The sequence below is a fragment of the Lissotriton vulgaris genome, chromosome 1_1 (genome assembly GCF_964263255.1).
Source record: "Lissotriton vulgaris chromosome 1_1, aLisVul1.2, whole genome shotgun sequence".
NCBI classification, from domain to species: Eukaryota; Metazoa; Chordata; class Amphibia; order Caudata; family Salamandridae; genus Lissotriton; species Lissotriton vulgaris.
Genome location: NC_141685.1, coordinates 1249957652 through 1250029740, shown reverse-complemented (window position 1 = coordinate 1250029740; position 72089 = coordinate 1249957652).

Sequence of the window (72089 nt, the reverse complement as noted above, 5' to 3'; positions counted from 1 at the left end):
TCTTAAACTCCAAAGAGAAAGATAATCTATGGCGGGAGTGATCCTTTCCCCCAGTATTACTCTTGGACAGTAGAGACACTTCACCAAGTGTTGGGACAGTACTCCTCTCTGTTCTCCCTTAATCCTGGGACTAAGGTTGACGAATAAGGTTATGGCCACCATTATAAGTGAAGTCTCTAAAATGCTGGAATTGGGGGTGGTTGAACCCTCCAGTAGCCCCTGGTCACGTCTTGAGGTTCTGATACCAAAAGCTACCCCACTGGGGCACAACACTTGAACTGAGGTTCTGTGTGGACTACAGAGAGATAAACTCAGTGACAAAGACAAACACTCATCCCTACCCGAGCTGATGAGCTTATTGACAGGTTAGGGTACTTAAGTACCTTTGATCTTATATCAGGGTACAGGCAGGTCACCCTAACAGAGGGTGCCATTGAGAGGTCAGTCTTCTTCACTCTAGAGGGCCACTACAAATTTTGTGTTATGCCTTTAAGGCTCATAAATGTTCCTGCCACTTTCTAGAGGTTGGTAAACCAGGCCCTTGCTGGTATGGAGGCCTTCTCAGCTGCCTACCTGGATGACATAGCTATCTTTCATAGCAGCTGGAAGGACCACCTTATCACCTCCAGGAAGTGCGTCAGGCTCTGCACCAGGCAGGCCTGACTATCAAGGTCAGTAAGTGCCTGAAAGGGCAGGAGTCTGTGGTGTACTTGGGACACCTGGTGGAAAGGGGAAGGTGCAACCCCTCCAGGTTCAGGTAGAAACCATCATGGCCTGGGAGCCATACAAAACTCAGACTGAGGTCAGCGCATTTGTTTGGCCACTGGCTACTACAGGAGGTTTGTCAAGGGATATGGCGCCAATGTTGCCCGTTCAACAGAGCTGACTTTTTAAGAAGCAGCCCAGAAATGTGATTTGGACTGAGGCATACCAAAAAACACTCGACTCCCTGAAGCAGGTCATGTGCACAGCCCCTGTGCTCAGGGCCCCTGACTTTCCCAAAGAGTTTAGCATTCAAACAGATGTCTCAGAACATTACATAGGAGCAGTTTTATCACAGCTCAATGAAGAAGGACTGGACCAACCTGCAGCCTTCATCGTCAAGAGATGACTCCTCAGGGAACAAAGGTGGAATGCTATAGAAAGAAACGCTTTTGCTTTGGTCTGATCACTGACGATGTTGAGACTGTTTGGTACTCACTTCCTGATTCAGATGGCCCACAGTCCCCTCAGGTTGCTCATGCAAATGAGGGATGAACATCTAAGACTGTTGAGGTGGTCCATTTTCCTACAGGGTAAGGACTTCAGAATGAAACACAGGCAAGGTGTAGACCACACGAATGCTTGTGGGCCACCCAGTTTGTTCCTCCTTAGTGAAGAGAACTTCCTAGAGTTAGGGTGAATCTCCCTAATTTTAGCTGGGTGACACTTGTTAGCCATGTCACCCTTAGGGTGGCCTTCAACCAAACGCTTTGCCTGCTTACCTCCTATTTTTGCTGTCTCTTTTTGTTTGCCTTAAGACTCTGAGCACTTTACCACTGCTGACCAGTGCTAAGATGAATGTGCTTTTCTCCTAAACATGGTGGCATTGAAGTATAACCAATAGACATTTTATTTAATTGTAAGTCCCTTGTAATGTGGTATACCATATACCCAGGGCCTGTAACATAACCACTACTAGTGTGCCTACAGCCCTGATTGTGCCACCCACACAAGAAGCCTTTTAAACCTGTCACAGCCATTGCAAGGGCTATATGTACAGTTTCCTGCCACTTCGACTTGGCATTTGAAAACACTTGCCAAGCCTTAAACTAACCTTATATTACACATAAGTCTCCCCTAGGGTAGGCCCCTAGGTACCCTAGGGTAGGGTGCTGTGTAAATAACAGGTAGGATATGTACTTTTAAGATTTACATGTCCTGGTAGTGACAAACACCTGAATTTGTTTTTCACTATTGTGAGGCCTACTCCTCTCTTAAGTTAACATTGAGAATTCCTTAAAACACTTTTAAGCTGTAGTTCCTGATTAGAAAGGGGTAGCTACATCATGTTTGTATAGGAGTGGGAGGAACTTGCAGAGTTTTACTCTGTGGAATTCCACAGTTACATAAAAACTATGTGAAATTCAGCAGAGTTCGTCCTACCCCTAAATATGTGCCAGGAACAGAATAAAGTATGCAAGATTTTCCACTGGCGGGCACCGAGGTTCATATTTTCCATCCATCTAGACATATATCTATGCCCTGGGTCAGGTGTCCATTTATTATGGATACGGCCTGACAGCTTCTGTCACAGTGCAGTAAAACTAAGATGCCCCATAGGAAGTGATCATTAATTCTGAAAGGCGGCACTGGGCCCGCTGCCCTTGCACAGGTGCTTCCAAATCTGCTGAGCGAGGTACCCGCTCCAAGCATGCCAGGCTGCGCCATCATTTGTTCGCCCACTTCACCTTTTGTGTTCCAGAGCCAGCACAGCACTGCCTTAGCTAGCAGAAATCCTCCGCAAAATGTAAACACACTTGTGAAATGTGGCTGTTCCCGCCAGAACTCAGTTAATAGGGGAGCGACGGAGAAAGAGTGACATACGTGAGAATACTATTCATTACATGATTTGCAGCTTCACAGTCCTCTCCAGTCCAATGCCCTCTCTCCTCGTGTAACACACTTCAGTGCCAGTTTAGTTCTTGCACATGGTGTGGGTTTGGTCACTGCACACTTCATCCTGGTTGTTTGTAAACACTGTGCACTGTGGGAGTGCTGTGCTGCTCACCATCCACATAGCATATGTGTATTTTTGCAGCCATGCATGTGTGTGGCTGTATCCAACATAAACTATATTTAAGTATACAGCGTATGACTTGGTGGGGTGCTTTCATTAAAGTCAAATGTTACTTTTTGAATTTGTTGGTATTAAAATGTTCATTGTTGTTAAAATTATTAACATTTGAAGAAACGCACGGTCGAATGAGCAAACATTCTCCTCACAGAGTACGCGCCGGCGTTGCCTCCAGCACACTAGCGTTATCTGTGAATATACAGCACTAGCCTCATGTGTAAAAACACAGCACTAGAATTACCTGTAAGTAAACTGGACTCGTTTCTTTGAACCTAGAGGTATTACCTGTGAATATGAAAAATGAGCTATATTTATGAGTACACTGCAACACACACTGTACATATACACCATACTAATGCTGCCTGTGATTGCACTTCTACCAACAACAAAACACAATGACGGACACATATGCCTAGACCGGAACCCAGCTTAACTTGTAGAAAAATACACAATGGTCTTGTGGGTTATACGTCAGCCATTGACCTATCACATCAAGGGTATTGCACCACAATAGCTATGATAGCATATCAATAAATGAGACAAGGGCCCGACAAATCACGTTCATGTGATATATAATCTCACAACATCACGATTTCAAAGTAGAACAATCAGTGTCTGATCATTAGTAGGCTCGATTATGGAAATGCCATGTTTTCCTCCATTAATGAGAACCTACTAACCAAATTACAAACTATTCAGAACACGGCGGCAAGGCTAGTGTTGGGTTTGCCTCCTAGGTCTGCCTCCCGACCTATTCTTAAAAGGCTACATTGGCTTCCTGTGCGCCAAAGATGCCATTTTAAAATCTTGAGTTTAACCCATAAACTTCTTCATGGCATCGGCCCTTCCTATCTAACAAAAAAACTAGCCTGGTATAACCCGTCCAGAGCGCTTCGCTCTAGCTCTAAGTTTCTGTTGTTTCAGCCCAGAGTACGGACGTCCAGGAATGGTCGCCAATCCTTCTCATATGTGGCTCCTCAACTATGGAATAAGCTACCTACACATCTTCTGTCCCTCTCCAACCATTTGGAGTTTCGAAGGGGCTTAAAAACGTGGCTCTTTTCCCAATAAGTTCTTTTGTATGTGCCTCACCCTGGTAGGTTAATGCCTTTCTTCTGCAAAGCGCCTTGAGACCGTTGGTGATAAGTGCGCTATATAAAAGCATTTGACATTGACATTGACAGTGTGGATGGCTCAAGGTAAAACAAAGTGCTCAGTGTATATATTTATACATCTTATTGTCTTGAGTTATCCACATTAGGTATCACCTTCAATGTGCACTAGCAGTACCTGTACATATGAGTACACATGACTGACAGTAAGTGTGTGGACACAACTCTGGAAGTATCTGTGTGTACATTTCCATTACCCATGAACATTCTTCTCTGACAGAAGTAGTGTGTGTACTGCACTATGAGTAGTGAGTACACCTACAATATCATTGGGACTGTCCTCATTATCTGTCAGCACACTGTGATTGCATTATCTGAGAACACCATACTCTGTAAATCTGTGAGTGCTGTGCACTTGCTCTGAGTATGTTACACTGGAGTTTCCTTCTTACTATGTTAATATTTTGTTCCCTTGTTACAATTCTCACCCCTTTCGGACACAGATAATCTTGTGCACTGATCACTCTCTGGAATCCTAGCGTGTTGTGTTGCAAGGCTTCGATTTTCCTGATTAACCCGATGGAGTTGGTTACACCATTCAGGTAAAATTTGCAAATACTGACTTTGGGACATGAGTGTATAAGTGAATGGGGGTGCACTGCAGCGACTATGAAACAGGGTCTATTGGAGGTGACGTGCTTCAGATGTAGGTACAGGTCGGGTGGCTCACTGCAGTGGTAGGCACCAAAGACCTTGTTGGCACTGCAGGAATACAGCCATTTGTTGATCTACTGCCAGGGGTGGGTGGTCAACTCCGCCACATGGCAGTTTTCAGAGTTTTTGCCAAATTCTGTGCTCCAAGCAGAGCGCGGAGGGCTAGAACTCTGTGAACTCATCCGGCGGAGCGGGGTTTAGCACCCAACCTTAGCTTTATATCCTTGGAATGGTAATGATAAATCGTCTTTATTGGTAAAGTTAGATTTAACATTACTATATAGAAATGAAACTTTTAAAAAGTGAACATTTCTTTGCTCTCACTCCTCTGTGTGCCTTGCAGTCGGTCCCCAATACACACCGGTAGTGGGTGACAGCTACACTTTGTGCATTCCCTCTAGACAGCCACAAACACAGGAAATGTGTGTGTGACAGAGAACTCTTCTGCATTCTGATTGCTCTTTCTGGACGATAAGAGAGGGGGGAGCTGGCACACCTGATTAGACAGTGTCCTGTTCCCCACATCAACGCTCTGTTTACCCCCTACTGATAGTTTGGAGGCAGGGCTGGGAAGAATGGAGGCCCTGTGCACTTGAAGGGTTTGCTTTGAAGTCACCCCCACTTCAAAGGCACAACTGGGTATAAGTACTAGGAGTCTGACCCTTCCGAGACAATACGCTATTGTACCTGTGAAGAACTCTGCCAGGAGTAAAGACTGCTGTGCTACTAAGATTTCCATTCTGCTTGACTGCTGCTTTGTAAGAACTGTTTTTTTGCATTGCTGAGCTGCCCTGCTCATGTCTGCCCTGCTGAGGACCAGGACTGGACCCATCTCACTTGAACCCAGAGTGACACCAAGCACTTACTGGTTTTCCCCCTGTTCTGAAGTCTCAGGGTCATCAAGAACTTCCTTCAACCTGCAACAGCACCTGGACTCTGCCATCTGTGAGTGCTGCCCTGCCAAAAGGTGTCAGTCCAGTCCTGGGCCCTTGAAAGGTGACTTCTGCTATACAGAACAATCAAAATCGATGCAGTGATGACTTTGCACCAATTGAAACCAACACATTGCCCTTTGACACCGGTGAAGGAGCTAATCAGCGACATTGCTTCAACGGACTGCGCAGCTTGATGATGATGGACAATGTGGCTCGCCGACGACACAGCGCCTGCATGGTAAAGGGGTTCGTTGATGAAGTCTTCATCGCCTGCGTAGATCGGAGCCAACGCATTGAGTCTTCGATGTCAAAGTTTGCTTTATCCAAGATACTTTTTCAGCAGTACCTATGTGAGACTTATTGCCGGCCTGCCCTCCATCATGGTCAACTTGAACTTTGGGTTCATCCTGGTCCAGCACAACCTCAAGTAACCCCTAAGCGCTCTTTGCTTTCTTCTTCAAAACATTAATTACTCGGGTTCTACTTATTGGTTGTTTGACATTTTGATCTTGTTTTATTCATAAAATATAATCTATTTTTCTAATCCTGTGTGAAGTATTTTGTTGATGTTTCCATTGTGTTACTGTGTGTTTTGTACAAACACTTTACACATTGCGAAGAAGAGGAAGAAATACTTTATTCGGTCAAAGCAACCATAAAAGTGCATGTTAAAGCAATACAGAAGGTTCACATATTACCGACATAGTAAAAATAAAAATTTTGAGCAAGTTTGGATATTAAATTTAAATCAAAAACAACATCTTAATGTGGGTGTTTAAAACAATAATTTTGGAGTTACACAAATAGTGCAAATGCTAGATAGTGCAAATGTACAATATAGCAAATATAGCAGCAATTCATTCATAGTCTAACTGCAGATTGACCAATAACTTTCTTTGAGTAAAAAGCAATAAAACCAGAAGGATAAACAGAACAAAAAAGTTATTAAAAACAAGTTAAAAATAGTCACAGATAGTTCTATGGATCAGAGCGTTATCTCTTCTTTAGTGCATGTCGCCTAATGATCCACATTTCCCCTAGGAATGTTGCCACCCCACAGAGTATTATTGGTCTAGAATCTGTTTCTAAAATACGGAATGCTTCTTGATGCCAGCGGGTTCTCATCAGCCTACAGACAGATACTAACCAATTAGATCTCGGGTTAATGTATAAAGGGCACACAAAGAAAACGTGTTTAATCATCTCAAGGGACCCGGGGCATCCCGGACAATGCTGTGCAACCCCAGTTGATCGCTGCCAACCCACTGTAAAAGAATTCACAGGGCGGCAGCCAAATTTAAATTGTATATACAGCTTCCTATCTTGTGGTACTTAAATTACCTCCATATACTGTTCATATACGCCTAGCCATTTAAATTCAAAGAACTCTAAAGTTAGACAGCCAGCAGCGGTTTGGGAGGCAGTTGACTGTGCTATCCAACTCCAATAATGGGTCTTTATGGTTTCTCTGGGAGGCAAGAAAACTAGGATCCCACAAGATACCCAGGCCTGTGGCAGAAAGGAAAGCCTGTACTTTGGTGAGCAAGCCTATTCTTTTTTTTAAGTGATCTAGTTTATAAAGATCTTGAAGGGCTACAGCATAACAGCTAAGCTCAGGTATTTGTTTAAGTCATAACCAGAAGAGCAGGGGGAAAGCCTTGCTTTGCCCACTATGGGTTTTCTACCCATGTCCAATCTTAAAGGGATGAGCAGCGTCCTCTGGGGAAGAGAGCATAAAGATCTTAGAAATGTATTTTCTGTGTGTAAAAGTCCTCAAGATTGTCCAAGCCCCAGATTTCCACCTCGTATAGGGCTGTCACAACTACCTTCTGATTGTACATCTGCAGAGGGGCTGCTATTGATCTAGTTTGGGAGGCCCTGTGCTCTTTAATCAGTTTCCCCGAGGTTTTCTTCTGCTGTAAGTTCCTCTTAGTAGTGTGGTGCCTCCATATCATTGTCTCCGAAAGGGTCACCCCTAAGTATTCAAAAGTGGCCACTCTCTCCAGAGGAATCCCCACCCAATGTCAATTTACCTTTGGACGATTTGTGGGGATTCATTGTCAGGAATTTAGTTTTCAAGGTATTAACCTCCAGGCCTCTCTGGTTACAGAAGGCCACAAAACGATCAAGGAGAAGTTGGATTCCGCGGGGGGTCTTGGAGACTACTAATGTGTCATCCGTATATAGTAGAGTTGTTACTTTTCCACCCCCAGTGTAGGGGCATCAGCGGGGTCTCCTAAATGCTTCACCACCCTGTTAATAAATAGTGAGAACAGGGTGGGAGCCAGGACACAACCTTGGTGGACCCCCCTTACAACTCTGATTGGTTCTGTCACTTGCCCTTGCTCCCCCTAGCAAACCCTTGTGTAGGTGTCCTTGTGCAGCCGAACAACCAATGCAAGTAGCTCTGATGGAAGCCCCATTTCCTGCAAAATCTGCGATAGTTTGGACCTAGGGATGAGGTCAAAGTCCTACTTTAAGTCGATAAAAGCAATGTAAAGCCTGGCTTGTTCGATATTCACTGTTTTCCAGGCCAGTAAAGCAAATCTAAATACTTGGTCGATGGTGCTGACTTTGCTCCTGAACCCAGCTTGATATGGGGATAGGATGTTGTTTTCCTTCACCCAATCTGCGATCTTAGACAAAAGGGCGCAGGCAAAAACATTCTGAGCTCCTTCGATTAAACTAATCAGCCTGTAGTTTGAGGGCTGAGCACGGTCACCCTTTTTGAATATCGGTATTACTTCTGCTCCCCTCCAAGACGAGGGTACTGGTGCCCCTGCAGCGATTCTGTTGGCAAGTGCCCAGATGTAGTTGGTCCAGTTAGTAATATCGTTGAGAAAGACATCACTAGGTACACCATTGATTAATTTAAATTATGGAAAATAGCTCATTAGAGCAAATGCCAGTATATTCACATGAAGAATCTTCAGTATCCAGCTTCGCTGGTCCAGTGTACACAGCTGTAAAATGGTGTACACATTGCCTCTTTAGATAAGCCTAACTGCTGTGTGCCAAGATAGCAAAGGCTGAAAACAGGTTAATTTTTAGTGTGTATCTAGCGTAACTAACTATTGTGCTGGTTCCTGCTTGGACAGGATACATACCTCTGCCAACCAGAAACCCCAATTTTAAAAGACTGGGTTGAGGAGGATGGATGATGGGTCCTGAAACGATTACTTAGTGGTAATCTTCACTAACCTGAATCATAATCCTCCTCATCCCAGTCCAAACCATCCCTCCCACTTGCCCCTCCAAGAATACCATTTAATTGCTGCTTACAGGACAATGGAATGGAATGAAGATGTTTTATGCCAGTGTCATGAATACAGACATAAAAAGGAAACTAACGTTGGTTTAAAGCTTTGTATGTATGGTTAAAACCTCTGGGGGGCAGTCAGTGCTCCTCAATACTGTAAGGACTGGGATGAGGAAGACCATGAGTCGGGGCAATAAAGATTACCAATAAGTAATTGTTTAATTTGCCTTCCCAATTCATCTTATTAAAAGAACACCAGACGATCTGTTGAATGGGACCATACTCTTCTCCCGCCATCCCAAATGCAGCGCTGTCACCTTACACTTCATAACTGTGTGTAATAGGGTTAGCTATTTATTTGTTTAGTTATAGTATTTGTACAACGTTCAATCATCCAAAAGAGATATCCCGGCACTATACCGCAGACCAACCAGACTCCATAAACCCCAAAACACAATTAGTGTGGCAAAAGTCAAATCTTCAGCATCCTATGGAACACTGAGCATCAGAAGTTGAGCGTAGATTGAAAGGGAGGCCGTTCCAATGTAAAGCTGACAAATTTTAAAAGAGTGGCTTCCAATCTGTATCTCTTAATTCGTCTGCATTGTAGAGCGTGCATCGTGGAATGAAGAGCACGCTGTGGTTTGTAAAAAACTACTCTGCCAAGCAGAGGCAAAGTCCGCTGGGTGCATGGCAAAGTAGCTAAAAGATGGCTAAAAGAAGGGAATTTAAACAGGTCGAGACCAAACTCCAGGTGGAGGGGAGGAAAACAATTCAAGATTATACTTACAAATTAGGTATGCTTTAAAGGACCACAGACTCCGGACTTCTTTTTGATGGATTTATTATTTATTATGAGGCCAAAATAATTGATTATAAACATACCTTAATATCAGAGAATATAGGTACATAATAATCAATTCAGAGCCGAGTCTACGGATATAATTCATTTGGCACAAAAGGCATAATGTGAGAAAATCCAAAATGAAAATGTAACCCAGAGTAGAAGCTGAGTCCAATTCTCTTTTCATTGAGAAGAAACGAAAGGTATCTTTCCCTACACTGCCATAAATGAGGGTCCTGCCTATCTCTCTAATATCATACCCTGAAGGTGTCAGCACGTGTTGACTTCCTAAGAAGTACTCACGTCAAAATGGGTCTGATAACTTAAGCCTATGGAACTCGTTCTAATATGCTCCTTCTTCTCCAAAAAAGAAGAAGTCTATTGAATCTGTCCCCATGCATCATACAAAAAGACGATGTTCAACCCACAATACGTCACATAATGAACCTTTGCTTTGCAACATTTGTACATTTCCACAGGAGCCTTAGTTTGTTCACCTCCTCACCAGTCGCCTTGGTTCTCAGACAGGCCAGACACGAAAGGCGTCCTCCCTCTTCGCCTTCCAGTCTTCTTCACATATCTTCACATATCTCCTTAATCTAAAAATAAGGAGGTCGAATTCCTGCACCTGCAGTAGGAAGAGAACATACTATCTCTGAATACATAAAGGATTCATTTAATTATTTCTTGAACAACCAAGGAAAAACGAAACTCAAAACAACCTGCAGTTTGGGCCTATAATGCAGGCAACTTAAACTACACACAATGACATTTTTATTTTTTTGTCCTCATTTTCCGCCATGATTTCAACTGCTAAGGCCAACAGAGAGCGACAAACTGCCACAGAAGTACTGGCAGGGACCGCTAGATATACCTAAGCGTCTCCCATCAGCAATGTCTTTTTCTCCAAGACCCACACACTAAAGAAACCATAAAAATGTGGAGTTGCTGCCATTGTACACCAGACTCAAGAAACGGACCGAGATACCTAGGTGCACCAGACAAAGCAGGGAAATAAAACCACAGCAGCATAATCATTGGACCATGGTGGGGGGGATGGGCAGGGGGGGAAGAAAAACCCCCACACATTCAAATTCCTGGTAGATCCCATTTCAACATATTCCAAAAAGCTCTTTTCTCTCGGTTTCCAGACCTAACCAAGTCCAGCTTTGACGCCAGCAAAACAGAGGCTCGCCAGTCAAGGAGGGAAGGTGGTGTAGAATCCTTCCATTTTTTACAGATTTCCCTTCTAGCCAGTAAAATGGAAGAAAAAGAAGATTTTTAGCAGGACTTCGGTCCTCACCCATAACCCTAAACATTACAAGAGGGAGGTTAATCGAAACTTGGAAACCCAAGGAAGCCGTAAGTAAGACACCAATAGAGTCCCAAAACGAGGACAGAAGGGGGCACTCAAAAAACATATGAGCATCAGATGCAGCTACCAGACCACATCTGGCGCATGCCAATGGGGAGTCTTTTAAAAATGTTGACAGTCTCTGTGGAGAATAGTAAGCTCTATGAAGAGTGAAGAGATGATTCCTCCAAAGCCAGGGGGGCTTGACAATATCCCACAGCACCTTAGACGATGCAAACCACAGGTTTTCTAGGTTATGACCCACTAGGGAGGAACCCCACAACTTCTCCGGCAGCTGGAATTCGCCATCAACTTCGTCGAGGATTACATTGTACCATAAATAAATCTCCTTTCTAACTGGTGGTTTATCAAGTAGTAGGGACTCAAGCTGACTACCCCCACCTAGTGGGGAACTGCTCCTGAGTGAGGTATGTGAATGAGACCAGCTAACAATCTGAAGATATTTAAACCTAGAAAGGTTTGAGCCAACTTTATCCTTCAGAGATTCGAATGATAGCAAACAACCTTCCACAAACAAATCCCCCCAAACCTCCAATCCTGCAACTCTCAAGGGCACAACTAGACTGTCTACCAGCCACGCTGGGCTCCCAGGAGAATCCCATAGTGGTGACCTGCTAGAAAAGTACCCCAATTTTATGGAGCTCCTGAGTTTAGCCCAAGTTTTCGCCATCCCCTGCAATACCTTCAGCTTTATCTTCTTAAAAAATGTGGGGTCTCCAAACTTAAGCAAGAAGCCGGTCTGTACTACTCCTTCCCCCTTAAGCAAAGCTGCAACCATACATCCAATACCAAAGTCTGTGGGCATCTTTAATAGCATGCGAGCATGAGAAAATTGAAATGCCCATGCATATATTTGGAGGTCTGGAGCTGCAAGTCCACCCTTTTCCCTGCGCCGCCTAAGTTTTTTCCAGGCAATCCTTGGGATATGTTTATCCCAAATGAAAGAGCTAATATTGCTCTATAATTTTGACGAAGATAATGGTTCGAAATAAAGAGGGATGGTGTTAAACAAAAAAGAAACTTTTGGTAGAATAGTCATCTTTATCAAATGTATTCTTCCCAGAATAGACAAAGGAAGTTGTGACCAAGCTCGCATTAGTCTACGGCAATCTTTTGCTACAGCAGAAAAGTTAATAGTAGCAATTTTATTTATATCCTTGACAATATTAAGTCCAAGATAACGCAAATTTGGACAGGCTGGACCCCTGTCCCAAGATCGTTGTCATTCCACACCATCATCTCCGTTCTCGAGGCATTGACCTCATAACCAGAGATTTCCCCGAAGTCCAAGGCTAACTTAATCACAGAAGAAAGGGTTGTACGTATTTCTGAAGAGAAAATCAGGATGTCATCAGCGTACAGGGCCACCTTCTTCGCCCATCCCCTATACTTAAAGGACTTGATGTTAATCTCGTCCCTCAATCGCTGGGCTAAAGGTTCGATATATAAGTCAAATAGGAGAGGGGAGAGAGGGCAGCCCTGACGAGTTCCCCTAGTGATGGTAAACGGGTCTGACAGTTCTCCATTCACCAACAGACAAGCTGTGGGATTATGATAAAGTAGCCTAACTGCTCGACGAAAACCCTCACTGATATTAAACTTAGCCAAGACAACCGACAGGTATGACCAATTCACCCTGTCGAAGGCCTTGGTTGCGTCAAGCGTCAGGACAGCCAGGGGAAGAGAATCGGTTGTTGCCATGTCGATAGCACCTATCAGATCGTATGACAATTCATAAAGCTGACGACCCTTGACAAATCCTTTCTGATCTTGATGTAAAATGTCAGCTACTACTTCCCCCAATATCTTTGCCACGACGGTAACGAAGATTTTATGATCGACATTTAAGATAGAAATTGGTCTATATGACCAACAACACGATGCTGGTTTCCCCGGCTTTAATATCAAAGTTATAGACGCGCTATCCCAAGAGATAGGGGGTGGCAGACCTTCCTGAAGGATCTGATTAAATAATATGGTAAGAAAAGGAACAATTGCCTGCTCCAAAGCCCGATAGATTTCAGCCGGGAGGCCGTCAGGTCCTGCTGCCTTCCCCTTCTTACTACTTAAGATAGCTGCTCTGACCTCCTCCTCCGTAATAATACAATTGAGAGAAGTACGCTGTTCTGAGGTCAATGAGGGGAGAGTGATCTCACTCAGCCAATCCTCAATACAATCTAAATCAATTTGCTTATCTTCATGATAGATGGTTTGAAAAAAAATCGGAAAATTCTTCTAATGTCATCGTCCGCAGAGTAAGCCACATTATTGCAGGTAATGGAATTTATGCTGTTATGGACCTGGTCAGTTTTTACCTTCCAGGCCAATAGTTTCCCCGCCCCTTCTCCAAACTGAAAGTGGGCTAATTTACTAGCATCCCACTTTTCAAGAATGCGGGCATTCAGGACTAAGCACAACTGCCCCTTTAGGGAAAGTAACTTATTCTGCAATAACTGTAGGACATTGCCAGACGAAGCTGTATTCAAATCGATTTCAGCTTGTGTCTTAACCAACTCAGCCTCGATGGATGCTACCTCTTCTCTATAAAGTTTCCTCCTGTATGAAACTTTATTGGTGATTAGGCCCCTTAAGAAGGCCTTAAAAGAGTCCCATACACTCCCTGATGAGGCAGATCCGATATTATTATTCATAAAGTACTGAGCTTCCGTTATAAAAAAGGCAATATCATCTGATGACGAAAGCAATGAGTGGTCATATGACCAAATTCTGGGGGAAGATTTAGGGAAACCAACAAGATCCATAAATACAGCTGAATGGTCTGATAGTTGGGAGGGAAGGTAGTAGATGTTCTTAACCAAATCAGCCAGTTTCTGACTAATTAGAATAAAGTCAATTCTTGATTGATGGTGGTATTTATTATTACGAAAAGAAATGCCCTGAAGTTGACCCGACCTAATTCTCCAAATGTCCAAATAGCCATACTGCGTCATGCTATTAAGCAGGAAGACCCTAGTTTTAGAGAGAGTTAAAGGCCGGCTATTAGGAGTTTTGTCAAGAAGAGGGTCCAGGACTATATTAAAATCCCCAGCGAAAATAATCGGCTCTGGGAAAGATAGTAGGTGAAAAAACATAGACTTCAGGACCGATGGATTGTCCTGATTGGGCCCATAGTAACCCAAAATAGTAATTTGAGCCCCTGCGATGGTTATCGTTACTATGACCCATCTGCCACCTGGGTCTACTAGTTTAGAGACTAGTCGTGCTTTTAATGGTTTCTTAAAGATAATCGTCACACCCCTGATGTTCATAGATTGTGTTGTTGAAACACAAAAGACAATCCACCTATTTTTTTTCTGTCAAAGTGAGGATTTCAGACTCGATAAGATGCGTCTCCTGGAGAACAATGACCTGCGCATCAGAATCCCGCAAATACTGCATAATCTTGTCCCCTCTGGGTCTAGTGCGCAGGCCATTGACGTTCCAGGAGAGAATTCTCAAACTATTCATAAAAAGCGAAACCATCCACCTTCATACCTCCCATTAACACAAAGAAACTAGCAATGACTATCCAAAACTGTGATACTATTCCACCACAAAAAACCTCTCCTCACTAAAAATAATTAATACCAAGCAGAAAACGAGGACTTTTTCTATATTTTCTCCCTTGCCACACCCACCCTCTTTCCCAGTGCCCTGAACAACACCCCCTACCCCCTTGGGAAACCCTTGCTCTATCTATCCGGAACAGGTCCAGAAGATAGTTCCCCATCCCAAAGCTCCCGCCAGGCGTCTAATTAAGCCAGAGACAGTGGAATAAGTGATATGCTAATAAATAAATAATCAACCTAAGCCAATAATTCAACTTATAAGTGTTGATATATGGTGTTATAAAAAGACAGCATGGCTCCCATCCCTTTTTCTGATTCTATTTCCATATTCTATATCATCATCATCTTTTTTTTTTTTTTTACTTATTTTTCCCGAGACAGAAACTAGATAGATGGAACTAAATAGATTATAGGACGTTCCCAGCGAGCATTGATGTTAGTACTAACATATGGGTTATAACTAACCAGAGGGCCCTTTCTCACTCCCCAGAGCCATCAATAGCTTGTCTGCTGCCTGCACAGATCTAATTTTATGCGTCTTATTGTTGTGCATGATCTTCAGCGCAGCAGGGAACAAAAGTTGTGCGACTGCCCCTAACTTTCTAAATGCCTCAAGCCTTCTCCCAAACTCCCACCATTTGTCCAAGGTAACCCTACATAAATCAGACCTAATCTGAAAGTTGACCCCTTCCCACTCAAAGATTTCTGCCTCAGAGCTAAGTTGAGGATTGTCTCCTTGAGAGTATAGGTATGGAAGTTTACAAGAATCTTCCTAGGTTTAGACCTTTGGTGGTTCTTTCTAAAGGGGTCCCTATGAATGTGTTGAATATCCATAGCTAGCTCTTCAGTTGATTGCTCTAGGCTTAATGAATCCTTTAGGAGTAAGATGACATATTGTTTAATATCTGTACCCTCACTCCCCTCAGGAACATTAAGAATATGAATGCTACTTCGCCTAGCATTGTTTTCCAACGATTCCATTCTCTCAGATATCATAAGGTCCTCTTTTTGAGCTTGGCGATGTCATCCATAGCTTGATCTAAGTCCAGAGAAAGGCCAGCCACTGTTTCTTCAAGTACCGCTGTTCTAGAGGTAAGGCCGTCGATCTTGTTTCAAGGGATTCACAAAAATTCCTAATCTCCAACTGGCTTGCAGCTGACACATCAAAACCTTTTTTAATGTCAGTGGACAGGGAAGAAAACATAAGCTGCAGAGAAGTGGCCGTCAAACCGCTATCATCATCCTCAGCAATGCGGTTGGAAAGCGTGGCCATACAACCCTGTACAATCTCCCCCTCTGACTTCCCCAGTGATCCTTGTAACCCTGCTTCTATCAATGCCTCTGTGGCTATCTCTCTAGATGCCTCTATGTCTGGCTCATTTGAAATCTCTAACAGCGGAGGTAGCTGTGAAGATGGCTATGAAGTTGGGTGTATTGGTATAGACACCAATGACACCGTCTCCCCTTCTGTTTCTAAAATAGCCTCAGCTTCTACCAAAGGATCAACTCTATTCATATCACTGGCAACAGGAGCCTTGGGTACTAAAGATAGCGCCTCAAGTTCCATAGGAGAGAAGGAAGAACTCAAAATTCCAGGTCCAGATGTAGCACGGTCCCCTGACAGATCTAACACTTGAGGGATTACCTTAAAATAGACACCGAAGGGATGGTGTTATCTTGAAACCGAGGTTAGCGGTGGCCTTAAGCCCTCTTACTGCTTTACAAACTTTTGTACATTTGGCTTTGACTTCCCCGCATAAAAACGTGGAGGTTTTCTTTTTTGCCACAGTCAAATCAAGGCTTAATCTAGGGCTTGGTCCCGGGGCTATCCCCTTAGTATTTAACCCAGGAATGGCAACAGAGCCAGTATTTCTTTCACCACTAACCTCCTTTCTCTTTGGCCCGCGCTTGCCTCCTCTCTTTATGGGCACTAGTACAGACGCCACCAAAGTGCGAGAAATATGAACATCACCAGATTGACCAGCTTCTGTATACACAGCCAACTCCTCTGGCCGCTGTGGAGGCGACTTCTCGGCCTCCTCCTCCCCCGTCGTCGTTCTCAGAGCTCCTCCACTCCCCAGAGACCCAGCAGAGATACTGCAGGTGCCTTGGAGGAGACTACGGAGCCTTCTTCCCCTTCTGAGCTCCAGGGCGGCCAGAGACCAATGCCACAGACCCGGCGGAGGAGACGAGCCTGGTGAACACAGCAACTTCAGCAAGCTCAGCAGCAGTCGATCGAGTGAAGGAAGACAAACCTCCTCCAGACGCATGGAGAGTGATGAACGCTGCCAAACAGGTCAGAAAAAAGGAGCAAACCGCGATTAACACAGTAATTTTACAAAGATTTCTAAATCTTATCCGTGTGCAAAAGGGAATGAAGTACGGCCGCCAAACCGCGACTCTAGCATACCGAAGTTAACAAAACCAATCCATTGCGGGAGCCCGAGCACGGAGCACCGCGGCAGCTCAGCTTGCTACCGCCATGTTTCCACGCCGTTCACCCCCTACACACAATGACATTGTACGAATATAATTTTATCCTGTACATTATACATACAGGAATAATAAACTTTTCTAATACATACAAAGTCCTACTTAAATGTGCATACTATATTATAAATGCTCATGTGACTTGAATACATGTATTTTAATAATCATGAAACACTGCAAATGACAAAAATATATGTAAGTGTAATTGAATCATGAGTATAATGCACCAATACAATTTAGAGTGCTGTAAGTGCTCTATCAGTTCCCCCCTCTTATGACTAGTGTCATAACACCAACATTCTACCCACTCAGTTTTCTCCTTGTAGAAAAGACCGACCTAAATTGAAGTTGTAGCTTGCCGTCCCTGTCTAAATCTTTCTAAACCTTTCAGATGTAGATAATGACTATCCTGCAGTCGTTCTAACTGGTGCTCTCGTTTCTTCAAAGAGTTTTCATTATGACGTGCCTTTTGCCATTTGTAAACTTTGATGGCTCCCAATGGTACAATTATACAAATGACAGCTATTATTATAGGTTTCATGGTGTATCCCATTATTCCTTTGCCCTAGACTTCTAAACCACCTCCCATTGTTCCTAAATCCCTTGCCAATTTGTTCCCAAAGTCCATCTGCAGCCAAATCGCGTAAATCTTGATATATCTCTGAGATGTTACTAATATATTTTCGTATATCCTGACTATTGTCAGGAATACACGTACAGCACTGTTAAACTTTCAATATTTTACATACTCCTCCGGCTTTTGCTTACAACATATCTAAAGTAGAAGAACCATAGCCCTTATCAAAACCATCTCCATATCAAGAAATAATAAGATTTGGGCAGTATTCACAGAGAGTTCTTCCACTATTGTTGCCAACTTTCTAATTTTGCAATATATTGGGTTGGATGGGTGCACAGCTGATGTGTTTAATCGTTGTTTGTTTGTTTTGTGGGTTCACTGCAGGTGGCGTTATTACCCCTAAAACGCCTCTGTAAATAGCTATGTACGTGATTCCAATGGGTCACTGGGACCATCCCTGAGGGAACACCTGGTTCTCCTCTCTGTGAACAAGAGGATTCCCACACAGTTTTATTGATGAAGTTTGAATATTTATTCTTTGTAATGTTTTTCAAAAAAAGTTCATTTGAGTTGTTCTATATTCCACAAATAAGGCATTATTATTTTCAATTCATATCCAATGCATTTCGGGCATATACATTGCCCTTCATCAGGGGATAATACTGTAGGAAAAAACAAAGGTATAACATAATTGTAGTCATTGTGTCATGTTATTATCCAATCAAATAGCGGTTTAGTACATTGCATTGTATTTACCAACTGATATTTCTTATGAAAAAAACGTGAACAAAGTGAAAAGCATGTAGAAATGAAAAAAACATTAGATTGGAGACTCACATGCCTGTCCTTGACCGTAGCTGTTAAGTGCTAAAAACAAATTGGAGAGATAAAAGATGTATAACTATCTCGAGTTCGTATTCGTTCCACCTGTCGCGCATAGCTGGATAACTTAGTTGTGGCTTTTTGAGTGGGGTTTCTTCTGTGCGAAGACGCCACTCCGGAGAGTGTTCGCCATTATATTTTCAAATCGGGGTTAGTTGCGGTCACATGGTGTGTTACAACTGAAAAAAGACTATATTTTGTGTGCTTTGCATGTTCGTGGAAAAATTCTAAGTAAGCCCGTATTAATCTCATGAAGATTAAAGAAGACAGTGAAAAGATAGCTAATAATTAGCGGGATGCTATGTCAATGTACAGATGAAACATATAAAGCCTGCATGTTTAAAAAAAAACCATTTCTTCGTGGTGAATAGACTTTACTACACTCCCTATAAAATCTGAAAATTTGCCCCTCTACCGCCACCGAAATGTCCAAGATGTCAGGAATTGTTGGCCAACGATATACATATGTTTTTTGATTGTAAAGAGCTAGATCAATTTTGGACTGAGATAGGACAGGCTCTGTCAGGACTTTTTAGCTCTGTAATTAAAGTCAATCCCTCCCTAGTGATTTTTGGGGATGACGACCTGTTCTTTCAGTCAGCTACTAGTGTGGAAAAAGGGCTCTTCCTATATTTGATACTGCTGGCTAGGAGAGAGATATGTAAGAGGTGGAAGGACCACCTACTCCCGAGTAGTGAGGACTGGTTAAGATCATCTTTTATTATGACCCAGTTGGAATACGAAAGGGCTGAGGAGAAGCTGCTTAACATCTGGCATCCTCTTATAAGATGGGGAAGGGACTTAAGACTGATTTGGACACTCCTATGATTACACCATGTCCCCGGTACTAAAGGGGAGGAGGTCTGGTGACCCAAGTAAAGGTGGTCAGCCTGGTGGCCCCTAGAGATGGATTATGGCTGTAAAGGTTCCACAAAGACTTGACACGGTGAGATGAAGAGTAAAAAAAAAAAAAAAAAAAAAACTATTCTTGTGTGCTCTTTTTTGTTACTGGGTTGCAACAATGTTCTCCTATTAACTTGTGTTAGTTTGGATTTTGATTCCTCTATGGTTTGTTCAGGGTACCCTCTTTGTCTGAATTTGTTTCCCATTTCTTGTATTATTTGTTCCATTTTAGTTTGTTCAGATGTAATTCTTTTTACTCTCGCCATCTGGGAAAATGGTAGATATTTTTGAGATTTTGTTCATGGAAACTGGTATAATGCAACATGTTATTCCTGTCAGTGCTTTTAACATAGAGATCAGTTTCAAGTCCTGTGTTGGTGAGATTAACTCTGACGTCTGAAAATGTAACTGTTGTATTTGATATTTCCCACGTTAGTTGGATTCTTTCATCCATGTTGTTAAATTTAGTCAGAGCTGATTGCCTTATTTGTGGAATATAGAACAACTCAAATGAACTTTTTTTGAAAAATATTACAAAGAATAAATATTCAAACTTCATCAATAAAACTGTATGGGAATCCTCTTGTTCACAGAGAGGAGAACCAGGTGTTCCCTCAGGGATGGTCCCAGTGACCCACTGGAATCACGTACATAACTTTCTAATTTTCACATCATTCAGAATCACAACCATACTCATGGCTCCAAATACATCTCCAACAATTTCTCCAGCACTGGCACTATGTTTTCCTCTGCAAGATCTTTTTCCTTCCAAAGGCCATAAATCATCTACATGAAAGATTTTGGGAAATACCACAGCTAAATAACACATACCATACCAATAATTAGGCAATTTCACATAAGCATGTTTTCCACATACAAAATACACATTTGGCACTATGGTTATTTTGTCCAATAGCGCTTTTCTAATTGACTCCTCAATTAAGAAAATGTGTTCACAATCACTCTCACCCACAAATAATTTGTCATAATATGTTGATGGGTGTCTAATGCACAATTTCCCTTTTTGCTGAAAGTCCAAAGCTATTGGACCAGAACTTCCCTTTGCTGTATGATCTAATTCTTCCTGTGTTCAGGGAATAACTTTATGCTTTCGATGTGGCCTAAATAAAGTCTACCTATGCCGATCTTCCATCTGATCTACAATCTTCTTTTCGATGTCAGACAACATGCAAGTCAGATGGTGTCTATGGGCATACGATGTATCTAAAGTAATAGTAGGCACAAAATATGTAGACATCCTCGCTACCTCTTTATAGTAATCATATTTATTCATGTACTTAAGAACTGGAACTTCTGAGAGTACTGCATCATAATTTGAGAAATAGTACTCAAAATGTGCCTTACAATAAAACATGCTTAACAACACACTACATGTGATGCCATATGTCATAGTAAGTGATGATATTGAATGCCCTCTTCTACTGATGCTGGCAGTTGCATACACACGTAGCAGTCTTTTGCTTCCATTGTATCAACAGACTCATACAACAAACGAGCATATGCATTCAGCGTGAAATTGCCTTTTGACCAATAAACATGTAACAGCCCACAGGTTTCCCTGATCAGACACACCCTCTTCTACATCTGTGGCAGGTGGGGTAAGTGTCGCCTGTTCCCCATTCTTTTCTGCATCGTGAGACCCAACCAGAGATGTAACAATCACCACAGCTATGACGATAAGCACCACAACAATAAGGGTACCAATGATGCACTTCTGCTTGCGTCCTGACTTTCCAGACTCCATGTTGAACCACTGTTAGATTTCTTGAAGCGCAAACCTGTTATTTACAATGTCTTTTTATGTTCTGTTTTACATTCGAATATTGCAATTTTCAGTCCAACAACACTAAACCTATTGTAGAGATGTAGTCAACTCTAGTCCTCAGTTCTTCTTCTATTGAAAGTCCCTACTTTAAATCTTCTTCACGTGGGCCTAGGTTATCTTTTTTCTAAGGCTAATAAGTTCTTCTTTCACAGTTCAAGCTTCATCGTTTATGATATTAGATCCAAGTATGGTTAGAACAAGTTGCAGAATCTCTGCACAAATCTCTCCTAGTTCCTGTGCAGTTGGCTGTCGACCAAAGGTAGAAAAAGCAACCTGGTTAAGGATCAGAAATCGCAAACCACTTATCCTTGGTGGATCTGGGAATGTCAGAGTGAGGGTTCCAAAGGCTTCAACTCTAGGGACCAGTAACTGAATATCAATTGTCAGAGTGTTCCCTCCGTAACTCATTGGACCGGTCCCTAACCTCCCGGATCTCTCCGGTCTCTGCATCTGGAGCCAGGTACATCCACTCAGGAGATGCATACTTTTGAGATGGTACTCTCTCTCTTCTGGACCGTCTTAGACCATCCGGTCTTCCTTCAGTTTTACTTTGATCTGATTTGGATGTTTTAGAAATCGGAGCGAGATTCTTCTCAGAAGCAAGTCTTATGTTCAACCTTTCTTTCTTTGTTGGCCACCTTGCTACTGCAGCATCTGCTCTCCTCTCTTCCTCTCGATCTGATCCCTCTGCACCAGGTGGTTACACTGCTCTGGTTCAAAGTTCACTTCTGCAATCTCGTCTATCTCAGAATCAGAATTTAACTCTGGAGCAATTTGATCTATTCCTTCTCGCTTGTTTGATTGGTCAGCCTCATTAAGAGTTCTCATGCCCTGAACTGTTCCTTCCGTTTCTGTTGCACTTCTTTGAACTGTGGAATTTTAGTTTGCGAGCTAAACATCATCTGCGCCAGCTTGTCACCCACGTACGACGTACACGGCAGCCATTTTAGGTATCATGGTCTCCCTGTCCGCGATCAATCGCCAGCGCGCCCCTCTGACCCAGCAAGCAACCTCCGCGCACCCTGGCTCCCCCTCCCTCCCTCTCATGAGCATAACCCTTCTGCATGACCCTGTCCTTGGGAGTCACGCCTGCGCCTGACCAGCACCTCCTCTCCTCCCATGAATGCCCCTCTGTTGATAAACCTTCCCTCCGCGCTCAATTGTCCACGCGGCATGAATACCACTCCATTGATGACCCCTTACCCCGTGTCCGACTGTCCACACAAGTCCGAGGCCATCGCCTAAGCTGGGAGATACCATTTACTGCCCCTCATTGTATGGAATCGCCCCTCTTCAAAGGACACACTGTTGATCAGGGCCTCCCCACCCTCTGGGATATGATCAGGTGCACACATCCTAAGACTTGGCGAAACACTCAGCTGCGTGATGACCCCCTCCTCTTATCAGCAGGTTGAGGACCTCTATTGTGAAGGTATATGGGGGTGGGATTGACACGAGGATTACGGGGATGTCTTTTTCCTTGCTTCACAATGTTCTGATTGTAATAAAGAAAGGTCACATGCCATAAACCAGTGTATAAGAGGCCAGGCCTCCGAGAGGCTGTTAGAGCACCTCGAGACGATACCTTGTTGTCTGATCTGATGTGTTCTGCTCCATCGGAATAAACTTCTGTTTCCTGCCTTCTGGTCTCCGGCGCCTGCCTCATTGCTTGATAATTCGAATGGCACAGAGGCGGTTAGCGCCGGGCAAATCTTGAAAAAGGTCTTAGCCCTACCTTTTTTCCACAATTGGCGTCCCAAAGCGTGGGGCCCATCAGCGACACGTGGATCCAGTGGGAGAGGTCCTGACGACAGAGTGAACGGCTGCAACGATCGGGAGAGCTCGTGCCCGATAGACCCTCGTCTGACAGCCGATCATCCGACCTTCACTAGTTCCGAACAGACCTCTCTCGAGTGATCTACGGTCCTGACTGGGAACCATCAGGAGTGCCACGAACGTCACGAAGAAGAGAGGACGATCGGGCGCTGGATTCGGAAGACAGGAAACCGTCCATGCGGTCTGGGTAAGGTCGTGTAAACACGACAAACTGAGAAATGATTGTTTGGTTTGGATAATACTAGTATTACGCTTTTTTGATACCTCTGGAGATTCACCGTCTGCAAACGGAGAAAACAACAGGCTCTCTCTTTGCAAGCAGTGAAGGATAGGTAACGCAGACTTTTGTCCCCATTGTAATCCGTCGTGCCTATCTTCCTCCCCCACTGTTTTCCCGAACTGTCGTTCGTGGATTGTTGTCTGGAGATTCTCTGTCTGCAAACAGGGAAGAACAAGGTCTCTCTTTGCAGGTGAAGAAAGAGTGGGTAACGCAAACCTTTAACACGTCGTACCCACTTATTCTCCCCACTGATTGTTTGATTGACCGTACATTAAGTGTTCGGTATTGGTTCTTTTGAGGTATTCACCGCCGACAAACAACGCAGAATAGAAATATTCTGTCTAGTCTTTGTCCGCCGTGATAAGATAGGTAGTGCAGACCTTTGTCCCCGTTGTAACCCGTCATGCCTATCTTCTTCCCACTGATTGGTAGCCTGTACAGCCCGGACCGCTTATTAGAGATGAACCATCCAGCTCCACTGGAAGGCACCCCTAATAAGGACATGTTCACTAAGCATGGACTAGTCGCTATAGCTTATACTAAGCTATGGCATAAATATACAAAGAAGAACCCTGAAAGTCAGTGGCCACTGATAGGTTCCTTTGATGAAAACAAAATAAAAACATTGGAAATAGCGCTCCAGAAAAATAAGACCACGCCCACTATGCTCGATAGTATAGGCATGTGGCGCAAAGAAACGGAACAACGAAAGAAAAGAGAAGAAGCAAAAATAGGGAAAGAATTACGAAAGGCAGCCCACCTAGCCGCTAAGCAACTAGAAGAAGAAATAAAAGAAAGAAAAGAAGCTTCACAAAACCAAGAATCAGGGTCAACAGGTCAATGTCCTGTTAGGACCCCCTCTGCGCTCTACCCTGAATTGCCCTCCAAACAACGGGCGAATGATGAGTTACTGCTAGGTCCCCCGATCATCTACATGCCCCCTCCATATGCCCCCTGCCACAAAGTTTGCAAGCCTCGAATGCGAGGGAAAGTGACCTTAGCGCTAGTGCACCAGCCCTCACGGCCTCCGCACCAGCCACATTAACAGCATCGTCAGACGACCCCGAGGCTAGCAAACAACCACCAGCCACACCAAATAGGTTGAGCAAAGATGAGCGGGATGGGATCGACAAAATAGCAAAGACATTAGTAGAACGAAGGGAGAGCGAAGAATACACAATGAGCATATATAATTCACATGCCGACAGCCACAGACGGCATTTCATTTTGCGATTCAGCTACCACACCCTGAACGCATATGAGGATAGGTATCAGAGTAAGGGCCCCGCTAAACTAACAACGCTGTATAGGAAGATTGATGTTGGAGATGGGACTGAATGTGAGGCGACGGAGCTCTTCATGCAGACGCTTGAGGTCTTCCGCCACCTCACGGAACAAAAACCAGAAGCCAAGGTTACAGTCCCTGAAACGACCTCAGTAGAAGTAGCCAATACTATGATGCCTATCAGAGAAGCGGCCCCTTACTGGATCCCGCCACGTGGCCAGGGAACAAGCGATGATATTAATCACGCAGATGCAAAAGGAAGGGTTGTGTACAATTGGGTTTACCAACCATGGGACCGACAAGATATCTTAACGTTTAGACAAACTCTGCCTGATTTAAGAAAGAACCCGACAGCATTTTATACCGAAATAGCCACAGCCTTGGGTTCGACGATAATGACTTTAGCGGACATTGATTTGTTTTTCGGGTTGTGCCTGCCAGCTGATGTGTGGAAGCAAATCCGGAAGGCTGACCACACGGATCTGTTCGGACATACCTGGAAGCAACTCAGTGACCTAGACAGACAGCGAGAGCCCGGAAGGAAGCCAGTAAAAGACATATTAGAACTCCCAGACAAAATAGTTCAGAAATTAAAGACACTGATCCCAGAGAAAAAGGTAGATTGGTCGATAGTCACGGCCTGTCGTCAGAAACCCCAGGAAGATGTGTCAGAATACTTCTCCCGATTCGAGACAGTGTTCTCCGACTACAGTGGCCAAGACATGACCACCGCAACCGGACAACACCTGTTTGTACAGAATTATGTGAAGGGGCTATCACAAGAGGTCTCCCAAAAACTGCAGACGAGTGAGAGTAGTTGGGGAGCCTCCAAACCCGCAGCTATCCTTCAGATGGCTCAGTATTACGAGCACCAGAAAAATGAGAATGATAGGGCGTCCGAGAAAAAGAAGAAAGATTTGAAAGAAAGGGTAATGATAGCCCAGATACAAGGTATAGCGGTCGGACGGGAACCCCACAGGGGGAACTACCAATCGACCACCCCCAGAAATCTACCTCCTAAAGATCACACCCCAACACCCCACACTGGACGTAGAGACATTAGCAATGACCAGTGCGCCTTCTGCAAAGGATTTGGCCATTGGAAATCCCAGTGTCTGGTTCTGCTAGAGATGAATAGAAATAGGGACACCAGGGATGTGGCAGGTGGTCCGAGCAATAGAGGACAAGGACGAGGGCACACAAACGACACCAACAATGACAGATCGGGGAGAATAAACACATTTGACTGCCCCCGACAGAACCAATATCAGCTATCCGATGGTGAGAATGCCCCCGATTTTGCATAGGACTGCCAGGGGCAAGGGAGGGATCCAGTCGAGCTCTGTGTTGACCAGCAAGGTCCTTACGTCACTGCTAAGGTCCTGGGTACAGAGTCTCCATTTTTGGTAGACACTGGGGCGACACGTAGTGTGTTATCGAAACGACTGATTCCAAGGGCACCCTTGTCTGGCTCACACATTACATCGATAGGTTTCGATGGGACGCCCTCCACTAACCCCCTGTCCGTACCTATCACCTTTGACCTAGAAAACAACACCACTGACGCGACATTTCTGCTCCCCTCCAACTCCCCTGACGCCATTATGGGCATTGATTTACTGAAACATTTTCGAGCTACCATTAGGTGTTCCCCAGATGGAATCCGAGTCATCCTGTACGACAACCCAGACATGCCCAAATCCTGCCCCTCACGACACATGTGCCCCATAACTGACGCTGACCTGTCCTTACTTGATACTCTGCCTCCGTACCTATGGGCCAAAAATGACTCTGATGTGGGACGAATGATGATTGACCCCATTCATATAACTGTAAGACAGGACGCTATGCTCCCGAAACTCCCACAATATCGGATATCTCCCGAAGGCGAGAAAGCACTGGTAGCGATCATTCAGTCTCTGGTAGATGCAGGAGTGGTTGAAGAGGTGGTTAGCAACGTCTGCAACAGCCCAATCCTACCTATTGTTAAGAAACAAGGTGAAGGAGATGAGAAAGCGTACCGCTTCATCATCGACCTGCGAGAGATTAACAAAGTGGTTGTACCCCAATACCCCGTAGTCTCCGATATCACCACCATTCTGACCCTCATCCCGTCCACTGCCACCACCTTCACTGTTATCGACCTTAAGAATGCGTTTTTCTCTATCCCCATCCACACAGACAGCCGTTATCTTTTCGGCTTCACTTTAAAATCCCGCTCGTACCGATTTTGTAGAGCTCCCCAGGGGTACACTGAAAGTCCCAGCATTTACAGCCAGGCCCTCAAAAGACAGCTGGATGCCTTCCAGCTACCAGATGGAGTGGTGTTGATCCAATACGTCGATGATATCCTTTTGGCGGCCGACACCACCCCCCTCGCATCCACAGCCACCGTCCAACTCCTACACTTTCTTGCAGAAAATGGCCATAAAGTTTCCAAAAACAAGTTACAGTTCTGTCAGCCACAAGTGACATACCTAGGCCATCTACTGTCCAAAGAAGGGAGGAAACTTACACCTGACCGAATCCAAACCATCCTAGACACCCCCCTCCCAAAAACACAAAAGCAAGTGCGCTCTTTGGTTGGCCTAACCTCTTTTTGCAGACAGTGGTTACCTAATTTCAGCCTCATTGTAAAGCCCCTACTTGCCCTGTTGGCCAAAGATGTCCCCTCCCCGCTCCCTTGGACCCCTGAGTGTCAAGCATCCTTTTGTGAACTACGAAATGCACTCTGTTCAGCACCCGTCCTAGGAACCCCGGATTACTCCAAACCCTTCTCCCTCTTCACCCACGAAAGGGAGGGGTGTGCATTGTCTGTCCTAACTCAATCAATTGGTCCTAAGCAGCGCCCTTGTGCCTACTTCTCCGCCACTCTTGATCCTGTAGCCAGAGCTTTGCCTGCCTGCCTTCGAGCAGTAGCTGCCGCTGCTGTCTCTATCCACCAGAGCGAAGGAATAGTACTTTCAAACTCCCTCACCGTGTTAGTACCTCATGCTGTCGACACCCTTCTGAACCAAACCAAGACTCAACATTTGACTAGCGCACGACTTACAGGGTACGAGCTGACGCTACTTGCACCCCACATCACACTAAAGAGATGCACGACTTTGAATCCTGCCACATTGTTGCCCCTGCCTGAAAATGACCCCGACGTGCCTCCCATACACGACTGTGTGACCCTCACGGACGAACAAACTAGGAGTAGAGTTGACCTCCGAGACACTGCTTTCACTGACCCTGATGGAGAGCTATGGGTAGACGGCTCATGCATCAAGCTCCCAGATGGCACCACTTCAGCTGCCTATGCAGTAACGACAGCCCGAACAGTAGTTGAAACAGCCTGCATCACACAACGATCTGCCCAGGCAGCAGAGCTGATAGCCCTCACACGAGCATGCATCATAGCCACAGGGACCACCGCGAACGTATATACAGACAGCCAGTATGCCTTCGGGGTGGTTCACCATTTTGGGCTCCTGTGGAGGGAGAGGGGATTCCTGACGTCCCACGGCACCCCTATCCTCCACGGAGATCTAGTCTCCGCCCTGATTGAAGCAGTTCTCCTCCCCAAACGATTAGCGGTGATCAAATGTCAGGCACACAAAAGGGTAACAGACATAGTCGGACAAGGGAATGCACTGGCCGACATCACTGCACGAACCACAGCTGAGAATAGGACGGTGACACGCATGTATGTGACCAGGTCACAAGCAGAGAAATGGACTGACACAAGGGAAATGATCAGCGACATCCAGTCGGCCAGCACCCCTCACGAACTGACTAAGTGGGCAGGGGTGGGTTTGAAGGATGATGAGGGCTGCTGGCGAACAAAAGATGCAAACAAATAGTTGCTACCTGACTCATACCTGATCCCCATACTGACAATGGCTCATTCCCCCGCACACATAGGATCTGCACCCATGATCGAACTCATTTCCAAAGTCTGGCACAACGACAAAATCCCCGACTCAGCCAGACGCCTAGTCCAACAGTGCCTCATCTGTCTGCAACACAACCCCGGGAAAGGAACTGTGGTACCCCGGGGAGGGTTTGGGACCCCCAATCACCCCTTCGAGGTCCTTCAGATGGACTACATCCAACTAGAGAGATGCCAAAGCTTGAAGTATGTACTAGTCATCGTATGTGCCTTCAGCAAATGGGTAGAGGCCTATCCAACCCGTGACAACACTGCCATGACTACTGCCAAAGTACTACTGAAAGAATTCTTCCCTCGCTATGGCCTTTGTCGAATTTTATGGAGCGACAATGGCCCCCACTTCATAGCTGAGGTTATCCAACTAATCCTAAAAGGATTGGGGGTGAGGCAGAGATTTCACGCAGTCTTCCACCCCCAATCCGCCGGCCTGGTGGAACGCCATAATGCCACACTGAAGTTGAAATTGTCAAAAATAGTGGCCACCACCGGACTTAAATGGCCAGATGCCCTCCCACTGGCTTTGCTATCGATGCGCTCCACTCCCACCAAACACCATTTGACCCCCTACGAGGTTGTATTCGGGCGACCGATGAACCTCTGGACCGCTCCCAAGCCAACCTCCATTCATGACGTCCCGGACGTCCTACTGTCTGATTATTTGTGCAAGTTAACTAAAACGTTGTCTGTCATTCATCAACAGGTGCAGCAGGCCATCCCCGATGCTTCCAGGGGCCCCGGCCACGACATCCAACCGGGAGATTTCGTGCTAATACGAAATTTCCAACGGACCAAGAGTCTGGAACCCCGGTGGACGGGCCCCTGGCAAGTGCTGATTACCACACGGACGGCGCTTCGAGTGGAGGGGAAGAGGCACTGGCTGCACGCACATCACTGCCGGAAGGTCTCTGCAAACCTGGCGACGACAGAAAACGTCAGCACCCAAGAAGAGCTCCTGAACAAAGACCGACCGACGTTAAACTGTTATCCCGATACTGAGGCACTCGAACTTGCAAAATTCTCTGATCCCACTGTGCCGTCCAGAGAAGGGTATTTCCTGCGTCGAAAGGAGGGAGCTTCGGCTAAGTAGGCCACGGACTAAGTTGAATCTCAGAACGGTGACCTAAGCACAACCAAGGGTTGCCGGGAGAGAAGTTAAAACGAGGTCTGTGGTTCTGCCCGCTACCGAGCCCCTTGAAGGTGATGGAAGCGCCAGATAAGAAGATGATGGAAGCGCCAGATAAGAAGATGATGGAAGCAACAGGAAATACCCACTATAGAAACCCAAAGACTGACAATTTGCACAAATCAAAGACAATCGCCCTCTTTATTGTCTTCCTCTTCTGCCTCCTCCTCATGACCTCCTTCTGGATTCTGGAGGAAAGCACACCGCCTCATGAGGCATTGCTACCTACTGCACAACCAACACCCCTGAAAGAGCATCACCTAATCTCTCTGTCGCCTCAGCTGCGAGAAAGGCGCAGGGAATTCTGGAACAATTCCTTCGTGCAACTGTTGCACCAACACAACCTTGCTGCAAATGCTACGAACTGCTGGATCTGCGGGTTGCTCCCGCATGCCACTGGACACTCCATCCCCTTCATCCCTTCTCCTTTCTCAGTTCACGGCTCCTGCCTTGCCTGGTTGATCCTCATGCAAGAGAGCCACAAGGACAACGCCACTTCCGGCCAGACAGTGTCGCACTTCTACTCTGGGTTCTGGCTGAACAAAACCGGAAAGACCTCTGCTCCCCTGTGCCCTGCGCTCACAGGCGCCACCTTCCTTAAAGACATTCCAGCCAAAGAACGTGTTGAAGTACAGGTACTCCACAATCCAGCTAGATCCACCTTCTCTCATCTGCAAAAACAAACCACCGCCACTCTGACTGTGGCCCTGTCTGTTATCAATATCACCGGTCTTGTGTGCCTAGAAGGCCAGGGAACGCAGCTGGTGGGTCACAGTTCCTGTCGAATCACCAGAACATTGGACTCAGTTGACCCCCCTTCTTTTGTTGCTTCTCCAAATATGTACTTTGTGTGTGGCACCAAAGCTTACACCTGGCTCCCGAAAGGTTGGAAGGGTACCTGCTACATTGCCTTCGTTCTCCCCCCCACGTATGTAGCCCCTGCCAACCATCACCGGCAGAGGCGTGCAGATGACATTGGACAAGCCGACTCCACTGGAGCACAGTTCCTAGATGCAGCAAAGGGACTTGTTCCTCTGTGGGGCCCAATTGCAAACAGCCGCGCTATCCGGCACCTGACCCAGGCAGTGGAAACAACGATCAACATCACCGCTGGCATCCTCGCTAACAACACGGCGGAGCTTCAGGCGTTCCGCCTTGTGACCCTCCAAAACCGCCTTGTCCTACATGTGGTCCTGGCCGACCGAGGAGGAGCATGGCGCATCATCGGATCTAGCTGCTGCACCTACGTGCCAGATAACTCGCCTTCAGTCTACAAAGCCATTGAACACCTCCACAGACTTTCCTCGGAGGTTCACCAAGAACAAGAAGGATGGTCGCTTGGGAGCTGGTTTTAGGACACTTTGAGGAACTGGGGTTGGAGGTTGTTTTCCTTCGTGCTGATACCTGTTGTGATATTATGTGGGTGTTGCTTGGGTATTCAATGTCTACCCTCCTTGTCCAGCTTTGTTTCTAACTGTATGTGCCCAAAGACTTTGGACTTCCGAACTGAGCACATGAGTCCCCTCTACGAAGTAGAAATACGTGGCCTTATGGGGATAAATCCGAACTGACAAGTTGGCGAGACATGTTAAAAGGGAGGACTGTGGAATTTTAGTTTGCGAGCTAAACATCATCTGCGCCAGCTTGTCACCCACGTACGACGTACACGGCAGCCATTTTAGGTATCATGGTCTCCCTGTCCGCGATCAATCGCCAGAACGCCCCTCTGACCCAACAAGCAACCTCCGCGCACCCTGGCTCCCCCTCCCTCCCTCTCATGAGCATAACCCTTCTGCATGACCCTGTCCTTGGGAGTCACGCCTGCGCCTGACCAGCACCTCCTCTCCTCCCATGAATGCCCCTCTGTTGATAAACCTTCCCTCCGCGCTCAATTGTCCACGCGGCATGAATACCACTCCATTGATGACCCCTTACCCCGTGTCCGACTGTCCACACAAGTCCGAGGCCATCGCCTAAGCTGGGAGATACCATTTACTGCCCCTCATTGTATGGAATCGCCCCTCTTCAAAGGACACACTGTTGATCAGGGCCTCCCCACCCCCTGGGATATGATCAGGCGCACACATCCTAAGACTTGGCGAAACACTCAGCTGCGTGATGACCCCCTCCTCTTATCAGCAGGTTGAGGACCTCTATTGTGAAGGTATATGGGGGTGGGATTGACACGAGGATTACGGGGATGTCTTTTTCCTTGCTTCACAATGTTCTGATTGTAATAAAGAAAGGTCACATGCCATAAACCAGTGTATAAGAGGCCAGGCCTCCGAGAGGCTGTTAGAGCACCTCGAGACGATACCTTGTTGTCTGATCTGATGTGTTCTGCTCCGTCGGAATAAACTTCTGTTTCCTGCCTTCTGGTCTCCGGCGCCTGCCTCATTGCTTGATAATTCGAATGGTACAGAGGCGGTTAGCGCCGGGCAAATCTTGAAAAAGGTCTTAGCCCTACCTTTTTCCACAGAACAAGGGGAGCTGTTTCTTCAATAGGCCCCCCCGAACTCTACGAGTATATGAAGTGTGAATCCAGTTTGGTAATTCTCTACACTTTACAGCCATACTTGTGACCAAAATCACCTGGTATGGTCCTCTCCAACGAGCATCAAGACAGCTCTTCCTCATGTGCTTTCAAACAAGCAGCCAGTCATAAGGATTAAGATCATGCAGCAGGTCTCTCGAGGTGGATTAAGTCGCACCCTCAACCTGGTGGGCCACAGAATTAACCACAACAACCAGTCCCCTACTATAATCCATGACCAAATCATCTGTGATGTTTATCAATGTTGTAGCTGGCACCATAGGCAATCGCATAGCTCTTTCCATCAATATTTCATGGAGAGAGAGCTCTGTCCTCCTATCAGGAGTACCACGCAGACTCATCAATACCAATGTCAATGCATCTGGCCATTTCAATGAAGTTGACGAACAAACCTTTGACACCCTCATTTTGATTGTGCCGTTTATCTGCTCCTCAAGAACAGAAGCCTCAGCCCTGTAGCTACAGTACAATCTCTGAAAAATCTTCAAAGCTGTACACAATAATTTCATGATTTCATTATGGAAGTGTGTTCCTCTTTCTGTCTCCACTCAGGTCGGAAATCTGAAACGATGTATCAATTCCCTTAAGAGCAGTTTCGCCACTGTGAGACTGTCACATTGTCTAGTTGGATAGGCCTCAACCCAGCGTGAAAAGATACACACCACCACCAAAACGTATCTCAACCTATTGCACCTCGGCATTTCAATAAAATCCAATTGCATCCTGTTGAAAGGACCTCCTGATCTTCCAATGTGGCTTATTGCAACCACAGTTCTCTTTCCAACATTCATTTGTTGACATGGAATACACCTATGACACACTGCTTCAGCATACGCATGAAATTGTGGGTTAAACCAAGTTTGCCTAAACACTTGCACCTTGGCATCTCTTCCAAGATGAACTGCTCCATGAATCTGTCTTGCCATCGGGCTTAGTAGACAGTTGGGTAATACTGCTCTGTCATCTGTTGATACCCAAATGCCATATTCTCTCTTTTCACAGCCTGCTCTAACCCATGACGCAGCTTGCTCCTCTGGGACCTCATCCTGCAGCCGCTTCACCTCATCCCAAGTATTGGCTACAGCTAACATCATGCTCAGCTTGGTCTCTTCTGTGCTCTCTCCTACATATTCGCCATTAAAAACACAAGCATGTATAGCACAAAAACTTACAATAACCACAGCAATTTGAAAAAAGGGTCCAAGGGATATATAATTTAGAGACCCACACCTGATCATATCCCCAGCTCCTACTTAGTGTATAACACAAGAAACACAGGGGGTCTACCAGCTTAATACTAGAGCTGTACTGTCAAAACCGAGTCCACAAGATCTCAGAGTGTGTATATCACAAAGACAGTATGTTTGAGAGAAAAAAAAGAGAGAGAAATAGGTGAACTGTACATGCATAAAAGGGACCGTTACATCATAGGGTATTGATAAATGGCTAACCAGTCCAAAACAATTCAGATCGGTTTCCATCAAACAGACTTAATGATCAGTCATATCCTTTGGCCAAACCCTTGTGCATAAAGGTTGATCCCTTGATCATAAAGACAGTACCCGCACCTTATCGCGGTTTTGGGATTTGGTCCACCAACATAAACAAAACGTCCATGATGACTGATCTTTTGATGGTAGAAAAGACAAGTGCAAAAAAACAAATAGTGAAATTAAAATAGGATGGAATGCCCTCCTTCTGACAACTTTATTCTGCGGACAAGACACACCTCCTAATTAAAAACCAGAACAGTGCAAAAAAGACAGTAACAGAGATCTGCCTATAAAAGGGCCAACATGTTTCTGCCTAATGGGTGTAAATCCCTTGGCATTCATCAGGGCCTCTGCTCTTATAATAGTTGCACTCCTAGTAGTGAAATAAACAGGATCACCACCATCACCAAAGAAATAAAGATAAACCTGGTTAGATACGGTACAACCTGTAGTAACCACAAACTTTCACCCTCCGACTCACTTTGGCTACAGTGAATTTCTGCGAATGAAAGCATTACATTATTAACATTATGTCTGATGTATCAATCTCCTATCAAGCATGTGTCACTGAAATACCATAAATATGTGTAACAAAAGAAAATTCAAAGCTCACCCTTAATGGTAGGGGAAAGGAGCTCACCTCACCTGGACTCTGCTCAGGTATAGGAGGCCCGCACTACAAAGATACAGGGAAGAAAATAGGAATATAGCACAGTGAAGCTAAAGGTTATAGACTTAACACCATGCATACAACTCAATTCTTTGGATATTACCCCATATCTGAATGCTAACATATAAAAAAAGTCAATCCACGGACCTAGTTGCACCAAGCCATCAGGCAACCCAGACACTGGACTCTAGCACCAAGCTGTTTGGCACAAAAACATTGCTCTTTAAAAACAATTAATTTCAACCACTCTCTCCTCCATCAAGGGCATTAAGAAATCATATATGCTCTTACCTATCCGTCGGTGCCACAAGCTTGCATCTGAGGCTTGGGGGAGGCACCGACAAGTGTATGTTCTCAGTTTAAGTAGGCTGATGTTCGTGTAGTAACCCTCCGCCTGTATGTTCTCTACTGAATAACAGGAGCTGTTTGTGTACAGTGTCTCCCACCTGCCTTATCGTTTATTGTGTATGTAGGATAATGAATTTCCCAAAATATATTGTTAGAAAAGGCTGTTTGGCGTGTAGCAGCTCCAAATGTTAAGCGCACTACTTTACGATCGAAATAACGCGAGAACACGCATCCACAACTACAGGATGATGTCATTGCGGCCCTTTTTGTAGTTCAGACCCTCGGTACCGACCAAAACATACCGAGATCTCCTTAGTTACATCCCCAACTCTTAAGCACACGCTGACCAGACAAGTCAGCGGGTGGACAGCAAGGGCTATGAGTGGTAATCACTCAGCTCAATGCTTGATTCGATTTTTTGCTTAATTTTATGTTATGATTCCAAAAAAGCGCGAGATCAAGCGCTCAAAAACTACAATTAGAGGATATTGCGACCATGTTTGTAGTTTTAGTTGTCAGGGGCTTAGATCATAGCCCGTGGCTCAGTGCTTTACTTACAAGATAGCGCGAGGTCACGCCAAAAACTACAGATCGAAACTATTGTGGCCATAATAGTAGTTCTCATATTGGCAAACTGATCGAGTATTACAAAGAGCATGTAGTTGGTATCTCAATTGAAAGTATGAAAATGTAAAAATAGCAGACTATCTTAAGAATGTATATTGACTCTATCCGCTTAAGGCAATCTGAACAAACTCCCCAAGTAGTGTAATCAACATCAGTTATAAGGTAGTATGGATCATGTACATTGCAAACTTGAGTGCACAGTAAGTAATGTGAGTAGCAGCACCTACAGTAGGTTATATAAATAGTATAGATATTAAAGTACTTATTGCTACTATACTTTGCAAGACAGTGTTATGTCAACAACTAAAAGACCGGGTGATTCAGTGTCTGTAAACTTGTTTAAGCCTTATAGAATAAGGCTAGAAGGTGATTGCCACTACTGTACAGAAGGAGATCGTTATAATAAGGTCCAGGGAATATCATCATTTAATCCCCCTTTGTCAGATTGAAGCCTATAGATCCATTTTTGTTCCCTCCTAAAGAGGTAACCGGACACATGACTTATATAACTGGGTATATGCGGCTTTTCCAAAACAGTCCATTGGAAATCCGTTTCAAGGTGTGCCTGTTTAAGGAAGTGTCTAGTAAGTTTTGTGTGGCTTTTCTAACATCCGAAAGAGCTCTTATGTTCCAGCATTCCAGTGCAAACTTTCCGAGTAGTCATTCCTACATATCGTATGGAACAGGGACATGTCAGCATGTAGATCAAGTTGGTACTGTTACAATTGCTGAAATTGTTCTGCAACCAAGTTCTGTTAGTGCCTATATCTATCTCCTTTGTATGTTTGGTCTGTGGACAAACCGAGCAAGTACCGCACGGATGATGCCCAACAACTGGAGGGAGATCCCATAGGGTTTCACCCAGTTTTTTAGGAGTCTCTCTTGGGCGTGTATGGACCAGTCGATCTCTGATACTATTCGCCCTTTTAAATGCGAACAAAGGTTGCGCAATTTTCTATTTTCCATGATTTAGTAGGCGCCAATGTCTTTTCACGATCTTTTGGATGGTATTGCTTCTTGTGTTGAAGGTGCTCACAAAAGTGAGTCTTTCCAATGGAGGTTTTGCGATAGGAGCTTCAAGGAGCGCCTCTCTGTTGTTATTAAGTGCTCGTTTTTGTGATCTTTTAATGAGTGACTTAGGATAATGTCTATCTTTTAATTGTACACAAAGATTATTGGCATGTACCTCGAAGTCCTCACTGTTGGAACAGTTTCTACGAACGCGTAGAAACTGGCCATAAGGTAGATTTTGGCGCAGGGCCTTCGGATGATAGCTCTCGTACAGGAGAAGTGAGTTGCGCACCATGGGTTTCCTGTAGAGTTCACTCTGCAGGCCTGCAGGAGTGACATAGATCGATAGATCTAGGAAAGCAATTCTTTCTCTGTGTGCTTCCATGGTGAATCTGAGAAACTGGTTTTGGCTATTTAGCCACTGATGGAATTCGTTAGCTGAATCTAGTGTGCCTCTCCACACCACCAACACGTCGTCAATATAACGGTTCCACCACCTAATGGAGGTGTGGAAGGGGTTGGTGGGTGTCAGTACGTGTTGTTGTTTGAACTGATGGACATATAAATTCGCCAGACTCGGCGCAAAAACGCTGCCCATACTAGTTCCAGAGATCTGGAGAAATAGCTTATCTTCATACTTGAAAAAGTTCGTTTTCATGGCCAGCGTGGCTAAGGCCATTAAAAACGATACTGGAGTGATGGTCTCACCTATACTATCCCTCAGGATGGATGTTACAACTTCCAGAGTCTCATCCTGAGGGATAGAGGTGTACAAAGATTCTACATCGAAAGAGACCAACAGGTCTCTTTCGGTATCAAAGTCTATTTCTAGTAAGACTCGTAGCACATCTTTAGTATCCTGCAAATATGTAGGCATTTGTTGGACAATAGGCCGCAGGAAGTGATCCACAAAAGTTGACAGCGGCTCTAAGGCTGACGCTATGCCTGATATAATAGGCCTACCAGGAGGTGGCCTCTGTGGCTTGTGTACCTTTGGCAGAAGGTAAAAATAGGGTATTATTGGATGTTTGGAAACCAGGAATGTTGCCTCACTCTTGGTAATCCAACCCTCAGCAAGTGCTTCTTCAACCAATTCTCGTATCTGCTTGATGACATCCTCAGTAGGATCTGTAGACAAGGGAAGGTACGCCTGTCTGTTGTTGAGTTGTCTGTAGCACTCATTCTGATAATCAGTAGTATTCAAAATAACTATAGAGCCGCCCTTGTCTGCAGGCTTTATAGTTATTGACTGATCTTCCGACAGTGTCTTCAGTGTTATTTGTTCTAATCTGGTCAGATTGTTGAATGACCTGATTCTTGTGTTCCATACAGAGGAGGTGTCCTCAGCTACAGCTTGTTCAAACGCCAAAACCTGTGGCAGAACAGTATGAATGGGTGGTTGAAATTTGGATTTAGTTTTTAGTCCAGTGTTAGTGTCCTTTCTCTGGTCTTCGTCGTTGTTCTTATCTTTAAAGAAATAGTGAAGTCTAAGTTTTCTGAAAAACTGACTAAGTTCACATTGAAAAGTGAATGGGTCCCCATGATTCGTCATGACGAAACCCAAGCCCTTATTCAATACTTCATCTTTAAGTGTGGTCAGTATCTTTGCAGATAAGTAGACTACGAGGGATTGTTCCCCGATGGGCCTGCTTTCTGGTTCTTGGCAGTTTGGCTCCGAGTCCCTGCATGTGGACCTGTCTGGTCTTCCCATTGTACACCCGTATTCTGTGCCGCTCGCCTTTTCCCTCTGGGTTGGCGAGGGCCAAACCCTAAAAAAAATTCTGAGTTATAGGTATTTGGAAATCCTTGGAAATGCGGGGGTGGTGGTGGTGGAGCAGGGTAGGGCTGTTGGTTAGGTGGAAAACCCCAGGGGCCGGGTGGCCACCACTGTTGGTATTGATTAGTATATTGGTTACCATATGAGTAAGGTCTATATCCCCTTCCTCTGCCATGTTGTTGGAAACTTGGTGCGCCCATGTTGGTGTTATCTGGATTGCTACTATCAGACCCTGAGCTAGAGTAGTTCGACCCAAAGCGTCTACCGCTGTTCCGGTACACAGGAGGTGCATAGATTTCACTTGTGTACGGGTACACGCGTTCATGTCTCCATTTGCCCAAATCTTTCTTGAATTTGTCTAATTTAGTTTGAAGGATTGTGTCATGAAACTCACACGAAGACTTATTCAATTCGTCCCGTTATTTCTTGAACAGAATCAGAGTTACCGTTGTTTTTATAGCTGCTTCCAGAATCTGTATTTCTACCAAGATAGTGTCTGCTATTCGTTTTGCTGTGCTAATGATCAATATTAGCCAGTCCCTGGTGCATCTCCATGCTATTAGCGACCAATCTTTCAGAAAAACCTTGTCTTGCAAGAATAGTCGAGGGGCATTGGAGACCACCAGGCCAGGTGGAGTACAGCAAACCCTTAAGTATTCCGCCATGGTTATGCCATGGACCAAAGTTCGGGCATGTGATTTCTTTAAAACCAAAACTTTGGCCCAATCATCTCCTATACTAGAGGTAACTGTTGAGGGTGTATCCAAAACACTGGGCATACTCTCCAGTATGGATTTGTATGTGGCATCATCGTACGCAATATGATTCAATGATAGTATCTCCGTGCACTCTCTCTTTGATTGAGGTTTAATTGGTTCGAGCGCGTTCCCTTGTCGCACTATGCCTGGTAGTGCCTTAAATCATATGAGCGAACTGTGATGGGAAATCACTGTAAGGCGCGCAATTTCACATGAAACTGGTGGGTTTCTTCAAATGTTATTATCACAAATCCAAACTGAAACTTCTTTTAAAGCTTGAATCAGAATTTATTTCATTCCAATGTAGTATTCATTTCAAGAATTCATTTTTCAACAAGGATCAAAAATCATTCCATCTTCATATTACTCATTACTTGCCCAATGCATTTCGGGTTAGTGGGAGTAACCCTTCGTCAGGGGCCTAAAAAATGAAAACATACAAGACCTTAACTTTCAGGAAGAAGAGCCATGGGGTCAAACTGACCAATCATATACATAACATAAATATTAAGTTTATACATAATAAAGCATACATGCTGGGGTTATACATAATCATATGAACGTTAGTCACAACAGGGTGTTAAGCATGTTATAAACGCGGGCTAATCTAACCAGCTGGTATCGTGCACGATAGCGGTAAATCAAAAACAAGTAACTGGCATGCTGCAAAAAGTGAGTGTACGGGTCAAAAATACGTGCGCTAAAAATGGTAAGGAAAGGAGTGCAAGCCTAAGGGGAAGGACCAACTTAGACCAGAACCGGAGAGCTTACCGTAATGGTAACGAGTCCTCGTCTCGCAGTTCCGAACGCGGAACTGATCCTGATGGATGAAGAGCCAATGGGAAGCCTGGTTATAACTACGTCTAAAGGTCACGTGATACGGGTCCCGAAAACAGTAATCGGGATAACAATATGCACCGCGATGTGGGAAAATAATCAACCGGGTGAAAAGACACCCGAGTTTAAAATAGAAATCTAAGGATTACGGAGTTTGGCAAAAATCAAAGTCTACAAAATGCGCTAAAAAAGCGTGGCGATTCAACGTGATATGATAGGTCTGTTGGGGTCACGTGTTACGCCATGAAATAGTAAACAAAGGCTTATCAATGTGAAAGCACAGCAAAACATCAATAAACGACCTACATTATTATGATAAAGCTATGCAAACGAACTCATGCATAATTAAAATATGACAAACGTGGATGGCAACAAAAATAAAACACAGAACTGTGTTGAGTGACATCATGAAAAGTAATGTGCGAAAAGGTAATATACAAAAGTGAAACATACTGATTAAATGGATCAGTTCATGCGATGTGAAACATTTGATCAATATGACTAACAAACTGAGAGAGTTCTGTTGGAAAATGTTCATAGGGTCATCCTAAGAGGAGTGGGGGGTCGCTCATGTAACCATATGGAGTGACAGGAATTTACAGGAAGCATGAAAATTCAATTCGATCATTGATCCCTGCTGGTTGGAGGGAATTCAGTTTCTTGATCCAGTGAAATTCAGCTTGTAATCGTTGCTTAGTGGGATCCATGTCTTGGCGTTGCGGAAGTATCTCCAGTATAGTGAATTTGAGTTGGGTGATCTGATGATTGTTTTCAAGCCAGTGTGTTGATAATGCTGATTTCATATTTTTTGTACGAATATTGCTTTTGTGTTCTGATATTCTCGTCTTAATCTTTCTTTCTGTCTGGCCGACATAGATTTTGCCACATGGGCACTTGATTGCATAAATTACATTTTTTGAGTCACAGGTACCTGTATACAGTAGATCAATTTTGTGACCTTTGGTAGGATGCAAAAAAATGTTACCAGGTATTATGTTGTTGCAGTGTATGCAATTCAAACATTTCAGCATGCCTTTTGGTGCAGTTTTCATGACTTTCTTAGTGTTTAGTGTCTCTTTAAGATTTTTCGATCTTTTAAAGGCGAAGGTCAAATGATCGCTGTAAAGATTGGTTAAATCAGGTTCTGTTCTGATGAGGGTCCAATGCTGATTGATAATTCTTTTGATTTGTGTTGATGATGTCGAGTATTTTAAGACACACACTGTCTTGTTCTCATTTGATTGAGGCTTAGATGTCAGTAATTGATCTCTTGAGAGATTGGTGACTTTTTTGATTGATTCATCCAACACATCTTTGGGATATCCGCGTTTTTGGTATTGATGTAGCTGATCGGTAAGAGTCATTTCCAATTGATGGGGGTCCGAGGTGATCCTTTTGAGACGGATGAATTGGGAAGTGGGTAAATGCTTTTTTAAGGTTTCAGGATGGAAGCTTTGGAACAGCAAACTGGAGTTCCGGTCAGTGGGTTTTTTGTACACTTGGGTATGTAGTTTTTGGTTGATGATTGTAATCTGTACGTCTAAAAATGCAATGGTTTCCTTCTGGATGGTATATGTAAACTTGATTCTAGGATTCAGCTGATTTATTTCCATGATGTTAGCAACGAGTTGTTCTTTGTCGCCTTTCCAAATTAAAAATAAATCATCTATGTATCTTTTAAACGTCACAAGGTGATCGGTCCAGTTGTTGTTGTTCAGAATATTCTCTTGTTCAAATTTAGACATAAACAGATTGGCATATGAGGGGGCCCCCCAAAACCCATTGAGGTTCCGTTGCACTGGTTATAGAACTTGTTGTCCCATTCGAAATAACTGTGATACAGCGCGAAATGCATAAGTTCCACTAAGAAGATTTTGTTGGCTTCACATTCATCATCCCTTAAAAGACTCCATTCAAAGGCTTCGAGGCCTTCATTGTGAGGTATGGAAGTATACAGTGATACTACATCAATTGTACTGAGCCAATATTCTGCATCTGGTTCCAGTTCTATGGTTTTGAGTAAGTTGAGGAAAGATGTAGTATCCTTAATGTAGGTTTGTCCTCTCTGTACCATCGGCTGTAAAAAGTGATCTAGATATTTGCCTACACTGTCAGATATTGATCCGCACGCGGACACGATGGGTCTGAACGGTGGTCTTTTCAAGTCTTTATGAACTTTAGGCAACATATAGAGTTTTGGTCTCCTTGGATATTTGGTTGCCAAAAATTTGTGTGTTCTGTCGTCGATCCATTTTTGTTCAAGGGCATGATCCAAAATTACTGTGAGAGTTTTCAAATATTCTTCAGTGGGGTCACAGTCCAAAGGAATATAGGTATTTTTGTCTTGAACGTGTTCATTGACACTTGCATTGTAAAAAGTAGTGTCCATGACAATCAGGGCTCCCCCTTTGTCTGCTTTCTGGAAAGTTATTTCAGTATCATTAGACAACTGCATGATGGTGCTGCGTTCCTTCTTAGACAGATTGTTTTTAGTGATTTTGTTAAAGTTGATTTTTTGAATGTCCGTTAGTATCATCCTTTCCACAGTTTCTATAGTTTTGTGAGAATATGGAGCACAGAATGTGCTTTTTGGCTTAAACACTGCAGTGTCGGTAATAGATGTAGGTATCGCATCTTTGAAAAAGTATTTCAGTTTGAGGTTTCTGAAGAATTTGAATAGCGCTATCTCCGTTTCAGCAAGACTGGTCTTATAGGTTGGTACAAACGTGATTCCTTTATTTAATAACGCCATCTGGGCTGGTGTCAGAGGTTTAGATGAGATGTTGATGACTAAGTCGGTTTTGTTGACTTCTGGCTCCTTGTTCGTTTGGCTATTTCTTCGGGAGTTTCTTCTCCCCCTCCTGATGCGACTGTAGGTGGTGCGTTGGCTGCGGGACTGATATCTAAAAAAGGCTGCTTCTTGGTAGATGAACTTGGTTGTTGGGTTTTCTCAATGGGTTGTCTTGTCTGTGCAATGTCTGATTCAGATACTAAACTTTCTTGAGACGAGGTAGTAGATGGTTTAGTTTTGGGTTGTTGCCATTTCTTTTGATTATAAATTTCTGCCCAGGTGTACACTTCGTCATATTTATAATCAATAGTATCTCTCTTGTATTTTCTGACTTTCCGATCGTTTACTTCCTTGGCGTATTTGTCTAATCTTTTGTTCACATCCTCCAATGTTGTTTGTAAATCTGGAAATTTTTCAAGCTCCTTTTTCATGTTGTTTAGATCGACGTCAATTTCTTTGAGAACTTTGGAAAGTTCCTGTATGATTAACAGAATCAAATCAAGTGAGCACTTGTTCAAAATTTGATACCACTTTTCAACAAAATTTTTACTGTTCTTGCACAACATAGGTTTTAGGGCGATTCTCAACCCTCTGGGGATTCTCCTATTTTTATGATAATGTATCAATGTCGTTGCATGTAATCTTTGATTGATTTCTTTTTTGCTTAGAAATTCAAATTGCCGAATTAATTGTGCTGTAGTGGAAATATTAGGACTGAAAGCTCTGGTCTCTTGTATGAGTCCATAAATTTCTTCTGCCGCTTCAGAAGTGAAAGCTAACAACTCAGCTTGATTGGACGTTAATTGCGCTATTTCATCAAACTGCATTTTCAAAACAGTATATTGGTGCACTAGGAGATGAGGTAGGCGAAAGTCAATATGATTCAATGATAGTATCTCCGTGCACTCTCTCTTTGATTGAGGTTTAATTGGTTCGAGCGCGTTCCCTTGTCGCACTATGCCTGGTAGTGCCTTAAATCATATGAGCGAACTGTGATGGGAAATCACTGTAAGGCGCGCAATTTCACATGAAACTGGTGGGTTTCTTCAAATGTTATTATCACAAATCCAAACTGAAACTTCTTTTAAAGCTTGAATCAGAATTTATTTCATTCCAATGTAGTATTCATTTCAAGAATTCATTTTTCAACAAGGATCAAAAATCATTCCATCTTCATATTACTCATTACTTGCCCAATGCATTTCGGGTTAGTGGGAGTAACCCTTCGTCAGGGGCCTAAAAAATGAAAACATACAAGACCTTAACTTTCAGGAAGAAGAGCCATGGGGTCAAACTGACCAATCATATACATAACATAAATATTAAGTTTATACATAATAAAGCATACATGCTGGGGTTATACATAATCATATGAACGTTAGTCACAACAGGGTGTTAAGCATGTTATAAACGCGGGCTAATCTAACCAGCTGGTATCGTGCACGATAGCGGTAAATCAAAAACAAGTAACTGGCATGCTGCAAAAAGTGAGTGTATGGGTCAAAAATACGTGCGCTAAAAATGGTAAGGAAAGGAGTGCAAGCCTAAGGGGAAGGACCAACTTAGACCAGAACCGGAGAGCTTACCGTAATGGTAACGAGTCCTCGTCTCGCAGTTCCGAACGCGGAACTGATCCTGATGGATGAAGAGCCAATGGGAAGCCTGGTTATAACTACGTCTAAAGGTCACGTGATACGGGTCCCGAAAACAGTAATCGGGATAACAATATGCACCGCGATGTGGGAAAATAATCAACCGGGTGAAAAGACACCCGAGTTTAAAATAGAAATCTAAGGATTACGGAGTTTGGCAAAAATCAAAGTCTACAAAATGCGCTAAAAAAGCGTGGCGATTCAACGTGATATGATAGGTCTGTTGGGGTCACGTGTTACGCCATGAAATAGTAAACAAAGGCTTATCAATGTGAAAGCACAGCAAAACATCAATAAACGACCTACATTATTATGATAAAGCTATGCAAACGAACTCATGCATAATTAAAATATGACAAACGTGGATGGCAACAAAAATAAAACACAGAACTGTGTTGAGTGACATCATGAAAAGTAATGTGCGAAAAGGTAATATACAAAAGTGAAACATACTGATTAAATGGATCAGTTCATGCGATGTGAAACATTTGATCAATATGACTAACAAACTGACCGCGTGCGGATCAATATCTGACAGTGTAGGCAAATATCTAGATCACTTTTTACAGCCGATGGTACAGAGAGGACAAACCTACATTAAGGATACTACATCTTTCCTCAACTTACTCAAAACCATAGAACTGGAACCAGATGCAGAATATTGGCTCAGTACAATTGATGTAGTATCACTGTATACTTCCATACCTCACAATGAAGGCCTCGAAGCCTTTGAATGGAGTCTTTTAAGGGATGATGAATGTGAAGCCAACAAAATCTTCTTAGTGGAACTTATGCATTTCGCGCTGTATCACAGTTATTTCGAATGGGACAACAAGTTCTATAACCAGTGCAACGGAACCTCAATGGGTTTTGGGGGGGCCCCCTCATATGCCAATCTGTTTATGTCTAAATTTGAACAAGAGAATATTCTGAACAACAACAACTGGACCGATCACCTTGTGACGTTTAAAAGATACATAGATGATTTATTTTTAATTTGGAAAGGCGACAAAGAACAACTTGTTGCTAACATCATGGAAATAAATCAGCTGAATCCTAGAATCAAGTTTACATATACCATCCAGAAGGAAACCATTGCATTTTTAGACGTACAGATTACAATCATCAACCAAAAACTACATACCCAAGTGTACAAAAAACCCACTGACCGGAACTCCAGTTTGCTGTTCCAAAGCTTCCATCCTGAAACCTTAAAAAAGCATTTACCCACTTCCCAATTCATCCGTCTCAAAAGGATCACCTCGGACCCCCATCAATTGGAAATGACTCTTACCGATCAGCTACATCAATACCAAAAACGCGGATATCCCAAAGATGTGTTGGATGAATCAATCAAAAAAGTCACCAATCTCTCAAGAGATCAATTACTGACATCTAAGCCTCAATCAAATGAGAACAAGACAGTGTGTGTCTTAAAATACTCGACATCATCAACACAAATCAAAAGAATTATCAATCAGCATTGGACCCTCATCAGAACAGAACCTGATTTAACCAATCTTTACAGCGATCATTTGACCTTCGCCTTTAAAAGATCGAAAAATCTTAAAGAGACACTAAACACTAAGAAAGTCATGAAAACTGCACCAAAAGGCATGCTGAAATGTTTGAATTGCATACACTGCAACAACATAATACCTGGTAAAATTTTTTTGCATCCTACCAAAGGTCACAAAATTGATCTACTGTATACAGGTACCTGTGACTCAAAAAATGTAATTTATGCAATCAAGTGCCCATGTGGCAAAATCTATGTCGGCCAGACAGAAAGAAAGATTAAGACGAGAATATCAGAACACAAAAGCAATATTCGTACAAAAAATATGAAATCAGCATTATCAACACACTGGCTTGAAAACAATCATCAGATCACCCAACTCAAATTCACTATACTGGAGATACTTCCGCAACGCCAAGACATGGATCCCACTAAGCAACGATTACAAGCTGAATTTCACTGGATCAAGAAACTGAATTCCCTCCAACCAGCAGGGATCAATGATCGAATTGAATTTTCATGCTTCCTGTAAATTCCTGTCACTCCATATGGTTACATGAGCGACCCCCCACTCCTCTTAGGATGACCCTATGAACATTTTCCAACAGAACTCTCTCAGTTTGTTAGTCATATTGATCAAATGTTTCACATCGCATGAACTGATCCATTTAATCAGTATGTTTCACTTTTGTATATTACCTTTTCGCACATTACTTTTCATGATGTCACTCAACACAGTTCTGTGTTTTATTTTTGTTGCCATCCACGTTTGTCATATTTTAATTATGCATGAGTTCGTTTGCATAGCTTTATCATAATAATGTAGGTCGTTTATTGATGTTTTGCTGTGCTTTCACATTGATAAGCCTTTGTTTACTATTTCATGGCGTAACACGTGACCCCAACAGACCTATCATATCACGTTGAATCGCCACGCTTTTTTAGCGCATTTTGTAGACTTTGATTTTTGCCAAACTCCGTAATCCTTAGATTTCTATTTTAAACTCGGGTGTCTTTTCACCCGGTTGATTATTTTCCCACATCGCTGTGCATATTGTTATCCCGATTACTGTTTTCGGGACCCGTATCACGTGACCTTTAGACGTAGTTATAACCAGGCTTCCCATTGGCTCTTCATCCATCAGGATCAGTTCCGCGTTCGGAACTGCGAGACGAGGACTCGTTACCATTACGGTAAGCTCTCCGGTTCTGGTCTAAGTTGGTCCTTCCCCTTAGGCTTGCACTCCTTTCCTTACCATTTTTAGCGCACGTATTTTTGACCCGTACACTCACTTTTTGCAGCATGCCAGTTACTTGTTTTTGATTTACCGCTATCGTGCACGATACCAGCTGGTTAGATTAGCCCGCGTTTATAACATGCTTAACACCCTGTTGTGACTAACGTTCATATGATTATGTATAACCCCAGCATGTATGCTTTATTATGTATAAACTTAATATTTATGTTATGTATATGATTGGTCAGTTTGACCCCATGGCTCTTCTTCCTGAAAGTTAAGGTCTTGTATGTTTTCATTTTTTAGGCCCCTGACGAAGGGTTACTCCCACTAACCCGAAATGCATTGGGCAAGTAATGAGTAATATGAAGATGGAATGATTTTTGATCCTTGTTGAAAAATGAATTCTTGAAATGAATACTACATTGGAATGAAATAAATTCTGATTCAAGCTTTAAAAGAAGTTTCAGTTTGGATTTGTGATAATAACATTTGAAGAAACCCACCAGTTTCATGTGAAATTGCGCGCCTTACAGTGATTTCCCATCACAGTTCGCTCATATGATTTAAGGCACTACCAGGCATAGTGCGACAAGGGAACGCGCTCGAACCAATTAAACCTCAATCAAAGAGAGAGTGCACGGAGATACTATCATTGAATCATATTGACTTTCGCCTACCTCATCTCCTAGTGCACCAATATACTGTTTTGAAAATGCAGTTTGATGAAATAGCGCAATTAACGTCCAATCAAGCTGAGTTGTTAGCTTTCACTTCTGAAGCGGCAGAAGAAATTTATGGACTCATACAAGAGACCAGAGCTTTCAGTCCTAATATTTCCACTACAGCACAATTAATTCGGCAATTTGAATTTCTAAGCAAAAAAGAAATCAATCAAAGATTACATGCAACGACATTGATACATTATCATAAAAATAGGAGAATCCCCAGAGGGTTGAGAATCGCCCTAAAACCTATGTTGTGCAAGAACAGTAAAAATTTTGTTGAAAAGTGGTATCAAATTTTGAACAAGTGCTCACTTGATTTGATTCTGTTAATCATACAGGAACTTTCCAAAGTTCTCAAAGAAATTGACGTCGATCTAAACAACATGAAAAAGGAGCTTGAAAAATTTCCAGATTTACAAACAACATTGGAGGATGTGAACAAAAGATTAGACAAATACGCCAAGGAAGTAAACGATCGGAAAGTCAGAAAATACAAGAGAGATACTATTGATTATAAATATGACGAAGTGTACACCTGGGCAGAAATTTATAATCAAAAGAAATGGCAACAACCCAAAACTAAACCATCTACTACCTCGTCTCAAGAAAGTTTAGTATCTGAATCAGACATTGCACAGACAAGACAACCCATTGAGAAAACCCAACAACCAAGTTCATCTACCAAGAAGCAGCCTTTTTTAGATATCAGTCCCGCAGCCAACGCACCACCTACAGTCGCATCAGGAGGGGGAGAAGAAACTCCCGAAGAAATAGCCAAACGAACAAGGAGCCAGAAGTCAACAAAACCGACTTAGTCATCAACATCTCATCTAAACCTCTGACACCAGCCCAGATGGCGGTATTAAATAAAGGAATCACGTTTGTACCAACCTATAAGACCAGTCTTGCTGAAACGGAGAGAGCGCTATTCAAATTCTTCAGAAACCTCAAACTGAAATACTTTTTCAAAGATGCGATACCTACATCTATTACCGACACTGCAGTGTTTAAGCCAAAAAGCACATTCTGTGCTCCATATTCTCACAAAACTATAGAAACTGTGGAAAGGATGATACTAACGGACATTCAAAAAATCAACTTTAACAAAATCACTAAAAACAATCTGTCTAAGAAGGAACGCAGCACCATCATGCAGTTGTCTAATGATACTGAAATAACTTTCCAGAAAGCAGACAAAGGGGGAGCCCTGATTGTCATGGACACTACTTTTTACAATGCAAGTGTCAATGAACACGTTCAAGACAAAAATACCTATATTCCTTTGGACTGTGACCCCACTGAAGAATATTTGAAAACTCTCACAGTAATTTTGGATCATGCCCTTGAACAAAAATGGATCGACGACAGAACACACAAATTTTTGGCAACCAAATATCCAAGGAGACCAAAACTCTATATGTTGCCTAAAGTTCATAAAGACTTGAAAAGACCACCGTTCAGACCCATCGTGTCCGCGTGCGGATCAATATCTGACAGTGTAGGCAAATATCTAGATCACTTTTTACAGCCGATGGTACAGAGAGGACAAACCTACATTAAGGATACTACATCTTTCCTCAACTTACTCAAAACCATAGAACTGGAACCAGATGCAGAATATTGGCTCAGTACAATTGATGTAGTATCACTGTATACTTCCATACCTCACAATGAAGGCCTCGAAGCCTTTGAATGGAGTCTTTTAAGGGATGATGAATGTGAAGCCAACAAAATCTTCTTAGTGGAACTTATGCATTTCGCGCTGTATCACAGTTATTTCGAATGGGACAACAAGTTCTATAACCAGTGCAACGGAACCTCAATGGGTTTTGGGGGGGCCCCCTCATATGCCAATCTGTTTATGTCTAAATTTGAACAAGAGAATATTCTGAACAACAACAACTGGACCGATCACCTTGTGACGTTTAAAAGATACATAGATGATTTATTTTTAATTTGGAAAGGCGACAAAGAACAACTCGTTGCTAACATCATGGAAATAAATCAGCTGAATCCTAGAATCAAGTTTACATATACCATCCAGAAGGAAACCATTGCATTTTTAGACGTACAGATTACAATCATCAACCAAAAACTACATACCCAAGTGTACAAAAAACCCACTGACCGGAACTCCAGTTTGCTGTTCCAAAGCTTCCATCCTGAAACCTTAAAAAAGCATTTACCCACTTCCCAATTCATCCGTCTCAAAAGGATCACCTCGGACCCCCATCAATTGGAAATGACTCTTACCGATCAGCTACATCAATACCAAAAACGCGGATATCCCAAAGATGTGTTGGATGAATCAATCAAAAAAGTCACCAATCTCTCAAGAGATCAATTACTGACATCTAAGCCTCAATCAAATGAGAACAAGACAGTGTGTGTCTTAAAATACTCGACATCATCAACACAAATCAAAAGAATTATCAATCAGCATTGGACCCTCATCAGAACAGAACCTGATTTAACCAATCTTTACAGCGATCATTTGACCTTCGCCTTTAAAAGGTCGAAAAATCTTAAAGAGACACTAAACACTAAGAAAGTCATGAAAACTGCACCAAAAGGCATGCTGAAATGTTTGAATTGCATACACTGCAACAACATAATACCTGGTAAAATTTTTTTGCATCCTACCAAAGGTCACAAAATTGATCTACTGTATACAGGTACCTGTGACTCAAAAAATGTAATTTATGCAATCAAGTGCCCATGTGGCAAAATCTATGTCGGCCAGACAGAAAGAAAGATTAAGACGAGAATATCAGAACACAAAAGCAATATTCGTACAAAAAATATGAAATCAGCATTATCAACACACTGGCTTGAAAACAATCATCAGATCACCCAACTCAAATTCACTATACTGGAGATACTTCCGCAACGCCAAGACATGGATCCCACTAAGCAACGATTACAAGCTGAATTTCACTGGATCAAGAAACTGAATTCCCTCCAACCAGCAGGGATCAATGATCGAATTGAATTTTCATGCTTCCTGTAAATTCCTGTCACTCCATATGGTTACATGAGCGACCCCCCACTCCTCTTAGGATGACCCTATGAACATTTTCCAACAGAACTCTCTCAGTTTGTTAGTCATATTGATCAAATGTTTCACATCGCATGAACTGATCCATTTAATCAGTATGTTTCACTTTTGTATATTACCTTTTCGCACATTACTTTTCATGATGTCACTCAACACAGTTCTGTGTTTTATTTTTGTTGCCATCCACGTTTGTCATATTTTAATTATGCATGAGTTCGTTTGCATAGCTTTATCATAATAATGTAGGTCGTTTATTGATGTTTTGCTGTGCTTTCACATTGATAAGCTTTGTTTACTATTTCATGGCGTAACACGTGACCCCAACAGACCTATCATATCACGTTGAATCGCCACGCTTTTTTAGCGCATTTTGTAGACTTTGATTTTTGCCAAACTCCGTAATCCTTAGATTTCTATTTTAAACTCGGGTGTCTTTTCACCCGGTTGATTATTTTCCCACATCGCGGTGCATATTGTTATCCCGATTACTGTTTTCGGGACCCGTATCACGTGACCTTTAGACGTAGTTATAACCAGGCTTCCCATTGGCTCTTCATCCATCAGGATCAGTTCCGCGTTCGGAACTGCGAGACGAGGACTCGTTACCATTACGGTAAGCTCTCCGGTTCTGGTCTAAGTTGGTCCTTCCCCTTAGGCTTGCACTCCTTTCCTTACCATTTTTAGCGCACGTATTTTTGACCCGTACACTCACTTTTTGCAGCATGCCAGTTACTTGTTTTTGATTTACCGCTATCGTGCACGATACCAGCTGGTTAGATTAGCCCGCGTTTATAACATGCTTAACACCCTGTTGTGACTAACGTTCATATGATTATGTATAACCCCAGCATGTATGCTTTATTATGTATAAACTTAATATTTATGTTATGTATATGATTGGTCAGTTTGACCCCATGGCTCTTCTTCCTGAAAGTTAAGGTCTTGTATGTTTTCATTTTTTAGGCCCCTGACGAAGGGTTACTCCCACTAACCCGAAATGCATTGGGCAAGTAATGAGTAATATGAAGATGGAATGATTTTTGATCCTTGTTGAAAAATGAATTCTTGAAATGAATACTACATTGGAATGAAATAAATTCTGATTCAAGCTTTAAAAGAAGTTTCAGTTTGGATTTGTGATAATAACATTTGAAGAAACCCACCAGTTTCATGTGAAAATGCGCGCCTTACAGTGATTTCCCATCACAGTTCGCTCATATCATCGTACGCAATGCCACTGATTTCTGCCATGATTATTAGTGAAAGGAGTAGTTGTAGAAATGGTGTCAGACCAATATCAGAGAAACCAAGACTCAGTTACCACCAATATACGTAGTCAACCGACTCTCAATGTTAAGTAACAGTTTTACAATTCAGTAACTGTCAAAGAGCCATCAATGCATATGGTTCTAAAAAGAGGACCCGCAGCCGAACAGCTGCTCAATAACAGACAATAGACGCTTTGGGTCGAACTACTCTAGCTCAGGGTCTGATAGTAGCGATCCAGATAACACCAACATGGGTGCACCAAGTTTTCAACAACGTGGCAGAGGAAGGGGTAATAGACCTTACTCATATGGTAACCAATATACTAATCAATACCAGCAGTGGTGGCCACCCGGCCCCTGGGGTTTTCCACCTAATCAACAGCCCTACCCTGCTCCACCACCACCACCCCCGCATTTCCAAGGATTTCCAAATACCTATAACTCACAAACATTTTTAGGGTTTGGCCCTCGCTGACCCAGAGCCAAAAGGCGAGCGGCAAAGAATACGGGAGTACAATGGGAAGACCAGACAGGTCCACATGCAGGGACACGGAGCCAAACTGCCAAGAACCAGAAAGCAGGCCCATCGGGGAACAACCCCTCGTAGTCAACTTATCTACAAAGATACTGACCACACTTGAAGATGAAGTATTGAATAAGGGCTTCGGTTTCGTCATGACGAATCATGGGGACCCATTCACTTTTCAATGTGAACTTAGTCAGTTTTTCAGAAAACTTAGACTTCACTATTTCTTTAAAGATAAGAACAACGACGAAGACCAGAGAAAGGACACTAACACTGGACTAAAAACTAAATCCAAATTTCAACCACCCATTCATACTGTTCTGCCACAGGTTTTGGCGTTAGAACAAGCTGTAGCTGAGGACACCTCCTCTCTATGAAACACAAGAATCAGGTCATTCAACAATCTGACCAGATTAGAACAAATAACACTGACGACACTGTCGGAAGATCAGTCAATAACTATAAAGCCTGCAGACAAGGGCGGCTCTATAGTTATTTTAAATACTACTGATTATCAGAATGAGTGCTACAGACAACTCAACAACAGGCGTACCTTCCCTTGTCTACAGATCCTACTGAGGATGTCATCAAGCAGATACGAGAATTGGTTGAGGAAGCACTTGCTGAGGGTTGGATTACCCAGAGTGAGGCAACATTCCTGGTTTTCAAACATCCAATAATACCCTATTTTTACCTTCTGCCAAAGGTACACAAGCCACAGAGGCCACCTCCTGGTAGGCCTAATATATCAGGCATAGGGTCAGCCTTAGAGCCGCTGTCAACTTTTGTGGATCACTTCCTGCAGCCTATTGTTCAACAAATACCTACATATTAGCAGGATACTAAAGATGTGCTACGAGTCTTACCAGAAATAGACTTTGATAGCGAAAGAGACCTGTTGGTCTCTTTCGATGTAGAATTTTTGTACACCTCTATCCCTCAGGATGAGACTCTGGAAGTTGTAACATCCATCCTGAGGGATAGTATAGGTGAGACCATCACTCCAGTATCGTTTATAATGGCCTTAGCCACGCTGGCCATGAAAATGAACTTTTTCAAGTATGAAGATAAGCTATTTCTCCAGATCTCTGGAACTAGTATGGGCAGCGTTTTCGCGCCGAGTCTGGCAAATTTATATGTCCATCAGTACGAACAACAACATGTACTGACACCCACCAACCCCTTTCACACCTCCATTAGGTGGTGGAAGCGTTAAATTGACGACGTGTTGGTGGTGTGGAGAGGCACACTAGATTCAGCTAACGAATTCCATCAGTGGCTAAATAGCCAAAACCAGTTTCTCAGATTCACCATGAAAGCACACAGAGAAAGAATTGCTTTCCTAGATCTATCGATCTATGTCACTCCTGCAGGCCTGCAGAGTGAACTCTACAGGAAACCCTTGGCGCGCAACTCACTTCTCCTGTACGAGAGCTATCTTCCGAAGGCCCTGCGCCAAAATCTACCTTATGGCCAGTTTCTACGTGTTCGTAGAAACTGTTCCAACAGAGAGGACTTCGAGGTACATGCCAATAATCTTTGTGTACAATTAAAAGATAGACATTATCCTAAGTCACTCATTAAAAGATCACGAAAACGAGCACTTAATAACAACAGAGAGGCGCTCCTTGAAGCTCCTATCCCAAAACCTCCATTGGAAAGACTCACTTTTGTGAGCACCTTCAACACGAGAAGCAATACCATCCAAAAGATCGTGAAAAGACATTGGCGCCTACTAAATCATGGAAAATAGAAAATAGCGCAACCTTTGTTCGCATTTAAAAGGGCAAATAGTATCAGAGATCGACTGATCCATACAAGCCCAAGAGAGACTCCTAAAAAACTGGGTGAAACCCTATGGGATCTCCCTCCAGTTGTTGGGCATCATCCGTGCGGTACTTGCTCGGTTTGTCCACAGACCAAACATACAAAGGAGATAGATATAGGCATTAACAGACCGTGGTTGCAGAACAATTTCAGCAATTGTAACAGTACCAACTTGATCTACATGCTGACATGTCCCTGTTCCATACGATATGTAGGAATGACTACTCGGAAAGTTCGCACTGGAATGCTGGAACATAAGAGCTCTTTCCGATGTAAGAAAAGCCACACAAAACTTACTAGACACTTCCTTGAACAGGCACACCTTGAAACGGATTTCCAATGGACTGTTTTGGAAAAGCCGCATATACCCAGATATATAAGTGATGTGTCCAGTTACCTCTTTAGGAGGGAACAAAAATGGATCTATAGGCTTCAATCTGACAAAGGGGGATTAAATGATGATATTTCCTGGACCTTATTATAACGATCTACTTCTGTACAGTAGTGGCAATCACCTTCTAGCCTTATTCTATAAGGCTTAAACAAGTTTACAGACACTGAATCATCCGGTCTTTTAGCTGTTGACATAACACTGTCTTGTAAAGTATAGTAGCAATAAGTACTTTAATATCTATACTATTTATATACCCTACTGTAGGTGCTGCTACTCACATTACCTACTGTGCACTCAAGTTTGCAATGTACATGATCCATACTACCTTATAACTGATGTTGATTACACTACTTGGGGAGTTTGTTCAGATTGCCTTAAGCGGATGGAGTCAATATAAATTCTTAAGATAGTCTGCTATTTTTACATTTTCATCCTTTCAATTGAGATACCAACTACAAGCTCTTTGTAATACTCGATCAGTTTGCCAATATGAGAACTACTATTATGGCCACAATAGTCTTGATCTGTAGTTTTTGGCGTGACCTCGCGCTATCTTGTAAGTAAAGCACTGAGCCACGGGCTATGATCTAAGCCCCTGACAACTAAAACTACAAACATGGCCGCAATATCCTCTAATTGTAGTTTTTGAGCGCTTAATCTCGCGCTATTTTGGAAGCATAACATAAAATTAAGCAAAACATCGAATCAAGCATCGAGCAGAGTGATTACCACTCATAGCCCTTGCTGTCCACCCGCTGACTTGTCTGGTCAGCGTGTGCTTAGGAGTTGGGGATGTAACTAAGGAGATCCCGGTATGTTTTGGTCGGTACCGAGGGTCTGAACTACAAAAATGGCCGCGATGACATCATCCTGTAGTTGTGGATGCGTGTTCTTGCGTTCTTTCGATCGTAAAGTAGTGCGCTTAACATTTGGAGCTGCTACACGCCAAACAGCCTTTTCTAACAATATATTTTGGGAAATTCATTATCCTACATACACAATAAACGATAAGGCAGGTGGGAGACACTGTACACAAACAGCTCCTGTTATTCAGTAGAGAACATACAGGCGGAGGGTTACTACACGAACATCAGCCTACTTAAACTGAGAACATACACTTGTCGGTGCCTCACCCAAGCCTCAGATGCAAGCTTGTGGCACCGACGGATAGGTAAGAGCATATATGATTTCTTAATGCCCTTGATGGAGGAGAGAGTGGTTGTAATTAATTGTTTTCAAAGAGCAATGTTGTTGTGCCAAACAGCTTGGTGCTAGAGTCCAGTGTCTGGGTTGCCTGATGGCTTGGTGCAACTAGGTCCGTGGATTGACTTATTTTATATGTTAGCATTCAGATATGGGGTAATATCGAAAGAATTGAGTTGTATGCATGGTGTTAAGTCTATAACCTTTAGCTTCACTGTGCTATATTCCTTTTTTCTTCCCTGTATCTTTGTAGTGCAGGCCTCCTATACCTGAGCAGAGTCCAGGTGAGGTGAGGTCCTTTTCCCTACCATTAAGGGTGAGCATTGAACTTCTTTTGTTACACATATTTATGGTATTTCGGTGACACATGCTTGATAGGAGATTGATACATCAGACATAATGTTAATAATGTAATGCTTTCATTCGCAGAAATTCACTGTAGCCAAAGTGAGTCGGAGGGTGAAAGTTTGTGGTTACTACAGGTTGTACCGTATCTAACCAGGTTTATCTTTATTTCTTTGGTGATGGTGGTCATCCTGTTTATTTCACTACTAGGAGTGCAACTATTATAAGAGCAGAGGCCATGATGAATGCCAAGGGATTTACACCCTTTAGGCAGAAACATGTTGGCCCTTTTATAGGCAGATATCTGTTACTGTCTTTTTTGCACTGTTCTGGTTTTTAATTAGGAGGTGTGTCTTGTCCGCAGAATAAAGTTGTCAGAAGGAGGGCATTCCATTCTATTTTAATTTCACTATTTGTTTTGTTGCACTTGTCTTTTCTACCATCAAAAGATCAGTCATCATGGACGTTTTGTTTATGTTGGTGGACCAAATCTCAAAACAGCGATAAGGTGTGGGTACTGTCCCTATGATCAAGGGATCAACCTTTATGCAGAAGGGTTTGGCCAAATAATATGACTGATCATTAAGTTGTGATGTTGTTTATCTATTTCTATGTATGTACCTTTAATATGCTGGAACTTCCTATCCTTGTATTCTGATCTCATGTGAGATTCTGGAATACATGGAAGTTCCAGTGGTCAGTTGAAGATTTCTCCTGTGGCTGAGGTTTTAATTAAAGCATACTCCTTAGCTATATTTGTTCCTGCTTATTTATTTATGATTGGAAAACACCACATAATTTGGCGACGATCGGGTGAACCCAGAACTTCACCTCAATACAGGAAAAGCGAAAAGGACGACTCTCCTGCTCCTCCAGCGGCGGTATCAAATTGAAAGAACGAGAAAGGAAGCGGAGTCTTCCCAGCAGCAGTGTAAGAAAAGGAAAATGTGCGGTGAGGAGTTTGGTGGGCGGAATAGATTGGCAATGTTGTTATAAGTTAAAATAACAAAACTAAAAGGATCAAGTTAAGTAACGAGCGCCTCTCGCGCTTTGCCTCGAGAAGAGACGTGACGTTTTCTCTCTCGCGCTGAGGCTGGACTTGCGGGTACAGCAGAAAGAGACGCGTGATCAGTAAAACGCGTGCTGCTCGTGCAAGTGAAACAATTCTTTGAACGTTCCATTGCAAAATAACCAGCTGACGCTGAGTCGCGCGCACAGCTGAAAGGAACGTGTACTGCTCGCGCAAGTAGAACATTTCTTCAAAATTCCATTGCGCAACGACAGAAAGATACTCGGTGTTCAATAGTATGAGAACACTGCATTCTATTTTACATCATAAAGCAGCACAAAGGAGAAATTACATCATAAAGCATTACTAAGAAGATTATTGATACACTGCTCTCCAAGAGTAAAATAGAATTTAGGCACTGCAGTCTAGCTTACATCATAAAGTGGCACAAAGAAATATACCAAATTCTTTATTCTAAAGCAAGAATGCAGATTTTACAAGAGAAAAGTTTGTGATGTCAGACTCTTGAATAAAAATGGAATAAGGAAAAGGACAAATTCTGAGAGAAATATATATATTTTAAAAGAGGAAAGAAATAATTCTTTAAAAAAAATTACAATTTGAAAGAGTAGATAAAATGCAAAATGTAACCCAGCCTGCTTTCTTTTTGAATACCCCAGGAGAACAAAATATAAAGTGGAAAAAGTGGAAGAAAATTTTTGCTAACTATGCGAGGGTCTGTGGAACTAACTTGAGTGCAGAAAGGAAACTTGCTCTTCTTCTCCATTGCTTGGGAGGGGAAGGACAAGACGTCTTAGAACATCTTCCTGACTTATCTGCTGGAGAACAACATAATTTAAATGAATATGAAATTGCGATTGCACAACTTGACAAACATTACCTCCCGAGAGTCAGTACAATTATGGAGCGTTATCATTTTGGTCTAAGAGAGCAAAAAAGAGATGAGACTGTAGAAGAACATGTTTCTTCATTGAGAAAGTTGGCATCCTCTTGTAATTTTGGACTGACTCTTGATGAAAGAATTAAAGATCAATTTGTACTTAGGTGTGCACATGATGAGATCAGAAAAGAACTATGGTTGAAAGATGAACCACCTCTTGAGGAAGTATTGGCTATAGCAAAACAAGTGGAGCATATGACGAAATGTGTTGGGGAGTTAAAAAAAGAAAAAGAAAAATGATCCTTAAGTGAGAAAAAAGAAGAAACAAAGATTGAAGAAGTTGTTTGTCAAGTTAAGAGAAATGAGAAAAATTAAACGCAAAGTAATTCTGAAAAGGAAAATTCAGGATCCAATTCAGCGAGTCAGAACTATTTTACAGGGCAGAATAACAAATTTGCCTGTTTTAGATGTGGACAAATAGGTCATTTGGCGAATTCTCAAATTTGTCCAGCATTAAGAATTGTATGTAATGTGTGTGGGAAGAAAGGTCATTATGGAAAATTTTGTAGAACAAAGGTATTTAGATCTGATTTGACAAAGAAGCGTTGAAGTCAGTCATAGCCACAAGTTAGAACCATTACTTTTGAGATACAATGTGAGGTGGCTGATCATCCAACACATGTCGTAAAAGTGGGAAATGTGATGATCAACTTCAAATTTGATTCATGTTCACGCATAACATTAATTGATGAAAAAATATTTAACACACATTTTGCTGGAAAAGTAAAAATGATGAGATCTGATGTGAGACCACTTGGGTATTCAGATAAACCGATTAAAATGGTTGGTTGTTTTATGGCTGAAATAGAACTTGGGAGTAGGATAATTGTGGGTAAAATCTATGTTGCAAAGAAGGGAGATACATTACTAGATTGTGTACATCAGGGTCAACTTGGTGTAACTTTGAATCCGAATGCTAATCCCCAGGTACAAATTCAACAAGTAGATACTGATGATATGAATGATGCAAAAAAGGATTTGGGTGAGGATTTAGCAACTAAATTCCCAAATGTATTCAGAGAAGGTTTGGGCTGCTTGAAAGGCTATAAGCATCACATTAGATTGAGAGAGAATGCTGTACCGATAGTGGCAAAAGTAAGAAGAATACCATTGATGGAACAAGAGAAGGTGAAAGAAGAAATAGATAAGCTGTTGAAGAATGGTGTGATTGAGCAGGTAGAGGCTACTGAATGGTTACCTTCCCGTAGTTGTTGTTAAGAAACCAACTGGTGAAATTAGACTCTGTGTTGATCTCAGAGCATTAAATAAGGAAGTGGTAGTTGACAGGTTTCCGCTTCCAAATATTGATGAGATGGTGAGTACGTTGGAAGGGGCTAAGTTTTTCACCACTTTGGATCTCGCTTCAGCGTACCATCAGGTTGTGTTAGATGATTCTTCCCAGGACTTAACAGCATTTATCACCCCTATGGGCACCTATAGATATAAGAGAATGCCGTTTGGCCTTGTGTCTGCTGCCTCGGTTTTCCAAAGGATAATGGCAAGGATTTTGAGAGGGTTGCCTGGTGTGAGATGCTATCAGGATGATTTGCTAATTTATGGAAACAGTATAAAAGAACATTATGGTCGCGTTTGTGCAGTTCTCAAATGTTTGGAGGATGCGGGAATGACACTTAAAAGAAATAAGTGTAAGTTTGGTGTAAAAGAGGTAAATTACTTGGGTCATAGAATAACTGATGAAGGAATTTTTCCAAAAAAAGAGTTGGTGGACACCATCAACAAGGTAAAGGAGCCTGAAAACAAGGAGGAACTAATTTCCTTTCTTGGTATGGTGGAATTTTACGGAAAATTCATTTATAATTTTTCAGATAAAACTCAGTCTTTGAGAAGGTTGACATCAAGATTACAAATCCATCAGTACTAAAAGATAAGGTGTATCACTTACACCTGACAGAGGACCAACTATATCTATAGTCAATTCGTCCCAAGGATGTTTTGGTAGTAATCTCTTAACCATGGGCATCTGCTTCGTCTTTAATATCTTATCACTAGCACAGCACTCTGGACAATCTCTCACCAACCTCTCAATCTCTAGATCCATGCCAGGCCACCAAAACCGCATTCGTAAAATCTCTTTAGTTTTAACAATTCCAAGATGTCCAGAATGAGCATGAGATAATAGTTTCTTTCTAATTCCCAGAGGTGGCACTATTTTTGTACCACGAGTTAAAAATCCAGAGTTTATTGAAAGCTCATCAGAAACCAACGTCCAGGGTTTCTCTAATCGTGAGTTACTACTCAAAGAAAACATCACCCTTTTAATCTCTCCATCCTTCTCGAGCTCATCTCTCCATTCTTTCTCTTCAATTGCCCCCTCTGTAATCTCACATACATTTATTGAATCATCACAAAAACCACAAACATCTTCCTCATCAAAATTTTCCTTTCCTACCATTCTCGACAGACAATCAGCTGATTTGTTTGACGCCCCCGGAATATAATCAACAGAGAAGTTAAACTCTTATAAGGAAACAATCCATTTCCTAATCCTCAAGGAAATCGCATCTAATCCCTTTTTATCAAAAATCTCTTTCAAAGGTTTATGATCCGAAAAGATAAGTATCTTTGTCCCCCAAATTAAATTCTTCAATTTCCTCAGAGCCCAATAGATGGAAGTTTCTAGATACTCTTTTTAAGAAAGAGAGTTTTCCTAATAGTCTTCTTTCAGATAATGGGCCACAATTTTGTTCAAGGGTTTTTGAGGAATACATGAAGAAGTCTGGTGTGCTACATAAGAAATGTTCCTTGTATCATCCCGAAACTAACGGTGCAGTTGAGAGAGTTAATAAAACTTTGAAAGAGGCAATACAGTTAGCCAGGTCATCTGGTTTGAATTGGAAGTCTGTTCTTCAAGAAAGAATAAATGCATACCGTTTTGCACCTCATTCAACAACTGGAAGATCCTCTTTTGAATTGTTTAAAGGGAGGGCTCCTAACACATGGTTGTGTCCTGGCTGGATGGATCTCAACAAGGGTTTGATTGATAATGGGATTGGTGAGTGGCGTAAGAAGGAAGAAAGGAAACTGAATGAAAGGAAGGCATATTACGATAAAAGAAATTGTGTGAATGTACAGAAGGTTTTAGTGGGTGATCTTGTTCGGATAAAAGCTCCTGTTGGTTGCAGATCCTGGTCAAAATATACTGACGTAAGAGCTGTGGTGAAAGTCTTTAGGAATGCTACCGAAACAGAAGATGGAAGAATTTGGAATAGGAGCAGAGTGGTTGTGGTTAAGTCAAGAATTCCTGTACAAGTTTTGTTGTGTGGAAGACAAGGTTTACATCTTCCAACTTTTAATTTTGTCAATGGTTCTAATTCATCCTCATCTTCTCTTAGGAGTCAAAGAGTACGTAGACCTCCTGTTTATTTAAGGGATTATTCACTATAGATTCCTCCCTTTGTCTCCTGTTTATTTGAGGGTTTATCTTTGCTATAATTTGTTGTTTCATACTTTTCCTTGGGAGGGAGATGTGTGATGTTGTTTATCTATTTCTATGTATGTACCTTTAATATGCTGGAACTTCCTATCCTTGTATTCTGATCTCATGTGAGATTCTGGAATACATGGAAGTTCCAGTGGTCAGTTGAAGATTTCTCCTGTGGCTGAGGTTTTAATTAAAGCATACTCCTTAGCTATATTTGTTCATGCTTATTTATTTATGATTGGAAAACACCACATAAGTCTGTTTGATGGAAACCCGATCTGAATTGTTTTGGACTGGTTATCCATTTATCAATACCCTATGATGTAACGGTCCCTTTTATTCATGTACAGTTCACCTATTTCTCTCTCTTTTTTTTCTCTCAAACATACTGTCTTTGTGATATACACACTCTGAGATCTTGTGGACTCGGTTTTGACAGTACAGCTCTAGTATTAAGCTGGTAGACCCCCTGTGTTTCTTGTGTTATACACTAAGTAGGAGCTGGGGATATGATCAGGTGTGGGTCTCTAAATTATATATCCCTTGGGCCCTTTTTTCAAATTTTTGTGGTTATTGTCTGTTATTGAGCAGCTGTTCGGCTGCGGGTCCTCTTTTTAGAACCATATGCATTGATGGCTCTTTGACAGTTACTGAATTTTAGAACTGTTACTTAACATTGAGAGTCGGTTGACAACGGATATTGGTGGTAACTGAGTCTTGGTTTCTCTGATATTGCTCTGACACCATTTCTACAACTACTCCTTTCACTAATAATCATGGCAGAAGTCAGTGGCATTGCGTACGATGATGCCACATACAAATCCATTCTGGAGAGTATGCCCAGTGTTTTGGATACACCCTCAACAGTTACCTCTAGTATAGGAGATGATTGGGCCAAAGTTTGGGTTTTAAAGAAATCACATGCCCGAACTTTGGTCCATGGCATAACCATGGCGGAATACTTAAGGGCTAGCTGTGCTCCACCTGGCCTGGTGGTCTCCAATGCCCCTCGACTATTCTTGCAAGACAAGGTTTTTCTGAAAGATTGGTCGCTAATAGCATGGAGATGCACCAGGGACTGGCTAATATTGATCATTAGAACAGCAAAACGAATAGCAGACACTATCTTGGTAGAAATACAGATTCTGGAAGCAGCTATAAAAACAACAGTAACTCCGATTCTGTTCAAGAAACAACAGGACGAATCGAATAAGTCTTCGTGTGAGTTTCATGACACAATCCTACAAACTAAATTAGACAAATTCAAGAAAGATTTGGGCAAATGGAGACATGAATGCGTGTACCCGTACACGAGTGACACGTATGCGCCTCCTGTGTACAGGAACAGCGGTAGACGCTTTGGGTCGAACTACTCTAGCTCAGGGTCTGATAGTAGCGATCCAGATAACACCAACATGGGCGCACCAAGTTTTCAACAGCGTGGCAGAGGAAGGGGCAATAGACCTTACTCATATGGTAACCAATATACTAATCAATACCAGCAGTGGTGGCCACCCGGCCCCTGGGGTTTTCCACCTAACCAACAGCCCTACCCTGCTCCACCACCACCACCCCCGCATTTCCAAGGATTTCCAAATACCTATAACTCACAACATTTTTTAGGGTTTGGCCCTCGCCGACCCAGAGACAAAAGGCGAGCGGCACAGAATACGGGTGTACAATGGGAAGACCAGACAGGTCCACATGCAGGGACACGGAGCCAAACTGCCAAGAACCAGAAAGCAGGCCCATCGGGGAACAATCCCTCGTAGTCAACTTATCTACAAAGATACTGACCACACTTGAAGATGAAGTATTGAATAAGGGCTTGGGTTTCATCATGACGAATCATGGGGACCCATTCACTTTTCAATGTGAACTTAGTCAGTTTTTCAGAAAACTTAGACTTCACTATTTCTTTAAAGATAAGAACAACGAACAACGACGAAGACCAGAGAAAGGACACTAACGCTGGACTAAAAACTAAATCGAAATTTCAACCACCCATTCATACTGTTCCGCCACAGGTTTTGGCGATTGAACAAGCTGTAGCTGAGGACACCTCCTCTCTATGGAACATAAGAATCAGGTCATTCAACAATCTGACTAGATTAGAACAAATAACACTGAAGACACTGTCGGAAGATCAGTCAATAACTATAAAGCCTGCAGACAAGGGCGGCTCTATAGTTATTTTAAATACTACTAATTATCAGAATGAGTGCTACAGACAACTCAACAACAGACAGGCGTACCTTCCCTTGTCTACAGATCCTACTGAGGATGACATCAAGCAGATACGAGAATTGGTTGAAGAAGCACTTGCTGAGGGTTGGATTACCCAGAGTGAGGCAACATTCCTGGTTTCCAAACATCCAATAATACCCTATTTTTACCTTCTGCCAAAGGTACACAAGCCACAGAGGCCACCTCCTGGTAGGCCTATTATATCAGGCATAGGGTCAGCCTTAGAGCCGCTGTCAACTTTTGTGGATCACTTCCTGCGGCCTATTGTTCAACAAATGCCTACATATTTGCAGGATACTAAAGATGTGCTACGAGTCTTACCAGAAATAGACTTTGATAGCGAAAGAGACCTATTGGTCTCTTTCGATGTAGAATCTTTGTACACCTCTATCCCTCAGGATGAGACTCTGGAAGTTGTAACATCCATCCTGAGGGATAATATAGGTGAGACCATCACTCCAGTATCATTTATAATGGCCTTAGCCACGCTGGCCATGAAAACGAACTTTTTCAAGTATGAAGATAAGCTATTTCTCCAGATCTCTGGAACTAGTATGGGCAGTGTTTTCGTGCCGAGTCTGGCGAATTTATATGTCCATCAGTTCGAACAACAACACGTACTGACACCCACCAACCCCTTCCACACCTCCATTAGGTGGTGGAAGCGTTATATTGACGACGTGTTGGTGGTGTGGAGAGGCACACTAGATTCAGCTAACGAATTCCATCAGTGGCTAAATAGCCAAAACCAGTTTCTCAGATTCACCATGGAAGCACACAGAGAAAGAATTGCTTTCCTAGATCTATCGATCTATGTCACTCCTGCAGGCCTGCAGAGTGAACTCTACAGGAAAGCCATGGCGCGCAACTCACTTCTCCTGTACGAGAGCTATCATCCGAAGGCCCTGCGCCAAAATCTACCTTATGACCAGTTTCTACGCGTTCGTAGAAACTGTTCCAACAGAGAGGACTTCAAGGTACATGCCAATAATCTTTGTGTACAATTAAAAGATAGACATTATCCTAAGTCACTCATTAAAAGATCACGAAAACGAGCACTTAATAACAACAGAGAGGCGCTCCTTGAAGCTCCTATCGCAAAACCTCCATTGGAAAGACTCACTTTTGTGAGCACCTTCAACACGAGAAGCAATACCATCCAAAAGATCGTGAAAAGACATTGGCGCCTACTAAATCATGGAAAAGAGAAAATTGTGCAACCTTTGTTCGCATTTAAAAGGGCGAATAGTATCAGAGATCGACTGGTCCATACACGCCCAAGAGAGACTCCTAGAAAACTGGGTGAAACCCTATGGGATCTCCCTAAAGTTGTTGGGCATCATCCGTGCGGTACTTGCTCGGTTTGTCCACAGACCAAACATACAAAGGAGATAGATATAGGCACAAACAGACCTTGGTTGCAGAACAATTTCAGCAATTGTAACAGTACCAACTTGATCTACATGCTGACATGTCCCTGTTCCATACGATATGTAGGAATGACTACTCGGAAAGTTCGCACTAGAATGCTGGAACATAAGAGCTCTTTCCGATGTAAGAAAAGCCACACAAAACTTACTAGACACTTCCTTGAACAGGCACACCTTGAAATGGATTTCCAATGGACTGTTTTGGAAAAGCTGCATATACCCAGTTATATAAGTGATGTGTCCTGTTACCTCTTTAGGAGGGAACAAAAATGGATCTATAAGCTTCAATCTGACAAAGGGGGATTAAATGATGATATTCCCTGGACCTTATTATAACGATCTACTTCTGTACAGTAGTGGTAATCACATTCTAGCCATATTCTATAAGGCTTAAACAAGTTTACAGACACTGCATCACCCGGTCTTTTAGTTGTTGACATAACACTGTCTTGCAAAGTATAGTAGCAATAAGTACTTTAATATCTATACTATTTATATAACCTACTGTAGGTGCTGCTACTCACATTACCTACTGTGCACTCAAGTTTGCAATGTACATGATCCATACTACCTTATAACTGATGTTGATTACACTACTTGGGGAGTTTGTTCAGATTGCCTCAAGCGGATAGAGTCAATATACATTCTTAAGATAGTCTGCTATTTTTAATTTCATACTTTCAATTGAGATACCAACTACAAGCTCTTTGTAATACTCAATCAGTTTGCCAATATGAGAACTACTATTATGGCCACAATAGTCTCGATCTGTAGTTTTTGGCGTGACCTCGCGCTATCTTGTAAGTAAAGCACTGAGCCACGGGCTATGACCTAACCCCCTGACAACTAAAACTACAAACATGGCCGCAATATCCTCTAATTGTAGTTTTTGAGCGCTTGACCTCGCGCTATTTTGGAAGCATAACATAAAATTAAGCAAAACATCGAATCAAGCATCGAGCAGAGTGATTACCACTCATAAACCTTGCTGTCCACCCGCTGACTTGTCTGGTCAGCGTGTGCTTAGGAGTTGGGGATGTAACTAAGGAGATCCCGGTATGTTTTGTTCGGTACCGATGGTCTGAACTACAAAAATGGCCGCGATGACATCATCCTGTAGTTGTGGATGCGTGTTCTCGCTTTATTTCGATCGTAAAGTAGTGCGTTTAACATTTGGAGCTGCTACACGCCAAACTGCCTTTTCTAACAATATATTTTGGGAAATTCATTATCCTACATACACAATAAACGATAAGGCAGGTGGGAGACACTGTACACAAACAGCTCCTGTTATTCAGTAGAACATACAGGCGGAGGGTTACTACACGAACATCAGCCTACTTAAACTGAGAACATACACTTGTCGGTGCCTCCCCCAAGCCTCAGATGCAAGCTTGTGGCACCGACGGATAGGTAAGAGCATATATGATTTCTTAATGCCCTTGATGGAGGAGAGAGTGGTTGTAATTAATTGTTTTTAAAGAGCAATGTTGTTGTGCCAAACAGCTTGGTGCTAGAGTCCAGTGTCTGGGTTGCCTGATGGCTTGGTGCAACTAGGTCCGTGGATTGACTTATTTTATATGTTAGCATTCAGATATGGGGTAATATCCAAAGAATTGAGTTGTATGCATGGTGTTAAGTCTATAACCTTTAGCTTCACTGTGCTATATTCCTTTTTTCTTCCCTGTATCTTTGTAGTGCGGGCCTGCTATACCTGAGCAGAGTCCAGGTGAGGTGAGGTCCTTTCCCCTATCATTAAGGGTGAGCATTGAATTTTCTTTTGTTACACATATTTATGGTATTTCGGTGACACATGCTTGATAGGAGATCGATACATCAGACATAATGTTAATAATGTAATGCTTTCATTCGCAGAAATTCACTGTAGCCAAAGTGAGTCGGAGGGTGAAAGTTTGTGGTTACTACAGGTTGTACCGTATCTAACCAGGTTTCTCTTTATTTCTTTGGTGATGGTGGTGATCCTGTTTATTTCACTACTAGAAGTGCAACTATTATAAGAGCAGAGGCCCTGATGAATGCCAAGGGATTTACACCCATTAGGCAGAAAAATGTTGGCCCTTTTATAGGCAGATATCTGTGACTGTCTTTTTTGCACTGTTCTGGTTTTTAATTAGGAGGTGTGTCTTGTCCGCAGAATAAAGTTGTCAGAAGGAGGGCATTCCATCCTATTTTAATTTCACTATTTGTTTTGTTGCACTTGTCTTTTCTCCCATCAAAAGATCAGTTATCATGGACGTTTTGTTTATGTTGGTGGACCAAATCCCAAAACAGCGATAAGGTGCGGGTACTGTCCCTATGATCAAGGGATCAACCTTTATGCACAAGGATTTGGCCAAATGATATGACTGATCCATAAGTCTGTTTGATGGAAACCCGATCTGAATTGTTTTGGACTGGTTAGCCATTTATCAATACCCTATGATGTAACGGTCCCTTTTATGCATGTACAGTTCACCTATTTCTCTCTCTTTTTTTTTCCTCTCAAACATACTGTCTTTGTGATATACACACTCTGAGATCTTGTGGACTCGGTTTTGACAGTACAGCTCTAGTATTAAGCTGGCAGACCCCCTGTGTCTCATAGCACAAAAACTACCTACTTCATCGGTATAGTAATTTCCTTTAGTAACAAAGTCCTTTCCCTTTCCATGAGCTACACATTTTACCACGTTAATCTCTTTCGGTTTCTGCAAAGCTTCCAGCAACTGGTGCTCAAATTCTCCATTGCGGATAGGGGATCCTGGGGACATCAAAAATCCCCTTTGTGACCATAACTTTTCAAAGTCATGAACCACTCCAAACCGATATTGGCTGTCAGTATAGATAGTCACTCGGACTCCATTCGAGATGGTACAGGCATGTATCAGAGCAATAATCTTGGCCACCTGAGCAGAGAATACTCTTTTCAAACAGGCACCTTCACCACCCCCAAGATGGTGCACTCAGCAAACGCTGCTGTCAGATACCCTTCATTGTCTCTTAAACATGAACCATCAACAAAAAGGATCAAATCAGATTCAGGCAAAGGTTCATCAACAATGTTGGGTCTGGGATTGGTAGATAGCTCAGTAACATCTAGACAGTCATGCTCTTCACAGTCCTCTCCTTCCTCTTGCGGAAGAAATAGCAACGTGGCAGGATTCAAAGTGGTGCAACCTTTCAGGGTAACATTTTCGGAACCCAATATAACCTGCTCATACTTTGTAAGTCTTTTATTTGTTAAATACTATGTCTTGGTTCTCATCATTAACAGTTCTACTGAATGTGGCACATAAACGCTCAGTGGGTGACCCATATCTATGCTTTTGCATCTCTCAATGCTGACACCTGTTGCAGCAATGGATTTGAGACATCTGGGCAATGGAGAAGCTACAGGATCTAACATAGCAGAAAAATAAGCCACTGGTCTGCGGGCACCTCCATGTGTCTGTACAAGGACCGCTAACACACATCCTTCCTTCAGGAGAAGAGCGAAAACGCTTTATTGTAATCTGTCATTCCCAGAGCTGGAGCGCGACTTAGGCTCTCTTTCAGGTCGTGAAAGGCTCTCAAGAAATCGTTATTCCACGGTACTGGATCATTAATGTCTTTTCGAGTCAACCTCATAAGTGACTTTGCTTGCAAGGAAAAATTTGGGATCCACTGCTAACAATAGATGACGATTCCCAAAAACATGCAGACTTCTTTCTGCGTTTTCGGAGTTCCCATTTGCAGAATTGTCTCTATGTGATCTGGTGACACTCTCCGTTTTCCCTTCTCAATCCAATGTCAATCTATAGTCTTGTGTCTGGCATCTAAAAATAATCTCTGCCTTGAGTCCAAGTGAAGCCTTATGAGGCCCAAGCACAGGATATCGGCAAGTCGTCGTCTGAGTATATAGAAGAAGAGTGGAAACTCAATGAACTGCAAAAACAGGAGGGTGGAAACTGGAGGGGCTTCATTTGGCAGCACACGTACAAGAGAGGAAGCAAATTGACCAACATATGTTGTGCAAACTTGCATACAGGCATGTCTATATACTATGAGACAAGATTAGGTGCACGAGCAAAGCCGCTTCAATTCGCTTTTAGGAATGGCCAGAACAAGTCGAGCTGCCGCATTCTGAACATGTTGTACCTATTAGTCAACTCCAGAGGTGCCCCCAGAAAGAGGACATTAGCATAGTCGAATCTTGGTGTAATCAACGCATGAACAATGTCTTCCCAAGTGACCACTGGAAAATATTTTATACTCTTCCTCAAAGATGTAAGTAGAGAAAAACAAAATCCTGCAATGGACTTTAGATTAGGTTTAAATGATAAGGATGTATTTATTTTCACCCAAAGACTTTTAGCTACTGATATTTGAGGAGGGAGTTCACCCAACTCTGTAAGCCATATGTTCCTCAGATCCAAAAAGGAAGAGGTCCCAAAGATCAAGATTTCTAATTTGTCGGAGTTAAGTCGTAGGCAACTGTTATGCATCTAATTTGCAACTGACAAAAAGCAACCCTGAAAATGACCCATCTTGGAATACTCCAGTTGGTTAAAAGCAAGCATCAGCTGAGTGTCATGGACATATGACACAATGTTGAAGCCAGAAGAGTGCAAAATAGGGGCTAGCAGAACCATGTAAGTATTAAACAATATGCTGAAAGCAGACCCCTGCAGAACCCCACAGCCCAGCTCCTTATAGCAAGAGGTATATGAAGAGCTTGTGTTTTATTGGAAATGTAGAAGTATATCCAATTCTGTGCAGTGGCACCTATGTCCGCTTTTTTGAATCGCTGCAATAAAATATCATGTGATACTGTATCAAAGCTGCTGACAAGTCAAAAACAATAACAAAAGATTTTTTTACTCCATGGTAAAGCTTAGTTTTGATAATATTGGCTAGCTCTAAGAGGACTGAAGCAGTACTAAAGCCAGCAAAGCAACTGTAAAAGCCAGATTGCGATGTATGTAGCATATTGTTTTTTTCAATGTTTCTGTTAATCTTGTGGTTAAGCAATGCCTCTAACATGTTCTGTGATGCATGGAGTAGAGAGATAGGTGCCAGTTTTCATCAATGATAAGGCAACCCTAATTTCTCTGGGGTCAAGGGAAGCCATGAGAGGCTCCCTAGTTAGTGAGCCTAGCAAGGCGAATATGCGTTAAATAGTCCTCTATAGCAGAACCAGCGGGTGGGATCCGTGATCTGTAGAGCTATGCATAATATCTACTGAATCTATCCGCAATGCCTTTTGAGTCATATATCATTCTAACTTCTTTGCATATGATCTCAACTACAGAGTTAGCTTCCCTAGGGGGCGCTGCAGCTTAGCTAAAACGGCACCAGGACAGTTGCCTCCCCATACACATGCGCTGTGGTGTACTTGCCTAAGTGTTTGATTTAGCTTTCCGCTGTATCCTGATATTCCTCCAGTAACTTTTTAATACTGTCCATTTTCTCAACATTACCAGTAAGGTGATGCTTTCTTTCCAGGGCCGCTATGTCTGCTTCTAGTCTAGTGAGCCAGTTTTCGAATGAACTAAGTTCTCCCACCTGAAAATAAGGAACCTCTACAACAACTTTAACGGCCAAACACCTGACTCCGCAACCACAGTGCCCTCCAGCAACACCTGCCAGCCCACCATCTCCTCCTGGACACCGGTCACGACCGAAGAGACTGCCTCAACCATGAAAAGCACCTACTCAGGGCCCCCCAAGGACCTCTGCCCACCGCACATCTACCATAGATCCACCATCACACCATAATTATGACACACCATCAACGCCCCCTCTATGACCGGCTCCTTCCCCGACGACTGGAAACGAGCAGAAATTAGAACCATGTTTAAGAAACCCTCAGCAGACCCTATGGACCTCAAGAATTACCGCCCCATCTCTCTCCTCCCCTTCACGGCAAAAGTCACTGAGAAGATCGTCAACTCACAGCTAGCAAAGTTCAGCGAAGACAACTCCATCCTCGACCCCTCTCAATCCCGATTCCGCAGCAACCACAGCAATGAGACACCCCTACTCGCCACCACAGACGACATCCACACCCTCCTCGACCAAGGCCACACTGCAGCCCATATTCTACTCGACCTGTCAGCAACATTCAACACCGTCTCTCACCGCATACTCGCGGCTAGTCTACATGATGCTGGCATACAAGGAACCACCATCGACTGAATTCGCTTGTTCCTCATTGGCAGAAGCCAAAAAATCAGACTGCCACCCTTCCTCTCTGAACCCACTGAAATCAACTGCGGAGTACCCCAGGGATCATCCCTCTGCTCAACCCTCTTCAATATCTACATGGCCCCACCTGCTGCCATCGCCAGACAGCACAGCCTCAGCAAAGTATCCCACACCGATGACACCCAGCTCATTCTCTTCCTCATCAAGGACCCCACCACAACCAAACTCAATTTCCAGGAAGGAATGCAGGACATTGCATCCTGGATGAGCAACAGCTGCCTGAAGCTAAACTCGGAGAAGGCAGAGGTCCTCGTACTCGGAACC